The sequence below is a fragment of the Pelecanus crispus genome, chromosome 13, assembly GCF_030463565.1.
Source record: "Pelecanus crispus isolate bPelCri1 chromosome 13, bPelCri1.pri, whole genome shotgun sequence".
NCBI classification, from domain to species: domain Eukaryota; kingdom Metazoa; phylum Chordata; class Aves; order Pelecaniformes; family Pelecanidae; genus Pelecanus; species Pelecanus crispus.
The window spans coordinates 16796121-16857068 of NC_134655.1; the positions used below are offsets into that span (position 1 = coordinate 16796121).

The 60948-nt window shown below is 49.8% G+C and overlaps 2 protein-coding genes across 6 annotated transcripts; one reads left to right on the plus strand and one right to left on the minus strand.

The window, feature by feature from the left end:
* Positions 1-6055: 6055 nt before the first annotated feature.
* On the plus strand, positions 6056-12646 carry CD40LG (CD40 ligand). Its single transcript, XM_009489083.2, has 6 exons — positions 6056-6267; positions 8075-8212; positions 9458-9503; positions 9820-9876; positions 10175-10237; positions 12250-12646. Exons 1-6 carry the CDS (start codon positions 6112-6114, stop codon positions 12618-12620), a joined length of 831 nt encoding a protein of 276 aa, XP_009487358.1. The 5' UTR covers positions 6056-6111; the 3' UTR covers positions 12621-12646.
* Positions 12647-17494: 4848 nt separating this feature from the next.
* On the minus strand, positions 17495-59906 carry ARHGEF6 (Rac/Cdc42 guanine nucleotide exchange factor 6). 5 transcript variants are annotated; one of them, XM_075720893.1, is made up of 22 exons: positions 58509-59906; positions 57362-57445; positions 48749-48833; positions 43757-43857; positions 43125-43326; positions 40486-40556; positions 38958-39052; positions 37309-37404; positions 36337-36459; positions 34888-35026; positions 32923-32982; positions 30617-30763; positions 29670-29756; positions 28608-28686; positions 27704-27837; positions 27288-27413; positions 24294-24314; positions 23387-23480; positions 22308-22397; positions 21408-21507; positions 20440-20494; positions 17495-19800 (listed from the first exon to the last, which is right to left on the minus strand). In XM_075720893.1, the coding sequence occupies exons 1-22, from the start codon at positions 58671-58673 to the stop codon at positions 19660-19662; spliced, it is 2295 nt and encodes a 764-aa protein (XP_075577008.1). In that variant the 5' UTR covers positions 58674-59906; the 3' UTR covers positions 17495-19659. The 5 variants fall into 5 exon arrangements, with proteins under 5 accessions (XP_075577008.1, XP_075577006.1, XP_075577005.1 ...); XM_075720891.1 differs by having other exon boundaries at positions 43730-43857; XM_075720890.1 differs by having other exon boundaries at positions 27288-27443; positions 43730-43857.
* Between the last annotated feature and the right edge of the window lie 1042 nt (positions 59907-60948).

Sequence of the window (60948 nt, forward strand, 5' to 3'; positions counted from 1 at the left end):
GTTGTTTAATGCAGGAGAAAAAGGCAGAAGATTAAATCACTGGCTGCCAAATCAACCCTGGGAGATTGCCCATCTCTTGACAATTTCCAATCAGGATCCAGATGATTTGCTGCAAGATGTGTCGATGCCACGCAGCCCTGGTGGGGTAACCAGGCACGGCCAGCCTGGCTCAGCCAGCGCGAGGGCTCACTGCAGACCTCTGGCCATGGTGGGAAAGGCTGTGCAGGACAGCAGCTGATCCAGGTTGCATCTCACCCACCTCCCATGACAGAATCCACCCGAAATCCTTGGGGTCCCATCCATCCCAACACTGCACGTGGCATCACCTCCTGAACTTTGGCCAAGAGCTGTAAAATCCTCCTTAGGGCACAAAGCAAAGCCTGACATATGGGCACGTCCCACCCGTGTGGCCGGGGACCCTCGCGGGGCAGTGGGAGCCGAGGGCTGGGTGGCTCTGCCGCAGCAAGGCTGGATTTGGCCCCGTGGAGCCCAGCAAGTGCTTGGAGCTGGCTGCAGCAGGGGCTGCCAGGGGCTCAGCCCCACAGGGTGGGGAGGAATGGAAGCATCCCCCCTTTTCTCCTGAGGCTTTTGTTTTGTTTGCGAGTCCCACACGGATGCAGAAGATGCGGTCCCGGCTGCCTTTCGGTCCTGTCCCGACGAGGTGGGCGGGGGCGGAAGGGGCGATGCAAAAGCGATGCTGGGACCCTCCCCACCCACTCCATCGTGCCGAGCCGTGGGAGACAGCCGCTGGTGTTGGCAGCCCTGCAGCCTCCCGTGGGTTTTGCTTTTCCCCGCTCCTACCCTCTCCTTTCACAACATGAAAGGGCAGAGCCTCGCCGGGGCGTTTCACTGCAGCTTTGATGGTCTCAGGCCCCCGCACCCCGTGCTGGGGAGGGCTGCTTTCGGCACTCAGCCGAGTGTGGGGGGATGCATGGGATGATCCCGCTCCCTTCCGCCTTCCGCTGTGACTCAGGCAGCAGGGGCTTGTTTGGCAGGGCCAGGGCCATGGGGCTCCCCATGCCAGGCTCTATTTTTAGGAAGCCAGGAGAAGTAGGTGCAGCCGTCACAGCAAGAAGTTTCTAGTGCGATTTGTGGTTTCACAGCTTCGTTAAGGCTCAGCATCAGCAGTTTAGAGGCTGGGTGCTCTCCATGGCTCAGCACAGCAAGGATGGCATCGCCATCCAGATGTGCAGCCCAGATGTGGTGCAAGAGCCATGTGCCCTTCGGGGCGCTCCATCCTCTGGGGGGTCACTGGGGCGTGTTTCTCTGCCTTTCCCGGCCCTCCACCCACCTCAGTCCCCCTGGGCAAGGCCAGCTTGGGGTGTGTCTGTGGGTGGTACAGCAGGGCAGGGAGGTGAGGAGGGGTGGAGGGAAGGGGACACAGGGGATGATGGCCCTTGGAGCAGGGTGGCTCAAAGGGACAGCAGCACCCCAGTGCCATCCCCTGCAGATCGTTTCCATTGCTCTCTGCTGCTCTGGAGGGTATCAGAGAAGGGGCAGACGTCCCCTCACATCTCTGGGTAAAATGCAGTGGAGATGGAGCTCTACACCCTGCTCTGATCTACCCGCCAGGCAGTGGGAGCCTGGAACAGCTCGTGTTCATGTCTGCTGGAGCTTGGAACTTTTGCTGACCGCTGCATGGGTGTCTCCATGGCTGAGGGCCATAGTGAGCGATGGGGCTGTAGGCTGCCATTACCACCATAACAGCTACAATCACCATGTTCTGCTCTTTTCTTCCACAGAGAGATGTGACCGTCACAAGTATTGACACCTTCATCTATCCCTGGGCTGCTTCTTGCTGCTCTGGACTCCAAGAGCTTTCTCTCATTCGTACCAAGGTAAAAAATGAACAGAAACCTACAACGCAACCTTTCCTTCTCCGGATGCTGGTGATGTTTTCTGCGGTGTTCTGGCTATGTCTGTTCCCTCTTCCTCTCTGGTGACGGGGTTGTCCCGGAGACACGAGAGCTCAGAAGATGCAGGAGAGCGAAAAATCTAAAGAAGTGACAAAGCAAATGGTGGAAAAGTTCAAATTTCCCTTCTGCCCGTGGCCCTGTGCTGAAGGGACTAATTTAGGTTTCTCTCATAGGTTCCCTTCTGCATCCCTCCCACAGCATCACAGGCAAACTCCTTTTGTGACTCAGAATAAAATCTTCTTTTTGAATGTATTGTCCTTAGTACTGCACAGCACCCAGCTTTTGTTAATTGTCAAGAGCATGTGGGGTGATCAGCACATTTTAAAGAGCTAGTCACAAAACCGCAGTGGGCACCCAGAAAAAAGAAAAAAAAAAATCACTCTCTTCTCATGAGCTTTCACCTTGCTGCCTTCAGAAATGCTCCTAGCCTTTGACAGATTACCGGGCCAGGCAACCGGATATTTTCTTGGTAAACAAAACTCTGAGCACTGAGTACAAGTGGAGACAATTTGCTGATCAGCGGAAATACCACAACTAGGTCAATAGGAATGCAAGCGATGGATCACATTTTCCCATCGTCTCACCCGGGGGTTATCTGGCTGGAGAAACCGTGCCAGTTTGGGTTTGCAAGTTGACGGTAATGGTTATGGTCAGAGGGTTTGGGGGGTGAAAGAAAACCCTGTTGGTTTCTTGGTGGTGGGCTCATCACCAGGTGAAGGTGTGACTTCACCTTCCCTGGGGTTATCCCATGCAGGCAGACTCTTCCCTCAGGTGCTGAGTCCTCTTTCTGTTGCCCATCATCCCTCTGGACCATGGCCATCTTTCCCCAAGGCTGGGTCCCTTCTCTGCTACTCTCACCCATGTTCCTACAGCAGCCAAGCGGTCAAGGATGTGCAGCCATTAAGCTACCTGGCCCTGGCATGGGATAACATGGGGTTTGAGGATTTTGAGTCTTTCTCCCCATCCCTATCATCCATGTGAAGCAGTGAGGCAGTGACAGAGCATGTCCCCAGGGGCCACTGATATGGAACAGCTTGTGCTGTTCAGAACTGCCCGGCTCTGAACAGTAATGGTAATGGGATGGCCCAACGGGGCTCTACCTTCCCCAGAGCTTGGTCGGCACCTCCTGGTAGAACTGATGCTACTGGCATTGACTCCTGGCTCGAACTGGAGCAACTGCAGGACCTGGTGGTACGGGGTGGAGGAGGCAGCTCCCGAGGGCTTGCTCCCTGCCAGTTGGGGCACCGAGGGGCTGGATTGCCAACGTAGAGCAGTGGTTTCCTGAAGAGGAGCTGCCAGCCTGCCCTCCCCACTGACGAACCTCTGCCAAGGTCCCCGCTGTCATATTTTCCACCCAATTTCTCCCATCAGGGTGCCAGTGACTAGTGACTCTCAGTTTCCTGATTTGCAGCACAAGCTGGCCAACCTTCCGGTGATGTTTTGTGCTGGGTACCCAAAGTCTGATCCTTTTCCCATCCTCCTCACCGAACCCGGCAGCCCCTCCGAGGCTGCCGCTGGCTCTGGCCTCCCCAGCAAGGTGTATGTGATGGGGCCGGTGATGTGCTCGGGGTTTCCAGCATTACCTACAGGTTCTTCTCATTTCAGCGAAACAGTGACGGGTGGCTATCCAGAAACAGCTTTGAAAAGGTTTCGTCTGCTGGGGACAGCCAGGGCTCAGGAATAGCTGTGCAAAACCTTGCTTGCTGCTCTCTGCAATGCTCATTGCTGTGGTTTCACACATTATCGGCTGCCTCTCAGTCCCGATACTCCGGATTCGGGGAAAGTATTAAGTGATGACTTCTCATGTCGTTTTGTTTCTCATGTAGAGAGTTTCCCCAAATGTGAGCGTTAAATTCAGAGGAAACTCCGAAGAGCCCTAGAAAATGCTGGTGAGTGCCATGGGGCTGAGGCACGGGGCAAGGACTTTGGGGAGTGGGCACTGCTCCCTGCCATGGTCTCGTGGCCCTCAGCTGTGTGGGGTGTCCTTGGTGATGTCCACCATGAAATGGCTTTTCGCCTGTGGCAAGCTCACCATGGCAGGGATGGTGTGTAGGAGCTCAGTGTCAGACCAGAGCCCTGTGAAGAGGCCAGAGCTGGCCTTTCCAAAGATAATGCCAATTTTAAGACAAGAAGGAATAAAACCAGTGGCTTGGCAGTCCCCCCAAGCTGTATGTGGGCTTGGTCCCATGCACAGCAGGGCTGCAAGCCCAAGGGAGCTGGTCCGAAGCCCTGCTGATGCCAAGGGACCCCCTTTTACCACCCAACTCTGTGCATCCCCAGCACTGTTTGGGTCACCCCACTCCTGCCAGTAGGATGGCCCTGTGGGGGCTGGGAAGCACCAGAGAGCTGGAGAGCAAGGCAGCCCTTGGATGGCAAGGGTGCATGGGCAACCCTGGGCCACAGGTGCACAGGGGCAGGGACCCCAGGGGCCACTCACTCCTCTAGAAGGCAAAAGTAACACTGGGTAGCTGGCCCCAGAGCTGGCAGCCTCATCCCAAAGCTCCCCTCATAGCAGAGGGGACAGTCCTGGCATGGTGAGGGGTTACACAGCTCCAAAGCATCAGCTAGGGCCTCAGCCCCAGGCTGTTCTCTGCTTGGCCACTGAATTGCTGCCCACGAAGACCCTGGTGCCATTCCACACTTGTGATTTGGATGCTATATTTAGGAACATGGTGACATGCCAAGGTCAAACACTGACTTGGTTGCAGAGATGTTTGTGCTTTGTTACCAGCTTTTGCACTTGCAACTCACAGCATTCTAACCACACAGGACAGGATGCGAGAGAGTGGGTAGATAGCAAAAGCGAATGCTGGACTCCATCCTGCAATGCTCTGAGCAGCCCCGACAAGGTGCTGTGTACTCTCCTCTCCTGGGGCTGCTGGAGAGCAGTGCTCTGCTCAGCACCCTGCTGCTTCTAGCAGGATCCAACCCTTTACTTGCTGCATGCACATCTGATAAGAGCGTTGCCTTTAGCATGCTACTTTCAAAACAACTTTATATGATGGCTTGATGACTGCCTTCAAACCAGTACCTCGCAGTACAGCCTCCTCTGTGCCCCAACAGAAACCCAGGCTTATCCTCTTTACATGGAGGAAAGGAGGTCTGTCCCTTTTTGTAAGCAGCGAGGACCTCTCTGCATTTACCCTAAATTATTGTATCGGTGGCACATGGCTGCAAAAGTGTTGGACACCTGAAGAGCTCTGAGTTGGGGCAGGGAAGGCTCAGGGGCAGGACCTCAGCAGAACCTGCTGCTGGCTTGAGAGGCGTGGGCACATGGAGGGGACACGGGTTGCCCAAAATTGCATGGAGGTGATGCTGGGAGGTCAGCAGCTGGCAGGAGTGCTCAGCATCCCCAACAGCCTTTTTCATGCTCAGATACATAGATATAGGTAACATGGCTAAGTGGGGACAGGGTCTGGGCATGCTTGTTCCCTTGGGTGTAGGGTGAGCACCTCACTGGGGTACCAACAAAGCTGCTTAACATTTGTCTTCCAAACTGTTGGCCAAGCACCAAGACCTGAAATCCTGCTGTCTGTTGAGGACCATGAAAGCTGTGCCCACACTGGGGTCCCAGTGCCCATAGAGATGGTCATAAGGATCATCCAGCCTACCTAGGTAGAGACTTCACCCATGGGGAGCGCAAGAGAAGGCCAGAAACCAGCACAACCCGCATGCCTCAAGCCAAGCGTCTTAACTGCAAAATCATCCTTCTCATGAAGGAAACAGAGGGCAAAAAGCCTTTCTTCTCCTTTTGAGAAACAACTGACTTTCTGAGTGCTTCCTAGCCCCTGGAAGCCCACATTGCAGTGGGCTTCAGCAGCTCTGTCCATGGATTCACAGTCTTAATTTCTTTGAAAATGACTTACCATGAAACTTTCATCCACAGGAGGGAAAAAACACTGGGGCATAGTCTAGAGTGTTTCGAGGGTAAATATGAATATATGGAATAAGAACCTCTCTCTGCTTCTGGTAGAACGGTAGGAAAAACATGGAAGTACACCAGAGAAGAAAGTCTAAGCAACCTTTTTTTGTTGTGGGACACAGTAGTGAACAAACCTACCCACTACGAAGAGTTTTTTCCAGGAAGTGTAGGTTGCTGCAACCTGAAGCCCTTCAACAGCGGGTGCTCACACAACAGTTCTCATGCTACTTGCAAGCAGTGCATTTGAAGGAGACCCAGCGACGTGCACAGAGGATGAACGAACCCTACAGCCCTGCAACGCCCCGACCCATCAGCAGCACCTCACCCAGCACCATGAAAATGTTCATGGGCTTCCTCACTGTATTTATTGTAGCACAGACGATTGGGACCGTACTCTTCTGTTTGTATCTTCACATGAAGATGGATAAGGTAAGTGCAGAAATAAGGTTGTCTCTGCTGGATTGCTAACGTGATTTGCCTTCAGCCATGGTGAGAAGTGCTCACCAAAAGGATGAACATGGTAGAAGATGATGCTGGCCACTGGATGGATGCGGGAGTGGCAATTACACCCATGTTCTCATTTCTGCTTTAATTTACCACTGAGATGTATGCTGAGGAAGGGATCTGTTCCCTTCATTAACAAAATGAGAATGGATCAATCAGGAGGAGCTGTTAATAGCAAACCTGGCAGCCGATGGCTAGTCCGGGGAGAAGAGAGTGTGGCTTAAACACACAAGTGGCTGTTTTAGGCTTGGTGGTTTTTCTGGTGTCATAGCACTTGGCAGCACTGTGACACTAATCGCGAGGATGGAGGTTCCAGAAACAAATTTTTTTTAGTGTTTGCATGTATGAATTTTACCAATATCTCACTTCAGATGCTGTCATTCTGTTTAGGGAAGAAAAGAGTGGATCTTAGTATTTTGTCTTGTTTTGAAGAGGCACGGTATCAGTGATCCTGTCCCATACTTGGGCCAATATTTGCCAAAAAATTAAAAACTGAAAAGCTGTTTTTGAAGTTGCCATGACTGCAGCTGCACTGCACGGTGCTTAAAATCACTGATCTAAAGCTACTTTCCTCCAAACCAGAAAAGACTACCAGCTAAAGAAATGAAATGGGTCTAAAACCCAAAATGAATTCTCCTTACCAGATACAATGATAAGATCATCATTACTGATTTTTAAACATGTTGTCTCAACTTAAATTGAAATTTAAGTGGGCAACTTCTGATCTTCAAGGGTGGGGAGCAATCCTGAGCTAGAGGAGCTTAAAAGTCTGAGGGATGGAAGGGGACTTTGCTGCACAGAGGTTGCAGCCTGGGGTGAAGGGGTGAGTAGAGGGTCCCCGGCGGAGTGAAACCTGACTGCACGGGGCTGTGGCAGAGGATCAGAGGCAGCCGAAATGCAGTCACGGGTGGCAGGAGGATTTCAGCTGCCTTCAGGGCTCGCGGCAGGGCTTCAAACCTGACCCTCCGCATCCCAGTGCTGCCTGCGCTGAGCGCTCTGCCAGGCTGTGTGTTCTCGTGTCCAGCTGCACTTCTCTTTACCATTTAGCCGAAAGCTAGGTTTCTACAAAAAACAGGTGTAATTTTAAAAAATCGGGATTTTCTTTTTTTTTTTTTTTCATTCTTTTTTTGGCTTTCTGAGTTTTTTTTTAATCTGAAGCTTTTGGCAGAATTCAGCCCCAACCCACAAGTTGTTTTGGTCTCTTGGCAGCTCTTTTAGTCAATAAAGTAGCCAAAAAAATGAGAAGCCACCCTGCATGGGCAGGGCAGTGTGGGGCTGAGCAAGCATCACAGCTGCCTGCCAGGGCCACTGGGGCAGCAGCAGTGAGCCCCGAGCCACTCGCTGAGATTTCTGTGCTGCTGTCTGTAAGTGCAGGTGGGTGGATATTTGCCACCTGCCTTTTGGAAAAGGCAGAGTGGGAAATTTAAATTCATTATCAAGGTGATAGAAAATAGGAAGGGATCCTCAGCAATCCTCCTCTGCTGCCAACCAAGATGAGCCCCATGGGTGCAATTCCTAGCAGATGTGGGTGCAGATGCTGTGTCGGGTGGCTGGTGGGAGTAGTCGGTACCCGCAGTGTGTCTGCCCGGCTTATCCCGATGCTGAACAACCAACACTGAGCTTTCCAGGCTGCGATTTATCGCTAGCAGGAATACAGCGTGGCTCCGCTACTGGCCATTGCAGCTTTCTCAGTAGCATCCCATTCACCCTCTCTTCTCTCTCCCGCTGGCAGATGGAAGAGGTGTTGAGCTTAAATGAAGATTACATCTTCCTGAGGAAAATACAGAAATGTCAGACAGCAGAAGGTCAGAAGTCGACATTGTTGGACTGTGAAAAGATTTTAAAGGGCTTCCAGGACCTCCAGTGCAAGGTATACTGCTGTTAGGTGGATAAAGACCCTGCTGAAGGTGAAGGGGGGGTCCCAGGCACACACACAGCTTCACCCAAAGCTTTTTTTTCAAAGCATGGGTGCCCTTTAACTTGGAGCTGCATAGCACACACCCTTTTTTACACTATATCCTTTTTACACTATATTTTTCCACTATATTGACATCAGCAGAAAATCTCATCCATTTTTTTTCTCAAAACAGTCTTGGTCAGAACACATCCAGCTGCGGCATGCCGAGGGATGCTCAGGACTTGCAGCAGGAGGGATGGAGCTGCAGCCTCCCTGGCTCTGCACTCTGATCCTGGTCTAAAAAAACGTTGATTTTCTGCTGTCTGGCACCTTGTTCCAATCCTGAGTCAGGTGGCTGTGAGGATGCTCGCAACCACCTGCTGCTGTGAGGACTTTTATGCCCACTTTGCCCAGGTGTCGATGACAGTGAAAGCCTTGGGCCAGGCAGCTCTGCTGCCGGCAGCTGGTGAGGAAGAGGAGGATGGTGTCCAAATGCCACCCCATGGGCTCAGGAATGGCACCTCCAGCTGGTGCAGCGGCTCCTCGCGTTTGGGTGCAAAAGAGCCACCATGCACCATGATGTCCTCCTGGAGCGGGTGAGGGCTGCCCCACCAGGGATGAGGTGCTCTCAGCCTGCTCAGCCCTTGAATTCACTGTTTAGGAGGGGCTGTGCTGGCCAGAGCAGGCAGGAGAGGGATATTTCTTCCCTATTGTCAGTGCCCGATGACATCAAATGCCTCAGCTAAACCTTCACGTTTGCATCAGTCCCCAACTGACAACAGAAAATCGTGTCAGAGATGGGCCCTGCTCAGCAGTCCTGAAAACCCCCTCTTGTAGGGGCAGGGATGTGCCTGGCTTGCCAGGCAGCATCTACAGCATGGCTCTCCGACACGGTTTTAAATGAAAAAGAGATGGGGTTTTTTGCTTGTTTCTTTTTTTTTTTTTTTTCAAATAAACTTTCTCCATCACATCATTTTAATTGCATAAAACCTAAGATCCAAGCCCCCTGCTACAAACAGCTGGTCAGCCCATGGCTGTGTGTGATGCTGGGGAAGGTGCTGAAGAAGCTCTGCAGTTTTAGGTGCCCTCAGGAAGGGCTGTCGGGGCCAAAGAGCACCAACCTGAATGAGGGCCAGAGCATCATTTACACAGAGGCTTTCAAAATCGTTGATTTGTACATCTTAAAAAAACCCTCACATATTTTTGCTGTTGTTTCAGGATGGGGGAGCCAGTAAAGAGCAGCCCAAGTTTGAAATGCAGAGAGGTGAGTTTCCTGGTGCCGCCAGCGCACCCATCGCTTGCTGGGGGCAGGAGGAGTAACTTGGCTGGGGAAGGAGTTTCCTTCACCCTGCAACCAGTGCCCCAGTGCCACCAGTGCCCCAGGGCACGGCACAGAGGCAGGGGATGGGGTCAGGATTTGGAGCATCCCCACAGGGGTAGGACTGTGCATGGCATTGGGGCTGGCAGAGGGGGGCACTGGGCAAGGCTGTCTCACCAGGGCAGGCAGCTCTGGGTGCCACATTGCCTGAAGTCAATGAAAATGAATCCAAAATTAAATCCGTTGCCTTTTCACATTGCAGGCCATGAGCGCCACGAGCATCCCCATTTGATGCACAAGAACGAGACATCTGTGGCAGGTAAGGGGTGGGCACATTCAGGTCCTCTTCCCACAGTGGGCAAGGTGGGACGGTCTCCTCCGCAGACTGTTCCTCAGGGGCTCCACCTCGAAGGCGACTGAGTGTTGTTGCTGAGCAGAGGCCAGATCCTGCCTGACTCAAAGCTGGGGACTTTGGAGGCTGTGCCTCTGAGCTGGATTTGGCCCACAGAGAAATACCAAGGGTGGGAGCTGCCGCTGTCCCTGCAGAGAGGCTGTGCTGCCCGGGGGGGGACAGTGGATGCCAAGGCATTGATAACACCCGCCTTTCTGAATTGCAGCAGAGAAGAGGAAGCCGATCGCAGCCCACCTGGCAGGTCAGAAGAGCAGCAAGACAGTCTCAGGTAAGACAGACTCACTCGACAGTGCCTTGGCCAGGGAGCCAGCGGGGCACGGCAGTGGGCATCCCCTGGCCGGACCCTGCAATCCTGCCCCATGGCTGTGTAAGGGCAGGGACTGGGACAATACAACTCCAGCAGGAGAGCGTGTCCCCAGAGCACCGCAGTCTTCCCAGTGGTTACGTCACCACGTGTACGTCTACCACATGGGTGTCACACATTCCATGCCAGCTGTCCTCAGTAGCCTTATATATGCCTTCCTAGAAATGCACCAGAATGGCTTAATCTTTATGGTGGTTTTTACGAGGGGAAAACTATTTCTCTTTGTATTTAAGGAAACCAACCTCTCACTTTTCTTTCCGACTCAAAACACAACGCTTTTGCTCTCCTGGCCATGCCTTGCTGGGGTGGCTGCCACAGGAGGGCTCTGCTGGCATATTGTATCTGCTGATCTAATCATCTCACCTGTAGTGGTCCTGGTAGCAATATGGCCTGGCTGGTGACTTTACAGTCACAACATAGAAAGCTCCAAACTGACTTAGGCAAGCTGCACTTATTCACAGCCACGGCCACATTAGGTTTGAGAAACACACGTTGAGTCCATTTGCATTTGTGCATCCCTCTGTGCAGACCATGGCTGCTCTTGCAGCTCTGTCCCCCAGTGTAGCCTTAGTTAAGGGACATCCTGCTAGAGCAAGGATTACCAAAGTGACTAAGAGCTTGCAAGGTCAGTCCCTCAATCTGGCAAGGATTTCGCAATCTGAGCACATTTGGTTTAATTCTGGAGTAACTGCCAGTAATCGGCAACTGCTCTTTCCATCTCTGACGCAGCATTTCACCCAGAGCTCAGTCTACCTGTGGAAAGCTTAGTGTTAGATAAGATCAAAGAAGCGAGAAGCTTGCTGCATTTTAAAACTCCCTGCTTAAGCATTTGTTGAGCCTATAAAGCAGGTTGAAATTGCCCAGAGAGCAGCAGCTGCCTGGAACTCGGCTCTGTGCCTCAGCAGTCAGGCACAGCAGAAACATCCCTATGGGATGCACAGGCATGGACCACGGGCTCTGTGGCTCTCCCAAGACCACCTGTGCCCCCCCCGCTGTGGGGACTGGGACTCTGGGCTGGGACAGTCGAACCCATTATTCCCCATGGAGCTGGGTTGCTCATGCCTGATGCTCTCGCAAGTATCTCTCTAGGCTGGGGAAGGCAGAGGTCCAAAATCCCTCCTGGAGGTCGTAGCTGACCTCAGCCCCTATGAGCATGGTTTCCTGGTTTCTGTATTGACTTATCTGTACTAACTCCAGCGGGAGTGCATGTTCATGAGCTACTCTGATAACACCCGGAGTGCCCCAACAGCCATGCCAGTAGCAGGTCTGCATGGGCAGTGGCCCTGGCAGTGGGAGTAGCACGTGCCATGAAAAACCTTCCACTCTGCACTCTGCCAGGGACCAAAACTCTGGGACAATTATTTTTGCACTTCCTTGGTGAAGTCTCACCTTCTCCGGAGGCCAAGTGAAGGAGGGACTTTGGAAGAAAGGCAGCACCCAGTTTGGAAAAACTATGTGCGCTAGAATGGGTGCCTCTGAAGATAGGAGCTGCAGTGTGTCTTGGCAGCGCTCTGAGGGCTAGGAGGCTGTGCCACCAAAAGCCGTGGAGATAGCAACCCGACAGGGGCAGATACGGGGGTGTTTGGCCCATGGTGGCAACTGTGTGCAATCCTCCACCCTAAGCATTTCCACTTGGTTGGATGAAGGAAGCAAAATACTCCTCTGCTCACATAATCGATTCAAGGGTGTCAAGGCCAGTGACCAGAAACACGAGTTAAACATGTCCTGGCCTCGGGGAAGGGGACCCTGCTCCCCTGGGCTGGGGATGGTGTCCTGGGGGGGGCAGGACCCACCCCCACACCCCGCAGCAGACAGAGGCTGTGATGCTAAATGTCTGTGGGGTGTCCCCCCCAAATCAGCCTGCAAAACTGGATGTCTCCTTCTCCCAGCTCATCTGCCATGCTTTCGTCTTACAGTGCTAGAGTGGAAGACAACGATGTATGGCCCCATGAACAACAACACGATATCCTACCAGGACGGGAAACTGAAAGTGAAGGAAGCAGGGCTCTACTACATCTACTCCCAAGTCAGCTTCTGCACCAAGGCAGCAACTTCGGCACCCTTCACCCTCTATATTTATTTGTATCTCCCCATGGAAGAGGACCGGCTCTTGCTGAAGGGACTAGACACACACAGCACCTCCAAGTCTCTCTGCGACCTCCAGTCCATCCGGGAGGGAGGTGTCTTCAAGCTCCGGGAAGGTGACATGGTCTTTGTCAACGTGACAGACTCAACACGAGTGAACTACAGCCACGGCAGCACCTACTTCGGCATCTTCAAGCTGTAGGGAGGAGGGGGCCACCCCGAACTGGGGGTCCAGCCCTACTTTGTTGAGCAAAGTGGCTTTCCCTGTTTCCCGTATTTATGTTCCTCTGACTCTTTGCTTTTCTTTTTCTTAATTTGTATATTTTGTTATTTATTATTGAGGGCCAAGGAGCCAAGTTTGAAGCTGTTGTTGTTTGCACTTTGTTTTTTTTCTTTCGTTGCCAACGGTTTGGTACGTGCTGGTGTTCTATGTCTCAGTCCACCATGATCTGCACGTCTGGCAAGGTGGATGTCCCCATTAGGTCACAAGAGCTTTATTTAGCAAACTCTACCATCAACCTTTCTTTCCTAACAACGTAGGATGGCTCAGGGTGCTCCAGCCAAGCTAGGTTCATACATATCTCCCGTACCAATCTGCTTACAAAACATCAACGGAAAAACATTAAAAGGCTTAGGAACATCTCCTCTAAAGGAATCAATCAGCCAAGTGCTGTCCTTACATGCTAGCTGCTGGTGATGCATCGTTGCCACCCTAACTGTCTGCTTTATCTTGAGAACCCCCTTTTTTCCACCCATGCCTATCTATGAAACTCAATCAGCCTTCTTGCTTAGGGTGACACTGCCTTGGCCGGGTTCACGCTCGGTGACAATTGCCCTGCATCAGAGGGGCATTTGGTGGCTGAGGAGGGGCTGCTGATTTCAAGCCAGCGTGCAGGCAAAGCACCAGCAGTGCTCTGCTCTTGGTGACCTGAATCCACTCACCAGACTGTCCTCCTCCCACCTCTGCAGGTAGAGGATCCTCTGCCTGTGGACCATTTCACTCCCCTGTAGAAGGGGCCTTCTACACACCCTGTAGAAGGTGGCCACCACCACTAAATTTGGACCTTCCTCCTCTCCTGAGACCCCTCCTACCCTAGGAGGAGGACCAGGAAAGCATGGGGGTGGCAGGACCAGCTGCTTCTTCCCAAGCCCTCCAAGGTGCACGTGCAGAGCATCTTCTGGCTGTCCTTAGTGAGGACATGCCTACAGCAGCACTTTTCCTGGAGCTCCAGGAGGGCAGGACTGTGCAGACTGGCAGGACCCCGTCTCGGGCAGGGGGTACCTGGGTGACACTGCACACTGGGGTCTCCCTGACACTTTTCGCCAGCTTGGCCCACAGGGAAGGTGAGCTGAGCAACAGCAGGGCACAAGGAGGTTGATGCATCATTTTTTAAAAGCATCTAGAGATGCCAAAGGTGGCAAGCCCAGAGCATTTTGTTATTCAAGTCACACTTGTTGGAGTGCAAAAGTTTGGAAATACTCCTGGAAGCCAAGCGGTTTGCAAGTGGAAGAGCTTTCAGATTTGGGCAGTCCTTAGGGTTTGCTTGGCTGGAGGCTGCAGGTCTGGTCCTAACACGGTGCCCAAGTGCCACCACTGCTGGGATGGACAGGGCAGTCTTTGCACAGCTCATTGCAGTGCTGGGTGCCCGGCACGGCCCCCTCCCAAAGTCAGTAGAGGACTGCTCAGAGCCAGTCTGGTTTTACTATAATTTAATATGTATTTGTTGGCTGTTCTCCAAAACAGCCTTTGTCAGGGAATGGACCGCTCTTGTCTGACACCAGGTATAAAAACTGTTTATTTAACTACAACCATGTTATATTCGCAGAGAGGGACAGCATGCCAATGACTGTGCATGGCTGTAGCTGTGTTTTGCAGCCTATTTCAACATTCATGGTTCCCCCTTGCCAAGTGTGGGGTTTCGTCCACTGTCACCCTACAACTAATACAATTTATGAATTAAGAGACAGGGTGCTTTGTATGCTTTGAAGGCCGCTCACCCTTCTGGCTGGGATTTCCTGGGGTCCTGCTTGGCGTCTGGGGACCGAGAGGGCAGTGGGGTGGCACTGAGGGGCACAGTGGGGACAGCCAGACCCAAAAGCCTCCAGGGGCAGCCATCCCACCCCACTCCCTGGGGCATGTTGGGGTGCCAGGGCCGGGCAGCGCCAGGGGCATTTTGGCTGGAAGAGGGAGCAGGGAGAGGGCTGGAGCCCCCAGCACAGCTGTGGAGCAGAGGGGTGGGGGCTAATTTAAGGGGATTTAGGACACCTGGCTGGAAGAGGTCTATTCCTGCCTGCCCTAAGGGCATGGAGCCTGCAGGGATGTCTCTGCTTTGGAGCAAAGGGATGGATGCTGCGCAAGGTGGGATCCTGTGGCTACTGTGCGTGGGGTGGCAGGGGGTGGGTAGCTGCGTCCTGCGGTGGCATGGGTCTGACCACATCGCCACCACTGCCGAAACCCAGCCAGCCCCTGCAGGCCGGGCTCATGGAGGCGGCACTGGTGCGACTGGAGAGCCCCAAACCTCTGTGGGGAAGTGGAGGTGCCTGGCTGCAGTGGGAGTGTGGGTGGGAGCCACAGGAGAAACCAAAGACCGTGCCAACTGGCATGGTCTGAGAAAGGGGAACAAGCTGGCTGGGTGGGAAGAGGAGGGGAGAGCTCAGGGGAGGGTGTGTGTGGCCGCTCTCAGGTGCCCAAAACCTTGGGGAGCGGAAATGCTGTTAAGTCGTGGATGAGGGGAAAATGTGACCAGTGCATGGCCCTGAAACCACCCACAGCCCCCCAGCTTCAGTGGCTGGGAGCACGTGCCAGCGGGTTTGGGCCAGGCTGTGATCCCCAGCCCAAATCACTGAGAGGGGATCTGGGAACTGCAAATCGCATGGAGAAATAGAATCTTCATGCATGGTTGGGGGGAACAATTGAAGAGGGGAGAAGAAAACAAATAAACAAACAAAAAGGCATAAAACAACTCAATAAATTCTGCAGCAAGAGTAGCAGATGCCAACAGCCGCCTCCCCTGCCCGTGCTGCTGCCTTTCCCAGGGCTTTTGTTTTTTTGCCTCTGTTTCTTCGTTTGCCAAAAATAGCCCGTGGGATTCAGACGTGAGGTAGCGCGTGGGAGGGGAGGAGATACGATTGCTACCATCCAGCTGTGGCCTTCTCCTGAGCGGCTTTGTTCTCCTCCCTGGCCCCTGCCCGGTGCCGCAGCAGGCGCAGGTTTCCTCTCCCCGTGGAAAGTTTGAAGGTCATCAATACATTGATTTTTTCCCTTGATGTGAGGCCTCTCTGTCACTCCTTGGGTTGTGGAGTTTATGATGTCTGAACTGATTTTTTTTCTTCTTTCTGAGTAAAAAAGGGAGAAGGGGATGTGATGGTGATGAGCACATGGGGCGCATCAGCAGGACTGGCACAGGACAGCTCATGGATGAGCAGCAGCAGGAGCAAGCAGCAGCATGGTCATCTGCTGGGAAAGGTGCTTGCATAGCTCAAGACACACTGAACTTACTGGAAAAAATACATATATATTAGTTTTGTATAAGGAATGAGATTTTGTTTTGTTATTTTCCTCAAAAAAAGGCTGTGATGCTGGTTTCCAAGCAGGGTCTTGCCAGCTTGTGCCACTGAGCTCAGGGCTGCCAAGACAGCATGAACTGGAGGACAGCCGTCCACATGCTACACGGCTGCTCGTGTGACAAGCCTGTCCTAGCGTCTCTGTGCACTACTTTACGGTTTGGGGTTTGCTTTTCTTTTTTTAATCCCCATCCCCACTTAGGCACTGTGTGTCTGGGTGCCAGCCTTGCCTTGGCACCCCTTGCTCAGTGCCAGCTCCCCCAGCCCTTTCCCCTGCTCGGGGCAGGGTCGCCATCGGCCGGGTCTCCATCCCTTTCTAGGAGCTGCCTCCATCTCTTCTAGGAGGCCAAACCCGCTGCATGCACCCCTGCCTGGGGGCAAGGGAGTCTTCTCCCCCTTTTGGTTTGGGCTCAGGGGCACTTGCACTGTGGAGCGGTGCCGCAGTGGGCAGGAGCAGCCCCCTGCGAACGGGCACCTCCGGGGCACCCCCAGCTGCGGCAGTGTTTTGGGCTGTACAGGTTAAGCTGGCTTTGGTTTAGTTTTTTGGGGTTTTTTTTTGCTGCCCTGTTTTTTCATGTTGATGGTCGTTTAGAGCCAAACTCTGTTGCTTGGAGGATGCTGGTGCTGCCTGTGTTGGAGTTGGGTCATAGAAAGGGGCTGTTTGGGAGCTGGCATAAGAGAAGGGGCCAAAAGAGCACTGTACTCAGTGGAGAGCAGGATGGAGGGTCTCTGGTTAGGGCCTGGATCTGGCCTCAGGGGGACGTGGGAGTGGAGATGCTCCCTCCAAAATGAGCCTGGGGGATGCTTCCTCCTTGCTCTTCTGCCCAGTGCAGGCTCTGGGGCACTCAGGTCTGGATGCAGCTCTGCAATAATTCCGCAAAATACCACTTGCGCCTGAAGCTGGCGTTGCTTGCTTGCTTGCTCTTTTTCCTGCTCTGACTGATGTGTTTGGGGAGGGAGAGCAGGGTCCGGCCTTCCTGCCCTTGGTCCTCCTGGTTCACCTGCGGGCTAAGAACATCGCATGTCTCTACCAAAGAGTTAAAAATACCAGCATGCAGGAGAGGTCTTGTCCAAGTGGTAGACCAAAGGAAATCCTGTCACCACACCTAATCTCCAGGAAAAAAACATGCACTAACTAAAAAAAAAAATCTCAAACAGGCAGGAAGTCACTTATCTACAGCAACCTGCCAGTGCAGTGGAGAGCAGCTAGTTCTCCATAAAGCATCCTTGTTAGCAGAGTGCAAGTGGGGCTTGAGGGGTGGAAATGCACCTCCTTCCCCTGGGACCAGGTGCCCTCCCTGCTGCAGGTCTGGGTGATGGTGGAAGCAACAGCCCAAGTGTCAGCATCACCATTTGTACTGGCATCCCCCCAGCATCCAGTAAACCAGAGGGTGGGTGATGCAGCCATGGGCATACTGAGCAAATCAGGGATGCCCAGGCTTTGCTTTTGTGGTGGAAACAAAGGAAGCAGCAGCGAGAGCTAAGAAGCAATTTTTTTCCTTCTTTATTTGTTGAAAATGTCAATTAAAAAACTGTTCAAAATAAAAACATGTTAGAAAAGTTGAACTTGCATAAGTAGTTACAGTAAATAAACCTACATGACAAAGATAAACTGGAAGGCAGCTGACACAACATCCATCTAAAGACAGACTCACTGGAACCTATTTACAAAGCACTGTAAACAAAGTAAATATGGAAACATTGCTGTCCATCCGGCATGGCTTCTTTTCCTTTTAATTTTATTTTCTTGTCTTTTTTTGGCTTCTAGCTCTTGACAAACGCTTGATCCAAAATGTCCCAGTGTGCCCTCCATCACATTACATCTTACAAACATGCATATGTACACAGCACAGGTTTCGACTAAACCGGGGGCAGCAGGGAAACATTTCTACCCTCTCCTAGGAGTGTAAATGGCCCTTGGTTTGCTTCCTTGCACTGGCTGCACGTTGCAAGCCTGGTCCCCAGGCTACCTTTGGGCAGGCAGCCGGACCAGACAACGTTTTGGTCTGGGGACAGCATCCCAGAACAGCAGCGTGAGCTGCTCAGTGTGCAGCAAAGGTTGTTATCCTGGAAAACAATTAACCAGCACAGCAGGGCTTGACTGCTGACCAAACCACTCGACTGTGTGCCTGGGTGGGGATGGTCTGGAGATGGCAAATGTAGCCAGAGCACGACAGACAGACCTCTGTTTTGTCCTAGAAACAGCTCAGATTTAAAGAGGGTTTCTTTTTACACTCCTTGTGCTGTTTTTGAGTCTAGCTCTCCCCAAACACCATTTCCTATGTTCTGGCTAAATTTTAATTGCAAGGAGGGAGTTGTAATTATTGCCTCTATTGTGTCCTTCATGACCAACATAACCATATGACTGTAATGAGCTGCGGTGTGTCTGCACACCCTGGGACCATGCTGCCCTGTGATAAAAGTAAGACTTATCATTAACTTTAACAGAAGGTTACTTTTATAATGCTGCTAAGGAAGGAAGGAAAACATCAGTTCTAAACTAGGGTATAACACCAAATAAGATGAGGATAGCCGATACATATGCATGTTGCCTGTGTGCTGTGTTCGAGGAGCTGTGCAGGGATCTGGAAGGGTGTTGCACGTCCTTGCCCTAGGAGAGTTCCAGCTCTTGTCAAAGCATAAATAGCTTTCCTATCCCAAGAGAAAGTTCCTTTTTTCCTAGTAGAAAGCCCCTTTGGGGCGATGGGGGAGAAGTGGCCCTTGGCTATGTTCCCAGCCTTTGGGAAGGAGCGATGGAGAGCCTGATGTGGGCAAAAGGGAGCAGGGAACCAGCACATTTGGGGGTTGTTTTAGTTGTCAAGCAGTGTTTACATTTCATACAGAGAAAAGCATGTCCTGCGAGGGGAAGCACAGCAAAACTATAAACTCATACGATACCTGAACACTCAATGTGAAAACAAAGCAGGGGATCGGAGTTACAGGTCATGCATAAGAAAAGAGATGGGGGGGGCAGAACAGCAGTTACCTGTTGTGCTAATCACGAGCTGTTAGGAGGCAGTACTGTGCAACATACCTTCCCATGCGCTCTGACAGGTGCTCCAGATCTGACTTCCCCAAGGAGTTCAAATGTCTTCATGTTAATTGCACATTTTAATCAGTATCAAGGCCACACGGGAACCACAGTATTGCTGGGCTCTAGTTCGCTACAGTCAACTAATGGGGAAAAAGAAGGTGGATGGGAAAAGCTTCCCCAGTTGTGATTATCTGAAAAGAGGAGCATGGTGCTTTTTGGTTTCTGCTCAATGCCACCTCAATAATGTTTTCATTCAATAAATAGGTACCGGTGCTTTTGAAAAGAATGAAAGCATTAAAAAGTGCTTAAGCTTCCTCTAGGAAACTGCTGCCAAACCCTTGGCGAGCGGCAATCATTAGCAGAGTCTGTATTTGCTCCCAGTAGCAGGTACGATGAGGTATTAGTTGCTGCAGATGAATTGTGAATCATGGACCACTTGCTTACTGGTTTAGTTGTGATCGATTGTTTGTGGTTTATTTCCTTATTGGATGGAAGAAAAACTATTTTTTTTTCTCTGACTTTTTTTTGGTAACAAAATTCCCAAAACCAACAAAATAAGGAGCAAGAAGAGGCAAAGGATCCAGTTCCGCTTCCCAAAAAACACCTGAGGTCACACGCCACTGCCAGCAGCTTCTCCCCGAATTCAGGCGATCAGGGATGACTTGCGCCCCGTGTCCTCCCTGCCACACTCATCTGTCTGCTTCAGCAGCCTTCTAACCAGCTTCTCCAAGTCCTTCCTGGATTTATGCTCTTCCTCCAAACACTGTTTCATCCTTTTGTTCTCCTGCGAGGGGAAAAATAAAGGAATAAAGATGCAGTTAATGCCCACGCACTTTATGCAGTGAGGTACTTCCACACACCTGTCTGCCCGATGGCTCAGAGCTGATGACGTCCCATGGACGTTTGACAGGTCACTGCTGACTTGTGAGGATGAACAACACGGGTTACCAAGCAGACCCTTACTACCTTACAGACCTGCATGAAAGTCCCAGTGACTTTGAGCAGGCAGAAGCATTCTCCCGTAAACCTAATTTTAGCCTGGGTTGGAGGACCCTGTTCTCCTGCGGTGGTCTCTCCCACCTCCAGGCTTGGGGCTGGAGGGAGGAGGACCTATTTCCTCTGAGTCTACAAGAACTGATATCCACCAGACCCCTATAAAATGAACAGTTCAAGTTGAAAGAGCTTTTCGAGTAGGAGGAAAATGTCATGTTACAACAAAGACCAACTACTCCTTCCCTCCTGCTAGCTCTGGTGCTCAAGGGGCTGCATGGTGAGCTGATTCAGGGAGCTAAACCAGAAGAAAATTAACGCTGAATCAGGGAGCTGCAGGATTGCACCAGCATCAGCGAGACTTTTCCTGGGCAGCGACCAGATGATGACAATGACCTGGCGCAGCCAGCACAAGCAAAACCACTCAAATTACCTGCTTCAGTTCTTTGACTTCATCTTTCAGTGCATAAACTGTGTCAACAAGGCTCCTGCAAAAAGAAATGAGAAGAAAAAAAAAAAATAAAAAGAGCTGGAGTGCAGCAAAACAGCAACAGCACGGGAGCTTTCGTGAGCGAGGCGCTGATGGGGAAGGTACTTCCAGCTTCTGCTTTGCAAGCATCAGGTTGCAGCTATTGCTGCTGCCTGTGAAGGGACTCTGGAACCACAGCCCAGGAGTATTTATAGGCCATCGGTCCAAAATTCAGGGCTTTTTTCTCAAAACTCAAGAAAAATACATTGTTCTGCTATCTTTAAGTTATCAACAAATGTGGCTTTGGCTTCCTTGTTTACGCTACTGCAATAAATAACAACGATCTTAAAACTGGAAATGCCTGAGCATCTTTTGTAAAAACGGCTTTTATTCCTTGAGGTTATGCTTCAGAAAAACGAGCATGAAAGGAATGCACTGTCTGGGTTATACAAGGAGCGTATCAGTGCAGCCACCCAGATGCTGAAGCTATGTAACAGGCTGGGAGCACTCCTAGACAGCGTCACCCGGCTGTCAGGCAGGCTCCTGAGGGGCAGCAGCAGCCCAGTATGTCAGCAGTTGGGGGTAAAAAACAAAACAAAACAAAACAAAACGCACCACTTGTTTGGTTCTGTCCTCCCTGACCCCATTAGCTACATCCAGTAAGCTCTGGGACTCAATAAACTGGCTCTCGGGACCCGGCACAGAATCCCGGAGGGCTACAGCCACGTCAGAGCCGCTGGGATGGCGGCTCTGTTCTTAAAAAGGGACAAAATAGCAACTGAAATAGCCCAGTGGTTCTCACCAGGGCTAAGGCAGCAGTTGTGACACCAGCCCCACGCCTCTGCAGAGGTGCAGAAGGAGAGGGCATTAGTTTTTAATGTCCTTCCAAAAAGCCACAAGGGAATCTGCAAGTGGAGAACCGCTGCGCTTACTTTTCCTCTGTGACAGTCTGGCCGTTGCTTCGTGTTTCCTCTATGATGATTTTCTCTTCCTCAGGAAGAAGGACTTGGGGGATGGAGTCTTTACGGGAGCCTGCGTACAAGAATTACTCATCAGGAAGAAGAAGAGAACGCTTTCTCTGATGCCCATGCCATTCTAGAGACAGCAGCCCTCGTTCCCCCTGCTGCTCTGCAAGCCTGGGGCAGGCTGGGGACACGGGGACTTGAGCAGCCACCAGCTATCTGCCATGGTTAAATAGGGGCTTATATGTACTGCTACCCTGGAGCTAAAGCAGCTAGTGGAGAGTTTTCAAGAGTCCTCATGGCATCTAAAGCTACATCATGACTTATAAATGAAACAATTCAATTAGGGTCAAGAGCTCTCAGAAGAAACATGGCCTCACTTTTTTAGATGTACCATTATTTGATAGTTCAGTGATTTAATTTGACATCTCCCCAGCAATGATAAATAGTTATATTTCCAGAGTTGAAGATGTTAGATAGGTTCTGATGAAGCAGCTTGTTCTTAAACACGCAGCTGATTGAGAGATAATAGTCATGCTTCCTTTCTAAAGCTATATGCAACCTGAGATTACCATCAGGTTTTCAGTGCTGACAGCCACAGGCACTGACTAGGTTTGCTTAATTCCTAACAAGTGCTGGTGAAATAGCTGTGTCTCATCTGCCCTCCTACCTGCTTCATTCTCTGTATTTAGAAGAAAAACAATGGCAACTAAACCACTAGGTAGATGAAGCTCCCTTATCTTGAAGATTAAACACCACACAGTTTCCTAGCATGAGTCTCGTTGCTGTATGATGCAACCATCTGTTTTTTCCCAGAGGGGATATCAGTGTTGCAGACAGAGTAAAAACTAAATCCGGCTGTGTGCCCACCTGAGCTGAGAGCTTGCTGGAAGCCTGCCCCGGTACAGTATGCCTCGATCACCTTCAGGATCTGAGCATCTTCCTCCAGCGCAGCCGTACCTGTAATACATTGCAGACAACAGCTATCACAAAAAGCAAAGTGCTCTGGCTTCATCCCTTCCAGCCTTTGCTCCCAAGTCCCTTAAGAGAAGCATGTGATGTTTCCTTGACTGACACCGTCTCTGGGACTTTGCCTAATCCCTTTTTGAGGTCCTTTATATTTTCTGGCCTTTACAACATCCTGCGGCATTGAGCACCATGATTAAATGGTAGGAAAATGCACTTCCAGCTGCTCATCTCGGCAAAAACTCAGGGGGTGATACCTGAATTTGGGTGCAGGGAGCACTGGGAGATGGGTAGGCAGAGCAGCCCTGCCAGGAGGGGTCTGGTACAGCCGCATCAGAACAGGACTCGGAAACGTGAAGTCTTCATTTCAAGCCCTAGCTGTCTTCTTGAGGGAGACAACTGACCCCCCAGGCTGTACACCGTGGCAGCTCGCTGCCAGGTGACCATGGCCTTTCATACAAAGCCACCCGAGGAGTGTCCCAGGTGGACTTCAGGGAGCTGTCAGGACATCCCTCTTTGCAGGTGGATACCCTACCCCTGCAGGGATGGGGTCTTTTTGTGTTCCCTGGTCCACCATGGAAACTGTTCCAGGACCAGCTGGCAGGGCCAGGCGAGGGTTTGTCCCAGCTCTCAGATATATTTTGATGACCGCTGATGTGCAGTTTTGCTGCAGCTTTTAACAACTTCGAAGTAGTTCCTCGGCTTCGTAGCCAGAACAAGACCACCCGCAACCACATGATCTTGTGCTAGCCATCATGATGAGGGTGGTAGCATGCCTGGTAGTTGTAACTGGGAGGAGATCTGTCAGAGGCTGAGGACCGCCGTGCTTCCAGAAACCTCCTATGCTCAGCAGCACGTAGGCTTGCTCACAACGCGAGCATGCTATCGCATCCTGCACCGTAAGAAAGGCTGTTCTCAAAGTCCCGTGGAGATCACTGAGTACACAGAAACCTCCAAAAAGAAGAGAAAAATACAACACTTACTTTTCCGAATAACAAACTCTTCATCAGATGGTTTTCTCTCAGTTTTCCTTTTTGGAAGAAACTTCTTCATTGTTTTTGGACTTTTGCTGGAATCCTATAGAGAAACAGACTCTTGTGTTTAACCATAACGAAAAAGGCAGCTCCAACAGCAGAGCAGTGTAGATGAATGCAGCTATCCATGTTATGCACAACGCATTAGAGAACTACAAAGCAGACAACGACAAAGTTGGGGAAAATGACGCTTTGCCTTTCTCATGCGCTAGTTGTGGCCCACTGCTCCCTGGAACAGCAGTGGGAATTGCACCTGCAGCTCTGGGACAGGACAAGCTCCTTTAGCGAATTCAACGCTCTGCTAAGATCCTTTAGCCAAAAAATTCAAACACATTCACAGCACTTTTAGTCGCTTACCGACTCTCTGGTCTTTTGTTAGAAAACCCTAAAATGTTGTTTATTTCCTTGACTCAATTTGATTTCCAATATAAAACAGTTGGCAAACGACATTGTTTCCAAACGATTTATTTGAGAGTTTAAATCCCCCACACACATACACAGAGAACAAACAAATACACACAAAGTTAGTGTGTGCTATGACTCCACAAGTAAGAAACACAAGCTTTTATCTCCTTCACAGAGTTACAAGTCTCACTGATTTGGAGAGAATTAGTATATTAGTAGGTTACATGCAATATGGATTTTAAGCAGGAGAAGAGGCATGCCAGGAAGTTTAAGTACCATAATACTAAATCCTTTTCGAGGGTTATCTCAAAATATATTTGCCAGTTGCCACTGACTCTCACAATAACTTATGATACAGCCAGGCAAAATTAGAGTCGTGCAAGCATGAGAAGCATGAACAGGAACAAGCATTCTTTGCCACGATAAGCCAAAGAGATGTATCTACCCTTACCTTTAAGATATAAGACATCCTCTACAATGAATATGCAAAGAAAGAGAAGATGAGTGTGAGAGATTGATGATTTTATTGACCAAGTCCATTAAATCCACAATTCTAAAACACATTTAAATGTTAGTCTTGCAATTAATGTGGCACACGCTCCGTACTGGTTTTAGAGCACTATCAACATGCAAAGGAGCATGGTGTCATGCAAAACTGAAAAAATTACATGTGAAACGCATGGTAAGTGGGCATTAATACACTCTAAACACATCAAAATAGAGAACATGCCTCCTTGGTTAGTAGGTTTCTGTAGATGTTGGTTGTCTAAAATGGTGCTTAAAAATGCAGGACCCATTGGTGCTAGCCAGCGCTGCAGCCGCCCCACGTGCCCAGCTCCATCTGAGCCCTGGGGAGCTGCTTGGGATCTGGCCCCGTGCTCAACACCAGTCCTGCGGTCTTCCACCCAACCCAGCCAGGATGACGGGATGCTTTGCCCACCCTGCTGACAATCTCCCAGGACCGCATCTTCTCAAAGGAGACCCCCTTGGAGGGGACCTGCCATCCTCACTGGAGACCTGACAGCATCAGGCATCAGCGCAGCAGCACCTCCCCGCTCCGCTGGCAGGATGGGGAGCTCCCTGCACACCCCATGGAGGGTCCCATTCCTGGGATGCTCAGCACAGGGAGCCGCGTGGCTCTCCTGTAGGTCTGACGAGCAAAGTCCGGAATCCTGATGTCATAAACCTTTCACCTAATTGCAAAGCAGGCCACTTAAAAAAATAAAAAAGTAGTAGAAGAAATCATCTGTAAATCTTTTTTCACTTTGCTAACCTGAATCCGGACCCACCGCTTTATGCACAGCACCTGCTCTGTCATTTCAAATGATTACTGGAAACAGAACAGGAAAAATGACCCAATTTCAATGGAAATAACAAGAGTGCTGTGCGGTATGCAAGCAGGTTCTGGGGTTTCCTGAGCACAGCTAGGTACAAGGAAATGTACAAGACTGTGCCATCCCATCCTACACTACTCAAAGCCAATTAAAGTAACACTGGATGTCTGAAATTCTCTAATCTTTTAATCAAACTCCCCCACTCCCTTCCCTGCAAATAACCTTTGAAATTTGCATTCCTTCATTATATCTTCATTATAGGAAGGTGACTTGCACCGAGCTGTTAGCGTAGTTTTTGTGCCCTACTTTAATACTAAAAAAAAAAAAAAAAAACCTAAACAAAAAAACCCAATGAAATAGGAGTTCTGCTTAGTGACTGAGCACCCCGGAGGGAGGGATGAGGCAGATGCAGATCTGCTTGGGCCAGCAACTGAACTTATTTCACATTTGTCATTGCAGGCTCATGTCCACGAGTCCCCCCTCCCCGAGAGGGGAGCTGCCCCCCAGGCTCAGGCTGGAGTGACTGGGTACAGACTGCGCCTGCCCACCCCTGCTCCAGCTCTGGTGGGCCCGCTGACCTCTGGGTTTCCACCAACGCGGCCAGCACAGCCCGTTCCTGTGCAAACCACGTTTTTGGTCCCTTGACACCTTGCACTCTACCATCCTGCCTGCAGCAACATCCTGCCCCTCGGGGCTCTGCGCCCGCTCGGCCTCTCTGGCAAAAACCTCTCACCTGGTTTCAACAGAGAGAGTTTACTTCCTGCTACGCATGGCAGGGGACAACTGAGAAACTGCAAAGGACCGCAGTATTAATGGTATCACTCAATCTGCGGTTTTGGCCTCCCTTATAAACAAATATCAGCCTTGCACTTTCACACAGAAAAATTTCTCCTCTAATTCAAGCCTCTTCCCATATTTTAATTCACCACGCATGCAAAGAAATGGTTTAATCTATGTTAGAAATTCAGGCCATGTGAAGACTAAGGGTCGTTCCCAGTCTGCTTGGTTGTTTTTTGAACAATTTAATTCCCAAACTGAAACGCATTGTTTTACAAATTTTAAGAAATAAATGTAACAAAATGCCGTGAGGCTACCTAAATCTCTACCTAGAGTAGCGGACCCCCAGCCGCCCCAGCTGCTGGGCTCTCCATCCCTGAGTGCCGGGGAGCTGGGGGGGTGCGAGCCCCCTCCTCACCTCTGTCCCCACTGGGACGCTGGGCAGTGACGCTCCCAGGGCTGCTGTACCAAGAAAAGCGGCTGACTCAGAACCGGAGTGCTCATTCAGTAAGAGGAACGTTACCCGAGTTACTGGTGAGTAATCCCAAAAGTTTAATGTGAGGTAGGGAAGGAGAGCACTGCAGTTACAGCGGGGGGTGAGAATCAGAGTTGGGTTGTATTTTGGGTTTCCCCACGCCGCCTCCTACCTCCCAGGCTTGGGTTTCTGCAGGGGAAGCAATCCCTTGGGCTGCTGCCTCCCGGCAGGGTACAGGTGTATAAAACACTCAGGTGGGCAATGAAGGAGAGTCGAGCCCCACAGCTGCTGCAGGGAGCCCTGCTCCAGCCACCAAAACACAGGGTGGAAGAAACGAGGAATATCAACAGGCCTTTTTCCTCTTCCTCTTGGTGCAGCATTGCTGCTCGATCCTGCAGTGCCAGTCTGGGCAACGCTGAGCCGCTGCTAGGGCTCCTCTCCACGCAGCATGTCCCCGCAGGGAGCCCAGCTCCCAGCCACGGCTGAGGCCAAGGCAGGAGGAGGAGGAGGAGGAGGAGGAGGGGAGGCAGCTCCACCACGGCACCAATGGGACACGCAAGGCTGCGGGACACGCTGCTGCGAGACCGGTGACATCCAGCAGCTGAGGGCGCTGGCTACAGCAGCCGACAGCAAACACGGTGAACGGGGCTGAGCCTGCAAACACATGTGCTTGTGCTTCACTTGTAGCACGCAGCCAGCTGCAGCGACAAGCATCCGTCGCAGGACTGGGGCAGAGGGCACAGTCATTTCTCTCAACAACCCCATTACCCTGAGCTTCTGTGCCCTCACTATGGTGTAAGAACCCAGACAGAAGCACTAGGGATTGCCACGGTCCTTTGCAGGCACGTGGGATGGTTACCTCTTTGTAACTCAGCGCTGCCGACGGTCTGAGTGGAGGAGCAGGACGGAGGCAGCTCAAGCTCCAGGGCTTGAGGATTTTGGGGGGTTCCAGAGGCCCACGGATCTGTCCGGCTGAACTAAATGTCTGAGAAAATAGATGAGAAGCAAATGAAGACTGTTAGCCACCAAACAATGTAGAGAAGCAGAGGGGGATGGACAAGAGTTCACTGTGAACTCCTTCGAGACATCTAGGTTGCAATAAAAATAGGGCAGGATGCATGTAAAGTGGTACAAGCACAACATGGTTGCAAGCACAACTGCAGGATGTGTCTTACAGCTCTACACATTACCTCAGTATCAAGGTGCGTTGCCGAAACAGAGGGAGCAGGCAGCGCTGAGGAACTCCAAGAGAGGCTGGGGAGGTGAGACGCTTACCGAATGAGCGCTCCAGGACTGCGTTTTGGATACGGTGTTGCATGTCCCTTTGGTCAGCCTTTGCAAGTGGTCAAGCCATTCGTGCAAGTCCTGGCTGGTGCTGCAGGACACAGTGATCCGCTCCGTCATGTTCCCTGTGGCAGAAGGTTAAATAAATGTCTTTAGCAAGCAGTAGAGACCCAGGAGGAAACACAGGGTGAGCTCAACTCAGCACAGCAGCAAATGGCTCCTCAGCTTGCAAAGTCCAGTGGCTGCAAAAGGCGAGTGCAAAGATGTGACTGCCCGCGGTGCTCCGGGCCAGCACGGGAGCAGCACAGAAAAGCTAAGGGAACTGGCAAGATGAATGTGTGAGGAATTACTTAAGGTTAAAAGCAAGCAAACGCAACATTTCCATGATTAACAGGACCCTGACACCAAATACCACCAGCACAAATAGCTGCACTGCAGCCAAGTCACTGAGCATGACAACCGCGTATAGCTACAAGCAATGAGATAATTGAAGGGGAAAACTGGGAGGAACATAGGAAAGCTACCTGATGACCAGAGCCATTAATCTGTCAATAAATGAGGTGTTCACAGCTGCACAGGATGGACCCTGGACACAGACAGGGCATGCATGGCACAGAGCAGTGCTACTGGGGTCACAACCAGCCCTGGCAGGAGATTTGTCCCATACGAAACACTACGGTCTCCAAAAGCAGCCCAGTGCCAGAGACAGGGCTCAAGGGCACTGGGAGGAGGCTGCCTTAACTGGGAGGGAGATGCTCAGGAATTCAGACAACGCATGGTAAAAGAGCAAAAAGAAAAGTGTGGCACAGTGGGTGGGGGGAGGAGGAAGACCAGTACCTCCAGTGGCAGCTGCTGTTTGGACTGGGAGATGTCCCCAGGCAGGGGCCACACTGACCTGCAATTTCAAACACGTGCTCGTTCCCTTCCGCATCTTCCAGCTTTGTCAGCGTCATTCCCATCAAAGGCAGCTTTCCCTAGGAGAATTGAGGAGGAGTCAGTGTCTGCATCTGCCTCCCAGCGGGCACTGTTCTGCTGGTTTCTGCTGATTCCTTTCTCTTTGGGAAATGCCACTGAAAACTAATTTGTGAAGGCTTCAGACTGCAGGAAGAGTCTCCTTTAACGTATGGATCTAGACTTCCCTGCACAACTAGGTCAAACCCCTGGGAAGAGGCTCCCATGATAACCGAGTCATCCCCGGCTCATCTGCTGCCCTTACCCTTCACTAGGTGCAAACCCTTTTTACAACCAAGTCAGGAGGATGAACTTCTGGTTTTTCTGAAAGCCTTCCCTGCCCCTCTGTTTTGCATGCTAAACTGCCTGCTCACCTTACTCCCACTGGTGGGTAAAATCTAAAAACCCAGCCAAATCCTTCCCAAATCTTTCCCATAAGACAAATGACACATCAACAGGAGAGCATCCTTTTCCTGGAGGTTATTGATGGTTTCAGGCAACTGGAGAAAAGCCAAGCTCCCAACAGTCTGACTGCAGCCATTCAAATGGTAAAACACAAGAAATGTTGGGGTCCCTCATGGAGTGGAAATTTTGGGCTTTTTACAGGGGGCTTTATAGTAGCGAAGTATATTCCAGAGTTGGCCCAACCCGGAGAGCCAGCTGGCTGGGGCAAAACCCTACAGCTGGGTCAAGACACCTTACACACACACACACACACACACACAAAATTCTTGAGAACAGCATGTAAGACAACATGCTGCAAGGGTTTGGGTTTTTTTTCTAATTTCACAGCATTCACACTTACCAAATGCTGTTTAACCAGTTGGCAGGACAAAGGCACTAAGTGTCCTGGCAGGCATGGTAAAACCAAGCCCTGGTTCCCAGCCTGGGGCATTTGCATCACAACAGAGAGGTTTGAGGAAACAGAGGATTTGAATTTGATAACAGCTATCTGATTTCCTTTTTCACACTTAACGCCTTGCAACTTCAAATTAAGCGTGTCTACCTGATAGATGAACCCACTCATCCGTGGGCTTGCAGACAGCATCAGCAAAACATTTGAAAACAACAAGAAATACCGCTCTTCTTTCTCCTGCAGGGATAAGAATTTAGGTTAGTCCAGTTTGCAATGCATCACAAGCACTTTCCTCCAGCCAACTGAACCTCTTGGAGCTGTAATCACAGTCTGCAAGAGATCACTCCCAAACCAATTATTTTGGCTTTTTTTTCTTTACAGCATCTCATTTCTGTACTAGTTTTTCCTGCATACATTTTTGTCTGCATCCTGCTAAATCTCTTCCAATCATTTCAGAGTGCCTCAGAAGACCAAGACCTTATGTCCCCCAGCATCTCACATCCCAAACAAGACTCTGGGACTAGACTCTATGGGGCTTTGTTTTACAGGTCTTTCCAGGGAAAAGTTGCTACAGCAAGCAAGCAATTCAGTGATAACAGGCACTTTCCCACACCAAACAAGCAATATGCGTGGCTTTAACACCACTGCTGAAGGTCTGCGGCAAGCACTGGTGTGACGCTTTAGGACCAGTAGCACAGGAATCCCTCCAGTTATTTCCAAAGCGCAGTCAGCTCTGGAGTGGGACGTCATAGCAGCCGCTGCGTTGTGCACAGGACGTGGCAAAATCGTTACGCTAAGGCACACTTTCAAGTCACTCTCATTTCTCAGAGTAAGTCACAGGGGGAAAAGGAGGGAAATTAATGTCCTATACGTCACCGAGATGCTTCTTTTGCTTGAAAAGTGTGTCACCAAAGGCCTGACTCCACAGATGCGCACATTGCGCAGCTCTTGTCCAGGTAAAATTATTTATCAACGTTATTTGTCAGCACTTTGCTGGCCTGGGGTGACAGTAGCTGCCTCCTCGCATCGCTGATCCTGTGAGCAAGGGAGTATTTGGACACAATGTCTTCAGCCAGGAGAAGGACCACCGCACTCACCTCACTTCCCCCACACTGTACCATGACCTGGGACATGTAGATGATGTTTCCCATTGTTTTTATGTCCTCTCCTTCCCAGCGCTGGATGGATTCAGAAAGGATCTGCAGTTCGAGTTGCTTCCTCTTCCTCAGCTCTTGGCATTGCGACTGGGAATCACAGCGGGGCACTTTGTTAGCCGAAGGGCAGTTGCAAACCCAAACCATCCCTATGCAGATGGTTTTACCAGCAACGCTCCCACAGCCATGTGGGCTCAGGGCTGGTTACATCAAGGGATCAGGAAAGCCTGCTTCAGCTCTATTACACAAAGTTTGTTTAAAAAAAAAAAAAAAAATCACACCCTAGCAATTTATGAAGTAATGAATACGTTAAAATGTCAAAGAAATTGCGAACTGCACTGAGCAAACTTTTCTTTCCGAACCAGTCCTACCTCTGAGAGTACAGGGTCACATTTTCCAAACCAAGACAGCCGCAGAGTTAAATGTCTCTAATTTTGCTGCTGCTTAGAGAGATTTTGCCCATTTTGCCCAAACAGCAGTTATGCTTGTAGCAATGCAAAGCCCCCACGAATCAGATGGGTGGATATTTTCTAACCAAAATTTGCACACCCAAAAGCAGGACTTGGTGCAATATTTCAGCAGTGCCGTAGAGTAGTGCAAAAAGAAGCTTTTAAAGGTGCCGTAATTGAAAAGACTGCACTGATGCTCAGCAGCTGGGGACTGGTAGAGCTCCACAGAGCGGCCAGTCCTTCAGCAGCTTTCAGCAAGCAGAGGGCAATGCTGACTAAGCAACAACAGCCCTGCAAATCCAAGCAAAACTTGCTTTAACTGACCTCTCTGCCAACAGGGAAAATTGCTGCAAAGCCAAACCCAGGCTCAGTTTTCACCAGCTGCTTGGTTTTTTCCAAACCCCTGTTTCTGACAGAGATTTTCCTCCTTTCCAGCTCAGCTTCATACAAACTCTTTGACTATCCAGATCTCCAAAGAGAGAGGCTACATTGGGTCTAGTGTGAAAACAGACAATTTTGAACCAGACTGTGGGGGCTTCCTTCGGTTTTACAACTCTCGTGTGCTTTGATGGCTCCCTGGGTGTCCAAATCCAATGTTCCCAGGATGCAAATCCATATAAAATCCAGAGCAATCTATCACACTCTGTGCAGATGTGATGCGGCTCTGTGGTCCCTGCCCTGTCATTGCTCGGGAGCATCCCTGGTCCCACCATGGGACCATGTGTCCGTCGCAAGGGGCATCTCTGCCCATCTAACCTTGAATCCGCACTGAACCTTTGTAGTCATAATGTAATTACATTAAATTGCTCAGTGCCCAAGTACACATTTCAAGTAAAACCGTCCATCACTTATGAGCATTCCTAAAGATTAATGACACTGTGTAATTTAACTGAATTATTCCCCTACTAGAATAAATGGAAAGGGAGCTGAGTTTCTAAGTAAATGTAACATGATCGCCCTTTCCTGTTTTCTATGAACTTTCTCCTCCCCATCTTTTATCTGCACTGCTAAGCACTGAAAACTTGCATCTGCTGTGCTAAGGAAGGAAGTTGGACCACATCTGGAGTGGTTGTAGTGAAAGGTATTCAGTGGCTACAAAGCGAGAGAGACTATAGCTTTTTTAATAACCGAAAAAAGCTTTGCTGGGTAAAACCTTTGCGCACGTGGATGGCTTTTCCCCCTCTTTTTCATCTCACTGCAGCAGGACTTTGAGGGGTGTAGGTAACACAGCTCACAGAAACAGGTTTGTTATCTCTGACTCATCCCTTCGCTGCTGCTTGCTCTGTTCCCCACCAGTGGCTCCGGCACCCGGTGCTGCAAATTACCTGCAATACGGTCAAAGCCTCCTGATGCCCAGGGACCAAACCTCAACAAAACCAAGAGACACTCAACGGGCTCAGAGGAGTTGAGTCAGACGCCCGTGTTAACGTTTCACAGTTCATCTGAATGAGCAAGGGGTGGTCTAGTTTCAGGTGGCAAACAATTAGGGTACGGAGGCGAAAGGAGATGAAAGGGACCCCGCCGCCACCACTACCCACGCATGGCTTTCCGCAGCAGAGGAGAAAGTCGGAGACCTTCCGTTTCTGCTGCCGGGACCATGGAGCCAGCATGTAACTGCTGAAACATGCAGCCAGAGGGGCAGCTCTAGGCTTGAAACTTGAAATTAAGATTCTTTATAACCCATCTTTTCCATTCCAAAAGACCTTTTTTTCTAATGAGGAGACAAATGTCAGGCTTGACTCATTCTTCGTGAAATGCAGCTCTGAAATGGAGTGCTCTATTTTAAGAATTGCCACCTACCACAAGGGACTTGAAGGATGTGACGGCTTTCAAAACCTCTTCGTGATCTGCATGCGCCTCCTAGTGAAGGGAGAGAAAAATCCCTCAGCCACCAGCAGCAGCAGCTGCGCTGTGCAGCACCCACTGCCCCGGTGCACCCAGGGCTGCAGAGCTCGCAGGTGCTGGGGGCTGTGGGGCTCGGGCAGCATGGGCTGCAGGAGGGGACCAAAGTCCCCCAGCTATCTTCCTCACAACCCTGTTCAATGTGACATGGTTTTAAAGCAGCTATGCAGTTCATTGATACCAATTTAATGAGTGTAAAATGGCTAGAGCAAGAGCAGATATGATTTTACTTCGAACAAACTCGGCTTGCAAAGAAAATCAATCAAAACAGGCAGAGGTGTAGGGTGGATTTCTGGTTTCACCTTTGGGAAGGAAGCTTCCATTGGCATGCAAGGTATTCCAGCCGTTGCCCCATCAAGGGTGCAGTTTCCATGAGCATCACTGGGAGCTTCACCTCCGGGTTTAAGGGAAGGCACGTCTGAGCGGAGAGCTCTTGGGCCAGGGAGGGGAAAACGGGATGCTGCCCCTTATCTTGGACTGCAGCTGCCTTCTGGTACTCTCCCAGCACCTACTCCTGGGCATCTAGGGCCCTACATCATAAGCTATTCACCATCCAGACTCATGCCAAACAAATCCTAAGGTGTCTAGGTTGTGATGGAGCTGTCCCTGTGGCTGTCAGAGCCTGCCTCTGAATCCGGGACAAGGGCTGCCCTGAACATACCTGCCCCATCTCCAGCTGTGCAGCAGTGCAGGGAATGCTATGGTATACATCCACACTGCATACACCTATACCGCATACATCCATACTCTTCCCACAGCATCGCAGCTTAAACCTCAACCCTACTGATTCATGCAACAAAACCCCCACGCTCGGCTTGGAAACTAAGAGAAATAGCTGACGTGTGCGTCCCCGAATCCACTGCCAACCCCATCCAGCATCCTGCAAAGAGCATGCTGTCCCTGTACGGACACGGTGGCTGCTGCCAAGCTCAGCTCAGTCCCTGCAGCTCAGCTAAGCCAGGTGAGAGCGGGACAGGTCAGGTCTGCAGCGTGCCTGCAGTACAGGCTCTTATGCCCTCTCCTATGCAGAAAACGCCCTGGCTCAAGCACAGAGGTTTTAATCCTCTGGCTGGGATGTGGATTTGAATGATCGTGGCTAAGCATGCTGAGTAATTAACTGGTAATTAATACTGGAAGAGGGAAAAAGCAAACCCGGTTAAAAATAGACTGTTACTTCTGTTTTCTTCACCTCCTTACAGCACCCCTGAGGTCTGCATCCCCGCGGCTGGAGTACACCAGCAGGCGAGCAGCAGAGCTCCAACAGCAGAGATCTTTACAGTCCCCGGGGAGAGAAATGTCCTAAAGTAGATCTGCCACCCACTGAGGAAGTCTCTGTCCCCCCTCGCTGCTCTCCCTGCTCCCAGGCACTCGCTCCTCCGCCCCCGTGTCTGTGCCGGTTGCCAGATCGATGTCTGCCTGCGCAGCCCTGCCTCCGCCCCGGAGCACCAGCCTTGGGCGAGGGGTGGGGATGTGCCTGCGAGCTGCAGGAGCGAGCAGCTGGGGATAGGAATCTCATAACATGATAATAAACCCACTGATTTATTACCTGCTGTGCAACTAAATACCAGTTGTAGCCTGACCCTTTTACTTGTGCTGGAAATGGCCCATCTTTGAGGAATGGCTGGGGCGAAGAGCAGGCAATGCCTTCCCACAACATCCCCCAGCCTCCACCGCTTTCCCACTTTTAATCTGAAAGGTAGATAATGTCCCACGGAGGTGGAACACCTCCTTGGAGGAGTGGTAAGTACTTTTACCGATGTGGTACTCAAATACCAATGGGCCGAGGTACTCTTGCAGCTTGGGGGGCAGCTCTTGCAGCATCGAGGGGCACAGCCCGCCCAGCAGTCCCCACATCCCACCTACCTCCATGTGCCGCTCCAGCTCCTGCAGCAGTGTCACATATTTATCCAGCCTCAGGAAGGGTTTGCTGAGGCTCGTGGTTAAGATGAGAATGCCTGGGTTGGCTGCACCCTGGCTCTCCATGAACTTCTCCAGCTCATCACTATAAATAGAGAAAACAACAAGAAGAAGGAGGGCTCGCCACCGCTGAGGGCTGTGTTTTGCTGCCTCCCACACTCTCTCTGAGCTGTGCCTTTTTAAAGGCAGCCCAGCCTCCCCTCCAAGCACCCCCTGCCGCAAACCTGGCAGGGCAGGCAGGGAGCTGTGAGCTTCCAGCCAGGCAAGACCCCGCTCCCCGGGGACGCAGGGGAGGATGCTGCGCGGTGGCGGGTGTTGGGTGCCCAGCCTCTGGGGTGTATCGGTGCCAGCAGCAGCTCGTCCCCCGGCAGAGCGAGGTGGCACAGGGCCAGGTGTCTGCTGGACGGCGGGGGCTGCAGAGGCTGGTGCTGTGCTGGAGGATGCCGCAGCAAGGTCCCGGGACCCTGCTGGGAGCCGTGACACCGTTGCAAGCTCGTACATCGCTCTGGAAAACATGGCTCGTGCGTGTCAGCACATTTGCCAAAGCTGATTCTTTGACTGATTTAAGAAAAGGGGTCAGACTGAGGAACCACACGAGCGAGTCATTTACAGGAACCAGGCTTTTCATTAGGCTGAATTAAAGCTGCATTTCAGCAGGTAAGTAAACACACTGTGAGTTCCCACTACAGAATGGGAAGACTTAAACAGTATGGCCGGGGTCCTGGTTCTCCCACCACTGCAGGGAGGACAGCTAAACTGCGTTAGGGGCGACACAGTTGTAGCCTTTTGGCTTGGCACGCTCTTTAGCATGACATTATACAAATTCAAGTGTCTACTCAAGTGGGACATGCTGAAGGAAGATGTTATTACTGCCATCAACCAATGACCCTGCAAATCAAAGATTTGGTTGAACAGCAGTGCAATTATTAAATTGGGTAATTCTGGATGACTCGATGACCACCTTCCTTTTGCGACAATGTGTCCCACACCATAGAGCCACAGGGGAACAGATTCCCATCTGCCAGTGCGTGAGCGCTTCGGCAGCGGGTCTGAACCAGCATTTGGGTCCTTTAGCAAGTAACAATCACAGGAGATGCTACTGCAAGGGCTGAGTGAGGTTGCCTCTGTTTTACCCAAGGTAAGAGTCCTGTATGTGCAGACAGGACCTGTGAGACCAGCTCTGAAGACAAGCGGCATGAGTTGTGTCCGTGCTGGAGCTGAGAGGCTATGTTGAAGAGACCAAAGCCCCAGCAGTTTTCCCAGCAGCAGGATGCTATGTTATCCCCCTTGCCCTATTGTCAAAACACAAGTCAAAAGCCACGCCAGGCCAAGTATTGATAATAAAAGTAACTTTTTAAAGGAGGGATTTCAGTCTGAATCTCCTCCATCACTCACCTGTGTTGAGTGAGGACGTTGACTGCGGACGGGTGGTTAGCACAGTATGTCAGATACAGGGACCTGAACTGGGGCATCAGGTTCATGAAACAGCCTCCCACGCGCTGCTGGTTCTCAGGGAGCCTATGGACACCAACACACCAGCCACAACATTAAGCCTCTTGATCTGCACCCTGCAGCTACAGCACTCTCAGGTTATCTGCCCAGGAACCACCCGCTGCATGGGGACGTTCCCAGGTCACCGCATAACTGTGGCACCGAGCAAAACACCCATGCCTGCCACTTGGGAAGGAGGAAGAAAGAGGTCCTCAGATGGGCCCGGGTGTCTGTGGTGCAGACAGTGACTATCACACCCCGTTATCAGCCCAGGACAAGGTGTGACCCAGCCTGTCCTGTCCCACCAGCAGAGCTGCAGCTGGGATGCTGTAGCCCACTGCGGCTGATGAGGGTGTGCTGGGAAGCACTGGGTGCAATGGAGGGGTGGTCCTCCATATATGAAAGAGGAGGTGGAGAGAGAAAGGGAAGCCACAGCCTGAATACATTTCCAGTATTCAGCCTTTTCCCCATCTGTTTTCAGCCCTTCCAAAGGAGAGGCTGGACTAAGGCTGAACATGTGTGCCAGTCTCCCCGCGGGAAATTACCCCTAATAATTTGCTGTTTGCTCCCTGGCAATCCCTACCTTCATGCCTGCCAGATCTCCCACCCTGTGTGTCTGCATCTTTGGTCTAGTGACACTTTCATGTCAGGTCTAGTGACAGTCTCATTCAGCAGATGCCTTAACAGTAGAAATGTCAGAGTTTCTCCTACCTTCCCTCCTGCCAAAGCACTACCTGCTGCCTTTCTTCAATCCTGTTATTTTCTTCTATATTTAACAAGACAGCAGCCAGGAGGAACATTAATGAACATGTCTTTCTGTTATTTTTAGCTGCAGTTTAATAGCTTAACACCCTCAGCGCTATGGCACGAGCTTACTTTGCAACTTCTTCCAAGGCTTGGTTCAGTGTTTGCTGAAATGCAGAGATTTCTTCCACATTTCCCAGCAATGACGCGATGTCCACAGCGCTGAGCCTAGAAGAGTTAAATTGCTGATTAGCATCAAAGAGATGTTGCTCTCAGGACTACCCCCATGGCATCTGTAAGCAGTCTTCCAAAAAGACCCAAGAATTTCTCTTTCCCCAGATATACCATCAGACACAGGAAAACACAAAATCCGTGATCTGTGAGCTACGTACCACAGCCTCCTGGAGAAGATGCCTGCTGTCAAGGATTATCTTAATTGGATTTTAATCACTTAATCACACTAATCTTCTCAGATGTTTAGCTGTCTAATAGACACAGACAGATGGGACTTCAGCCAGGGGTGGGGAGGAAGGTGTGTGCACAGACACAGAGACAGCTTTGTCTTCAGGGATTCATGCTGTGGGTTTCCCTACGGGAGGAGGGTCCTACAGAGCAGCCCCTCGGGTAGGGGTTGCTTTGTTCCTTGAGCGAGGTTGGATTTTTCCTAGCCAAAACTAAAGTGTCTGCTTCTGTCATCCTCAGAGCGATCCTCAGAGTCACCCTCGTACCACCCTCATTTAAGCCATTTACTTAATGCCAAGGCTGACAGCGTAAGAAATTTTCACAGATGAGTATATCTCGCGTGAAGATACGGGGAAGGAAGGAGAGATTTAAATGCAAATGCCTTAAGACACCATTCTCCCATCTCTCCAGACTGGACAATGTTTAAACATCTGCGCTCTGCCCGTGATGCCCTGGGGCTGCCCGGTCCTCCTGCAGCGTGCTCAGCCAGAGGGACCCTGGCCCCAAACGCAGCCGCATGGACGGGGTCGCCAAGCCGGCACCATTCAGAAGAGACGACTGTAAAGCTGAAGCAATAAGCAGGAGGCGAAGTTAACTGCACTGGGTCTTTTATGCAGGGTGAAACTATTGATACGAATCTGCTGAGAGGCACCAGCGCGCTGCCTGGGTAAGGACAGGACGGCACGTGGATACACACGCCAGCACGGATGGAAAACACATGGGCTTATTTCTGCAGGTAAGCCCTGACAAAGGCCCCCAGTCTCCCCGGCGTTGCTCAGGCCGTAAGGGATGGCAGCATGCTCTTCCCAAGCACCGAGGTACTTAAAGCCGATGGCTGCGCAGACAGGGAGATAGGGGAGTCACTTCTTGCTCAGCAGCAGCTTGGATTTAGCAAGAGGCAATCTATCCACAGAGAATACACGTCATCGTGAGCGAAATGAAGAGATGACTAGGAGATGTCGCTTGGGGCTGAGAAGTCACAACAAGGCAAATTACAAGGGGAGAAGCCATGCAAGGCATACCGCCGGGAAACATGCATGCCGGGAGAGCCACACACGAGCTTGCAGATGGGTTGCAACAGCCAGCCCTCTACCAGATGGAAATGCCCATCTCTAACACAGCCGAATGCCTGCACGACCACTGAGGAACAGGAAAGAGCAGAAACCTGTACAACGTGGGGTTTTTTTCTGGTTCACAGAGAAGCTGTGAGGCTTTACAAGAAGAGCAGTAACAGTCCCTAAACATTCAAAAGCAGGAAGGTAATCAACTATGGTCTATTTTACAGGGTTCTCTCCACCTCAGATGCCCTTATATCTTACTTATCATAAGACTGGAGGGGTCTTAAGTAAGTTCCCAGAAGTGACTGTAGTTCCTTCGCATAATCTCGTTCTGTTTCCAGAATATTTTGCAACACCTAGGGTGAGAGACAGAGCACTGAGTAGATCTTAGTACTAGTGACTAGTCAAAGGAACATGACATCAGCTTCCAAGTGTGGAAAAGCATGGAACTGTATTTTAAGTCCATAAATTACATTTGTTAACGCAGAACCCAGAATGCTCAGGAAAGCCCTGGGGGGGTCCAATTTCAGGATTTTACTTTGCACACTGGGGGAGGCCTGAAAAGCAGGTGTTAAGGGCTGCTCCTTCTTCTCTGGCAAAGCATGAGGACAACATCAGTTCAGACCTGAGTTTAGTATTTGACCCCAGAGAGGCTCATGCCTAACCCTGCATGCATAACTGGCTGCCAAGGTATGCAAACAAATGATTTGTGCATGCATCCTGGGAGCACCGTTTGCACGGAGGCAGGCAACAATTTAAATGCAACAGTGGCCAGACCAAGGCCAGTTCCTGTGGCAGCTCAAGCCAGGGCACAGCTCACTTGCCACTTCAAGGACGTGCTGAGTTGGGTGTGGTCCTGCAAATCCATCTCAGCAGCCAATTCATCTCCAGCAGCAGGGAAGGCAAACCCACCGCCTGCACACTCCCAGTTAGCACTCAAGTTTCTCAGTGTGGATGAGCTTTGGAGACAGTGGAGGTGGTTCCCAACTCTCTGGACATATTGTTTCTGCTTTACTTTGCTTGAAATATATTTAGACATGCTGATGAGCACATTTCACCTCCGGCACCGAGAGCCAGGGACGTTCACATGCAGACATTTTAACTCTCTTACACCGCAGGGCTCACTCTAGCCTGGACACAGCAGGAAGGTACCTGCCCCCCCTTTGCCAGACATCATCGCTCCAGTAGCAAGATGGTAGAGGTGGTGATGTTTCTCCACCCCTTCTGCAGCCACAGTTCACAGCCTGGCATGCTGACCTGCTCCAAAGCCAAGCCCAGTTACCAAGCCAGGCTGTAAGCTGCGGCGGCTGCCCCTTCCCCGAGGGCTGCAGCTGCTGGCAGAGGCAGAGGGCAGGCAGCTCGGGGTGTAACATCTCCAGCCAAACCCAAGAAAGGGATCATGGATCAGAGCCCAAAGTTGGCTTGCTTCACACTGTGACATTATCTCCCCATCTTTATCAGTGGCAGATAGCCAGCAGTCAGTGGCAAGGACTGGACCAGAGACATCGTGCCTTAATTCCCCAACAGCGATCTCAAAGCTGCCACCTCTGCTATGTTATCTCAGTTGCCTACTTTGAGTCCCTCCTTTTGACATCTTGGAGCAACTTCCGTTTGTGGTTTATTGTCTTGACAGCCCTGAATCGAGGAAATGGCAACAGCAGCATTTAAACACAGAGTCACATCCCCAATTGTTACAAATTGCTTCAATGATTTTTAAGGGAAGGAACCAGTTCAGAAGATTAATAATACGCTACTTATTAAAATGTACGATCAGCACTTTAAAACTTACCACAGGGTAATAATTCTTTGTCAGCTGAGTGCTTTCAAGTCCTTTTAATGCTTTGGGAGAGAGTGGTTTATCTGTACAAAAAAAAAAAAATCAATAAATTATAGTGCACAGCTCTCATTATTCCAGCAGGAAAAGTCACTGCCGCGTCATGACCAACAAACATAACTTCACCCCTGTGAACACAAAACTTCAACTGCAGAGTTTGTTTGCCTGCTTCAGAAAAACCAGGAGCAAACTGAAGGCGTGCAATGACACCGAAGGCAGCCGAGCGAGTCGCACCAGAAGCACGGCGCAGCCTCTGCCAACTAACTTACAGGTTTGCTCTGAAATCCCTGGCAGCAGCCCAGTGTCTGGCACTGTTTGGAGCTACAGTGTGGCTTCACCCGGCCCACAAAATTTGGGTTTTAAAAATGGGTGTCTACCAGAAATGCTGGATACAGCAATTTGTTCCAGGTGATTCACAAGGCACTCGAAGCCAACACCAATCAATACACTGAACCACGATCCCCGCAGTCATTTGTGATCCAAAATCCTTCTCTGAACGAAGGTAGATTTGAATAAAAAGCTGACACAAACCTGGAAGTCAATTCTCATCTTCTTCTGCATTTGCTAAACCCCTGCAGATGCCTCCAGCGTGGTACACACATGCACACACACACACATGTGCAAGTCTCTGCTCCATTTTTCCTTCCCTAGACAAGCCCATTCCCTGCCAGCAGCATGGCTTTGCCAGCTCTCCCGGCACCGCAGCAGCACCGTTACCCCTCCGGACTGGGACAGGTTGGCAGCGCAAGGCTGCACCGCCAGCCCTGGCCACGCTGCACACCTCGTACTGAAACACCTCTGTGCCGTGCAGAGCAGCCAGTCTCTCCTTTCTCCCTGCAATCACTCACAGAAAGCAATTACTTTCACACTGATAGCAGGGGAGAAGCTTGAAATTGATAAATTTAGCCCCTGGAAACTGCAGCTTGATGTAGTGTCTAATTATTGCCCTTGTAGAGTTTCTTAAAGGCTCAGAGGAGCTTTGCTCCACGCAGCTAGTTATTTCCACCCAAAGGGCACGCTTAGGACACACTGGAAGTCCAGACACTGCTGAAAAACAACTAACTCCATTTAGGGTGACAGGTCTCACACTTCGGAGGCGAGGAAAGCAGCTCTGCTGGCTTGCAGCGAGGGCTCCCCCGGGCTGTAGCCCCCAGGCAGCGGTCCCGGGGCAGGAGAAGGTTAGCTGATGGCCCCCGCATCCATCATGTGCAATACAGCCACGTGTCCTGAGCAAGCAGAGACCAGGGGAACAAACCCGCCTCCCATGTGAAATGGGTGCTGGAGAGAGGATCCGGAGGAAAAAGCTCTGCAGATAAAAAAATTGGATGGGCTCCTACATCCGGATCAATGGGAGACTCGTCCTTCGCTTCAATGAGGTGCCATTATTTCGTGCAGCTCCCATCTGATTTTCCTCATGGGACTGAAGTTTGCCCTTCTGTTTTAAAAAACATTTCTCTTCTCCACTCACTGACTTAATTAGCGATTCCTGGGTTGTGCCAGACAAGCCTTCAATCACTGCTGCAACGTCCTGCTCCAGCTCAGACATCATTTCCCAGAGGGAAATAGTGGGAGATGAGATATCCTAACAATGATTTTTTTCATTTAGAATTAAATAAAAACTGGCCTAATTCTGAACATTCACTCATTAATTTGATTCTTCCCTCCTTTGCTTGCGAGTGTGGGAGGCAAGGATGTCTAACAGGGTTTGAGGCCAGGGCTGATCCTCAGCCATAAAGCCAGCACCGAGCACACAACAGGTCTCTGTCTAGGGTAAGCCCTCACGGCACATTAAGGAATTAAAGTTGGATTTTGTGAAAAAACAAGCTTACTGTCACACAACGGCCTCGGAAGCACAACGGGGTGAGCTGCTGGAATGGATATGTAACGCTACGGGGCAGTTAGCCAGGGGCATGCTTCATGTCATCACCACCCCACATCTGGTTAACATCACATCACAGAAAATGCTAAGGACACTCAAGACAAAGCTCAGTAAAGGCAGATGTCATCAGATGGATCGTCCCCTCCCGCCTCCTTTCTCAGTATCGCAGCAGAAGATGCATCTGGGGGAAAATGTACTACGTGAAATCAGCTATCACTGTGGACAAAACCAGGGGACCGTTCCCTGTGGCCATACAGGTTTTGTTGGTTTCCTCACTGTGACCGTGAGCATCCATTCCACCACTGCCAGAAATGGCAGGATGAAACGCAAATACATTGCCTGACCGAGGTCTCTAACAAAAAGCTAATTCTGTGCTCAGACAACTGGAAGGACCTGGCAGCTCCCCAGGACAAAGGGGACGCACGCAGCCATCTCTGCTGTCGTCCTCTGGCGATGTCCCCGCTCCCGCGCTGCTGGGGCTTGGGGGAGCAACAGAAAAGCACGGTGCGCTGGGGAAGAGGGCGAAGCAGCGCTCAAACAACTCATGCAAAAGACTAGGCTTTACCCTTCCGGCCTCGTTCATCCTTCCATTAGCCCTGCTGCTTTAAGGACACAAACGGTCCTTAATAAATAGCAGCAATTTCCCAAAGGCACAAGGATCTACACTGCATTATACCGCTGTCATTCAATCAGCCCTTGAAAGCAATTTGCTTACCGGTGGATTTGATTTCTCTGACGTAGTTGCTTGGGAACCAGCCTGTTTTTCCATTCAAGGTCCCTTCCCACCAGCCCCCTTCTTCAACCCGGGTGACATAAATAATGTCTCCTTTGTTAACGGAGAGTTCATCCTCATTGGTCTGCTTAAAATTGAACCTGGCCTTTACCACCAGCTGATGACTGCCATTCTCGGTCATCTCCTAAGGAAAGAAACATGGAAAAACATCAGTAAATAGTCCAAAAAAGCAGAAGCCACTAGGACAAGCTATTGTTCTTCTTTGTTGTGACAGCTGTTTTTCCAGTATTGCTCTTTGTAACAGCAATAATGTCTTGCTTTTGTGTAAGCACTCCTGCCACAGGACCACAAGGTCCCTCCCAAGCATTAATTTAGTTTCACAGTGCAATAGAGGACAGATAAGAATCACTCTTCTCATTTCACAGAGATTTGGAGAAGCCACAAGACTCTCTCCAGCTGGGGCAGCAAAGCCGTGATGGAGATCAGGGAAGAACAAGCCCCTCTGCGTGCCTGACCCAGAGGTACCACTCACACCCCTCTACCTCCATAGCCATCAAACCCTTGATGAGATGTTAAATAAAGGATACCACAGGCTTGGACTGCCTCCTTAACACCCTCGCTGACTGCGAAGCTGTGCCGTTGGAGTCAGTGTGGGCACCTCCAGCCGCAGAGCTAAGAGACGATAGATGTGAACATGGCCCTTTTGACGGCTGATCTGGTGAAGCAAAAACAACATCTGAGTGTCACCCGGCTGTCCACCATCCCTCTGCATCGCAGCAAAGCAAAGCGTAAAGCCCATAAAGAAAACAAGAACAGGGCACAACACTTAAAAGAGCATCTATCAGAGCAAGAGAGCAAGTGCACTGCATCTCCAGCGCGGGTACTCCTGGTCAACAGTGAGGATGGTTTTGCTGGGCGGGGTTAACCCTTCCATGATGGAAGAAGTTGAATTGCATCCCGAGGCACTCCTAGGTTATGCCAGCTCTGCAGCCACACTTCCGATCGCAGTATTTTTTTGAAATCCCCCTTAAAACTGTAGAAAAATAGAATACTACTCAGCCCAATGCTGCCCAGCTGCGAATGTTTCTGGGATCTGAGTAAGCACTGTTGAAGGTGCTTCAAAGTTTAGCTCGCAATGAGCGCTCTTAGGTCACCTCCGCAGCTGCAGCGTGGGCTTCCCCGCTGAGTGGGGAAGAATGCTGAACAGCTGGTCAACACAATCGCTTCTCTATTTAGATAAGTCCTTCTGGGTTCATTATACAGCTGAAAGAGGCTAGGCACAATTTTGATCACTGTTTGTGGACCGCTGCCATTAGCCATGTGAGAGAGGGATTCAGGCTGCACTGAGGAAGGACGGGAGTGTCACCCCCAGGAGACGGACAGCCCACGGAAAGGCTCACATCGTCCCAGCAGCTCTCGGAGTTGCCTCCTTCACACGCTCGAAGCTCCTCGCTTCGCAAACTAGTCTCTGGGCTTGTTCCTGCCACCACCTGCCTGACGCTGGAAATAAAGTTGCTGCTCTGACACATATCTATTTTTTGTGATTAGTGATTTGTTTCTCTATTAATATTGAAAAACTTGCCAGACGGTAAAAAGTTTCCTGGTCACAACTGCCCTGGGCTAAGACTGAGTCAGTGGCCTTGTCACTAAGAGCAGTCCCAGCTCCTGCAGGACCTGGCAGCGCTCAGCCCCACAATCCTGCGTGGATGCTGCAGAGTGGTACAAACATGGGATTCAAGCCACCTGGTAATTCCCAGTTCTTCTCTGGTACTGTACCTCACACCACACTGTGGAACAACGCTCCGATCTCCTCCTTTCTATGTGCCATGGTGCTCAAATGAAGCAACAGCAGATATTATCATTTCAGTAAACTGTGAAGTGCTTTTAAGATTTGCCTTGTAGCTACTTTTTAGATTTAAGAACATTTCTGTATTCCAGAGCTGCTGTTTTCCACCCATAGTGTGACCTAGCATGGCCATGGACCTCAAATGGGGCACAGAGAAGAGCAGTCTGCAGGCATCACTGTGCTGGGTGTGCAAGTCCCCTGGATAACGTTTGGAGCTCTTATTTGAAAACACTGCAAGAGGAGGGGGTGATCAAGCCACCAAGTGCATGCAGGAATCAGAAAACACAAACTCTAAGGCTGCTGTTCCCCCACTCTCCTCCAATCTGAATGTCAACATGGAAAGATCATTCCGAAGGGGAAGTTTGGTGGGAGTTACAGGAACTTAGCTGGGCTTTTATTCTCCCCAGAGAATTTTTGTTTCAATAGAAAAAAACCTCATCCTTAGACTGGACCTGGAGCAACACAAACTGTGAGCTCTTGGAGAATGGACTTGCTTTGTCTTTCTCCAGCGCCTTGCACAATGGGGACCATGTCCGTGACTACAACTTCCAGGCGCCGCTGCCTCACAAACCCCCAACCGTACCACACCCACGCACCGCTCCGCCCGGTCCGTGCTCCAGCGATGGACAACATTCACATTAAATCTCGTGTGCTGTCAGTGAGTCAGTTTTTTCTCTTGCCCTGCTCGTTACACAACTGCCTGATGACCGCATGGTGAATTCCCAGCTCCCCGGGCTGCAGCAACAGCAAAACCCCTCTGCTTAGAAAACCCACTTTGCAAACACGGAATGTTTTTTTTTTTTTTTTTCTCTGAGGCATCCTGATATTTGAGCAGGAGCGGTTTCGGCTGCTCCTGGCGACTCACGGGCCAGAAGGGGTGGCTGGCTGCCAGCGTGAGATGTTCTTCCCCTGATTCCTCCTAAAAAGGGAGGGCATAAACCGCGAGTCCAGACTTCTCCGCTTATTCAAGCCACCAGCAACAGTCCCACGGAAATGACTCGGTTACTGTAGATTTTATGCTTCTCCCTGCCCCTCCCAATCTTCCAAAGCTTTTATAAATATCTGCAGCAACCTAGAAACAAATGTAAAACTGACTTTGACAGTTTGGCAGGGAAGCGTATCATTTATATTGCATCATGACAGCAGCCTATTTTATGCCTGGTCCAGCATGGAACACTGCTGCCATATGTTGCTTAAACTATGGGTAAAATAGCTGGGTTTTCTGCTCACATTCCTACAGTATTTTTGGCAGATGAGCCTCGCCTGATCCAGCACAGCTGGTTTTCCTCCCTTGCCCTCTCTTTCAGATAAAAGCATCAAGCTCTGTATTGCTGTTATTTGATGGACAGCTGCTGAACTCCGAGTTTATCCGCTACAAAGGATGCTTCTAGTTATTTGCATAACAAGATCCACGAAGACACAAGGATTTGGAGTTCGAATGGATGCTCAGAAACACATTCCCACGGCGTTTCCTTAGCTGTCACCTACTTCCCTCCGCCTCTGACAAGGGTGTTGGGATGCAGCAGCTCTGCGGGTGTTGGGACGTGCAGGCGTGCCGGAGCCCTGGCCATAGCAGGAACTGCAGTAGCTGGTACCAGGCTTGTCCTGCTGCTCCATTCAGCCCTTGGCCTCTGGCAAGATGGACAAACCGGACCATCTGCAGTGGCGGTTTGTAGGACACAGGCTCTTGCTTCTCAGGAACTTGGCCAAGCCACCAAAAAGCAAACGTTTTAGACATGTATTTATTTTACCCTGTACTTTTCCCAAGGGTGCTCTCTGCCTGAGCAGCTAATTATATCGCAGCCATTGCACTTTTTAACATTTAAACAGAGAAAGCATATGTTCAAACAGATGTTTCCCGTGAAACCAAGAGGATTCCAGCTTCCCTACAGCCCTGTTGGTAACGTGTGATAGAAACTATTCCACAGCAAAGCCCCGTCCCGAGCCTCACCCAGTGACTGCATGGACTGAGCTGGCACACGGGCGGCTGCAAGAACCGAGTTGGGGCTGTAAATTAGGGGAGTGCTGTGACACCGGCACTGCAGCCTCGCCGCCCCACCGGCACGCACCCCATCGCACCCCGCCGGTCCAGCAATGGGCCAGCACAGAGGCAGCAAAGTTTCTCACTCTCTGCTTTTGGAATAACGAAGCTGATGTCAATCATAATGACAGCATTTGCAAAGGCTACTCCCAGTCTAGGTAACCTGCGTTTTCTATCCCCCATCATATTGAACTGCAAGAGCTTTCTACACGGGGTCACTGGGTGCTGGCATTTAATGGAGCGGTAAGAGGCTGTAAGGAGAGGTACTGATCCTGAATTACCATCACCGACTTCTAGGGAGCAAGCTGGCGGCAGAGCTGAGTGCTGGCTGCAGAAAGGCAGTCTGAGAACCTGAGTTTCTTCGGAGCAGCATTATACATACATACACCCGCACGTATGAGTGTGTGTACATATATATATATTATTATCATAGATTTTATATATTTTTTATATATTGCTGTTTATATAATATATACATTGTAATACAATATACAATAGTTTATATAACGTATAAATATGTATTTTTACATATACGATTTTATAAAGCCTTGCATCAGAACAGAACAGAAAAGAGGAAATAGGGAGGAGAGGGTCCAGTCCCAGCAATGAGGTTGGTTCACTGAGTACCCGCGCAGCTTCTGTACTAGCAGAAGAAAACCCCAAAGCAAAAACTCAGTTGAAAGAGAAATGAAACAACTGAGAAAACCACTGCAAACCAAATCTAGGCAAACCACAGTAAGCCAAAAGAAAAACCTTCCCATGAAAGGAAAATCGTGGGTTTGGGGTTTGAATTTTTCTCCTTTTAATTGCCTAAAACGTAATCTGCAACAGAGAAATCAAACTCTCCTCCTGGCGCTGGGACTTTGGTGGGAGCACAGGACTCTCTGTGCAAATCTGCTTGCATGACAGGGGGCCATAAACACTTTCCACGCTGCAAACTCCTTCCAGCTCAGCACAGACCTGCTCCTCAGCCCCTCAGCAAAGAGACCCTGGTCCTCTCACCCCTCCCCAGAGCACCACGCTGTCATCGTCCTCCCCGTTGAACTTTGCCTTTCACAGCCTATGCCACTGAATATCAGTTTAAAGCGGCCCGTAGGGAACAGCTACATATTTGGGACGGAAACAAGAGAAGCTGATTTGCTCTGCTTTAGCAGCCTGCTCCTGCGCCCAGGGAGGCAGGACAAGCCATCAGCTTGACTCCCAAATCCGGGAGCCTACTCCATGGACCCAGGGAGAGGAGCGAGAGAAACATCAATTCTATTGACTGAGCATCTAGCAACAACATTTGTTTTGACATTCGGTAAAGATATTACGGAGACGGATCTATTTTTCTCTTTGGCTTTAAAACACGCTCTTTAAAATCTGGTATTTGCACTTTGGGAGGTGCATGCTCATTTACATCGAGGCTCCTTTAGGATGACCTAATTTGAGGTCCCTTAGTACTGTCAAAACTGAGCAGAGGTTCCTTAGTGTAAAGCGATAATCAAGCTCTGCAAAGCGCATACAGCAACTCTGAAATGCCACATCTAAACCCGGAGTCGGCAGAAGCATGAAATGTCGATCCCCCCGTCCAGCATCAGGCATCGGTGCTGGCAGCACAACTTGCCAAGCCTCCAGAAATCATCACAAACCAGGAACCACCAAAAAAACAACCCCCACCCCAACATACATACGAGACAGAATTTGGAAAGACGACAGAAAAAAACCCTTTTTTCTTACCTTCGGTAGCTTTATTTACAGCTGTTAATGTACTCAGGACCTTGGAGAACTGTTCTCCGGTGTACAAATCATGTGGATCAAACACCTGCGAAAGAGGAACTTGGGTCAGTTGAGCCCGAAACATCTCACTGCGGCCACCTGGGCGGCCCACGTTGCTAGAGGGTGGCACTGAGGGTTAAGCAGCCCCTATGGCTCCGCAGGGGGAGGGTGTTTATTCAGGGCTGACAAGTCCCATTTCCTTTATAGTGAGGGAATTCCTGGGGCACTGCTGGCAGGCAGCGTGGGAAGGGCAGGGGGACCCACCAGCATTTGGAGCATAACACTGGGGACAGGGAAGGAAGAAATCGGTGCTGTCTGCAGAGAAGGGACTCCTCGGAAAATCACGGAGAAGGTTATTGCTTGCCTCGAGGGAAGGAAAGATTTTGCTGCTATTTTTGTTATCGAATGCTGAAGAGATCGAGGCTGTACATATATATGTATATATACACATGCGTATTTTCCACAGCAGAAGAAACAAACACACAGAATTTTCTGCTATCGCAATATGGCAATATGTAATACATTTACATTTTTTTTACAGGAAGCCAAACCCAGTTATTTTATGTGCAAAAATTCCACTCTGAAGAATTTTGTGTTGCTAAGCCTCAACGGCAAAACAGATATACATGGCTAGCGAGGGCTTATTTTCTATGACTGGTAACCTGGACCTTGTACACCCAGCCCTTCAGAAATCACCACCAGCACAATGGGGGGCAATTTGAGCTTCCAGAACACTGCAATCCCCTCTAACACCTGACAAATGCCCTCAAGTTCATACAGACTGTACAAATCCCACCATTAACGAAGCAAAGATAAGCGACACAAGAAGCCCCCGTTATTGGTACCACCAAGGCACCAGCTGCTAATCCCCAAACACACGTCGTCTTGCAGATGGACACCACAGATCCGCAAATCCGACGAACAGGAAAGATGATTTTAAAGCTCTCCTGGCAGACACCATCTACTTACAAACACTTCCAACGCACTAAAGGGTGTATCCTGCTAAGTAAGTACATGAGCCTTAATTACCTTTAGGGTAGTACTGCCCTCTAAAATGGCCCTTGCTTACTTTCCACATATAGCTCCTCGAGTACGCCTGGCATATGTCAAATAGGGAGGGGACCGGCCTCTTCCGCAGCCCTGGATGCTCGCAGCATCTCTGACAGACACATCAGCGCAGCAACAAAGTCCAACACGGGCAGTACAAAGGCTGCTCTTTGTTGAGAATATATTTAAAAATTGACTCAGCCACTCAATACTGGCCAAAAGGCTTTACCCTAAAGAAATTTAATCCATGCTCAGAGGGGGAACAGCCTGCCATCGCTACAAATACTAAAATCAGTAGCTCCGCAGCTCCGATCGCATCTACCACTGCACATTTCCGGGATGTCCTCACCTACCTCGGGCTGTTTCCAAACTGATCTGTCGCCCGCGCTTGCTTGGGTTTGCTCCTTGGGACCCGGCGGACCCCATCCCCTCTGCCAACTGGCGCGTGAACTAGTTTTCCTGCCTTGCAATCGCAGCCAGGGCTATCTGAGCATCGCCTCCAGCCCTAAGCAGCGACGTTAGCGTCTCCGTGGAAAGGGAGACGGTAACGGAGAGCCCGGGTGTGCACTGACCCTGTTGGCAGCCGCCGGAGGATGCAAGGTTACAGCAACGTGCCTTCACCCTCCTGCCAAGCGGAACAGGAAAGTAAACAGCGAGGCTGGGATGTTTGCGTGCATCTCTCTGGTGTGTCATTTTCTCAGTCATACCCTTTTTCTTCCACTTCAGTAAGTCCAGAAAAACAAGTCCTGCCGTGAATGAATGGCATCTTTTTTTTTTTTTTTTAAAGGACCAAAGTAGTAAAATACATCCCTGATCCTTCAATGCACAGAATAATGCTGTAAGCTCCGAGTCATCAGGCTGACAAAGTCCAGAGGAAAATGGTGGTGGGAGGGATATGCAAAAAAATTCTAGCGCAAAAGCAAGCAATAATTTTTAGGACTTTTCTTCATGGAGAAATTGTCTGGAATAGCCACTGTGGAACAATGGCTATGGGGAAAACTCCTCTGGATCAGCTACTGTAATGTAAATACACCCTGCAGCTTGCTCCAGAATAAATTCATCATACAGAAAAGTCCTCGTTTATGAGCTAAAAATTACTTTTTCCAGCACAATCCATCCATAATTCCATTCCTAACTAAACGACAAGCTGCAAGGCTAGAACAGAGGGGAGAAAGGCTTTTTTGCTCTTAGCTCATGCAAGATCTGGTGGATGCAAGTACAACCCCGCTTAAATCTACGGCTGTCATCTGAGGATCTCCATTAAAACGCTTTTCCGACTTTCAGAACGACAGACTGCAGCTCCCCTGGGTGAGACCCTCCGGCTGCTGGCTCGGGCGGCTCCCCGGGAGGGCGAGAACCCGCAGTGCCGCACCGCCGGTCCCCCAAAGGCAGCGGGAGGGTGAGGAGGGGCCGGTGCTGGCAGGGCAGCGACCAGAGGAGCACCCACCCGGCTTTTCGGGAAGGACGAAAAATCACACCCAGGTGCATCTAGCGAGTCACTAGCACCCAAAATCCCAGTACCGGGATGGGGGGGTGCAGAAAAGTTAGGGGAAGCCGGCTTGTGTTTGGAGCCCGAGCTGGTTTATCTGCACGAACTGTTTGCACGGTTAGGCAGAACCCCGGCGAACCGCACGCTGGGTGCAAAGCCCAAAGCCCGGCGACCGCGACCCTTCATCCAAACCCGAGGGCGAGGGCTGGCGCCAGGTCGCCCCACGCCCGCTCCGGCTGCCGGCGGTGCCGGCGTTTCGGGCGCTCGCTAAGCGCGGCGGCTCCCTTCCAGCCGCGCCCCTCGCCGCCCTCCGCGGGAGCGGCCGGACCCGCCGGCTCGGCGAAACCCGGCGAGACGGAGCCAGGCAGGCGGCGGGGCAGCGCCCTCCCCGCCCGCCGAGCCGGCCCCGCTCCCCTCCGCGCCGCTGCCGCGCCGCCGCCACCCCCGGCCCGCCCCGGCGGCTTCCCGGGCGGCAGGGAGCCGCGCTCCGCCGCGGGCAACCTCAGCGGGGACCCCCGGGGAGCTGCCCGGGGGGGGGACACCCGTGGGTGCTGCCCGGCGACACCCCCGAGGGCCGGCGGGGGACACCCGCGGGGAGCGCTCGCTGACAGCGGCGGGGCCGGGGCCGCGCAGGCGGCGGGGCCCGCCCGGTGCCGGTGCCCGCCCGGTGGCTACTCACGGCGGCGGGCGGGCGGGCGCGCAGCCCCGGGGCATGGCGGCGGCGGGCGGTGCTGCGGGGCGGCCGCTGCGGCTCTGACCCGGAGCCGGATCGCGGCGCGGGGAAGGGAAGGGGAAGGAAGGAAGGGGAAGGGGAAGGGGAAGTGACAGGCGGCGCCGCCGCCCCGCTCCGCCCCGCCGCTGGCTGCGGGCGCTGCGGCCGCAGCTCCCTCCGCCGGCCGCGGGCGGGAGGCGCGGGGCGGCCCGGGGGGGCGGGAGGGAGAGGGGGACAGCAAGGGGGGAGGGAGATGGGAGGGGAGGGGGAGAAGGAGGGAGGGAAGAGGGCTTAGGAAAAGGGAAAAAGTAGGTCAGGAAAGAGGGGGAAGGGGAGGGAGAAAGGGAGGGAAGGGGGGAAAGGAAAAAAGAAAAAAAAATAAAAAGGGGGGAAAAGAAAAAAGGAAAAAAGGGAAAAAAGGAAAAGGGAAAAAGGAAAGGAAAAGGGAAAAGAAAAGGAAAGGGAAAAGGAAAGGGAAAAGGAAAGGGAAAAGGAAAGGGAAAAGGAAAGGGAAAAGGAAAGGGAAAAGGAAAGGGAAAAGGAAAGGGAAAAGGAAAGGGAAAAAAGAGAAAGGGAAAAAGAGAAAGGGAAAAAGAGAAAGGGAAAAAGAGAAAGGGAAAAAGAGAAAGGGAAAAAGAGGGAAAAAAGAGAAAGGGAAAAAAGAGAAAGGGAAAAAAGAGAAAGGGAAAAAAGAGAAAGGGAAAAAGAGAAAGGGAAAAAAGAGAAAGGGAAAAAAGAGAAAGGGAAAAAAGAGAAAGGGAAAAAAGAGAAAGGGAAAAAAGAGAAAGGGAAAAGAAGAGGAAAAATGAGGCGGAAAAGGGTAAGAAAAGAAAGGAAAATCTGGGCTATTGGAATGGTAATGACAGCGTTTTTGCACCACTGAGAAATGCTGCAGAAGGGCCTGCAGACGAGGCACAGCTGAGTCGAGGCAGTGAGTTCTCGGGGACAGCACGTCCCCGCCGTGGCGAGTACGGCGCCTCTGCTGCGTGTGCCCATCTGTTCAGGGAACACTCGCCTGTGGGGAGCGTGAAAATCCCCGGACGCTTCAGTGCAACAGCAGGCTGCAGCGTGGAAAGGGAACGAAGCACTGTACTGGCTGACATCCAGGGTGAAGCCCGACCCCATGCAGGGACACAGGGGTGTCAGAGGCACCCCACGCACCTGTGAGCCAGAGGTCTCTGGGACGCTGGGTCACTGAGTTCAGACATACCCATTCCCTGGCGCTTGCACTGGTGGGTGCTGGCCTGGCGCTTTCGCTTTTGATATTACCCAGCTAGGAAACCAGGAGGGAAGCCAAAGCAGAGCAGGCTTTGGGAGCATAGGGATGGGGAGCCAAGGGGGTGATGATTTTTCATCTGCCTTCCCAAGACCTCCGTCCAAGTACAGACAGATTGCTGAAGCTTGCAAGCACCTCCAACTGCAGAAATAGCTTCAGTTCTGCCCACGGTGGCAACGACACGCTGCACGCTCTATGATTGTTCTGGACAGTCAGGTTTAATCCAGCTATTGATTTATCTTGCAGATACCATTCTTAGTTCACAAAATTCAGGCCCGTGCCAGAAGCTTTGTGGTCATATTAGGAATAAAATGCTGCTGCTGAATGAAAGTCTTGTGCTTCTTCAGCAGTAAATGATGCTCAGCTATTGAGCTGCTGTTATTGTATGCACAGTGGGTGGTGTCAACAGCAAAAGCAAAGACTGAGTTCCCATTTGCGCCCTCAAGAACAAGCTAAGCCAGGAGCTTTCTACCTGATTTTTCTCATTCCTCATGATCTTTTCCCTGTATCTTCTAAACTAGACTCCACCTGGCCACCAGGCCTGAGCCTCTTTGCCTTCTACTTTCCACCTCGACCCGCTTGCATCCAGCTGTCACTGCCTTAGCACTACTCACTCACTGGACCAGATCTTGGGTCGTATACGCAGCTCAGAGGTTGAAGCCACAGTCTAAATGAAGCACAGCCAGGTTATCTGCACTGTTCCTCAGTCCAAACCACCAAAGAATCCCCTAAGGACAGTTAAGCTCCAAAGAGGTGCCCACATCCTCTGCCCAGTCCTCCGTCTCAGCAGAGCTGGGCCGATAGACATTTGTATGACTTGGATCAAATTCTAGCACTGAAAAGCAGTCAGGAAATTTTAGACACAGTCTCATTGTTTCACCTAATTGCAGCACTTGTCTAGTTAGAAGAAGGTGTTGATTCCCTTGCTTACCTTCTTTTTTAGGACTAACACATTTGCAGCAGCAAATCTTTGCAGGCTTCAGTCCCGGGCTGAAGCTGGGAAAGAGTTTGGTTATTTATACCCTGCAATGAGATGGACTCTTCCAGCTCACACCACCAGCCTGTAGACCTGCTGCAACTTAACAGAGCCACCTCAAAGTGGGAAGGTCACAGCGTCCTTCTCCCTCCCTTCCGCTACGTCCAAATCTTTTGCTGTTCCTGTAAAACGGGAGAAGGTGCTGTTTGCCTTGCTGTGTCTTTCTTCCACTTCCTAAGATTGAGTTACCAGGACAACAAAGAAGGGTGGGAGGGAAGTGCGTATGTGTAGCTCTGCAGGAGCAACCTCTTCGCATGCCCTCCCACTGGAAGGCATTGGCAAGCAGTATCCGTTCAGTGCAAGGTGGGACTCGGGTTTCAGACGAATACTGTTGGAAACCCTACCTTCCACACTGATCACCTTCCCTGCATGCTAGCAATGCTCAGTGATGTATTCAGCTCCAAATGGCAGCTATACAAACGTCTACAACAGAAACAAAACCAAATTTAAGGCATGGTATGAGGGTGGACACTGCTTTGGCAAAGTACAAGGAAGTCATCGGATGCTAGAGTGGGATGCTAATGTCATATATACGAAGTTTCTCATGCTTGAGATTTCCCAGGATGAGGCCTTTCATACGAGTCAGTATCCAGAGTAGAATTTCTGAGCTCTGAATTTCCTCAGAACATCCTCTTTTGCTCACATCTGCAACAGGAACAGAATCTCTGACCTTAACATGCACTTGCCAGTCTCAAGACAGGAGAAGTGGCTCAGATCCAGTCCGGGGCTACTTCTTCATATATGAGGAACAAGAGTTCTCTGTGCCATTTGGAGAATGGCGGAATTTGACAGAACCTCTAGGGTTTTATTGTCAAATCCAAAGTCTGGGTAAGCAGCAGGATGGCAGTCAAGAGAATTCAATCCTATTAAGCCAAGAGCTTTCCTGATGTTGCTCCTTTCTCAAGCTAGGTCACTGGAGCAGAAGAGATTTTCTATCCTATGCTCATCTTCCTTAGACATAACACTAGATCACTGCAACTTCCTTGCCGACGGATCTCGGAACCAGAAGGTTCCCTGCCTGTTCTGATGCTCAAACATGCTTTCAGAGTAAATGTGCTGCAGAGAAACCCCCTCTGAAGGGCAGCGGCCCTTCCCAAGGCAAACTAAGCATCAGACGCGAAGGAGAACCACCTATAGGCATGCTTCTTACAGTCTCTTTGCCAAGAGGGCCCAAACAGGGCAGCGTTTAGAAGGAACAGATGGCAGAGGGTTTTCACGTCTCCTCTGGCTTCACCTTCAGAGCACTCGGAAAAGCTGGCAATGCAGGGGAAGAAGAGCCAGAGGGAAGCACAAGCACTCTGACTTGTGCCTTGTCTTGTCCACCATCTCAGCTGTCCTACCTCGAGCATTCCTCTGCCTGAGGCTACAGAAAGGAGCCAGGAAGAAATAAAATTCCTGTCTTCACCTGACGTTCTAATATGACAATATTTTGGAAAAAAGTAAGAAATCATTTTCATTTCACTGCAAAATTCAAACTCGAGCTTGAGAGATTTGAGCTTTTATTCAGCTTTTGAGGTCTCCTTTCACAGCAACCAAGACAGGGACAACCACATGAGCACTAGGCAAGTTACTAAAGGGTCAGAATATTTCAAAGATTAAGGGGGTTATAAATCAGAAGAAAGCAGTCAGAAAGCTTTTCTTAAATTAAAACCAAGGAAGAAAAGGCACAGGGAGGATCAGAGTGACACCCAGACCTGGACACACAATGTTGCTGGTTCGTAGTATCTGAAAATTTTGGAGTGTGACTGCAATATTGCAGAACTGGCTTTCAAAACTATGACATGTTAAAGCACAACAGTTGAGGACTGTTCCCTTGTCCTATCTTTTAGCCGTTTAAGACTCCTATTTTTAAATATTTTCCGCCACAACCATTATGATTAGTTTTCAAATAGAAATGTAATCTCTCTGAAAAACAAGGGCATCACATGGTCAGTACCAGAAGACTGGCAACAACTGATTTCTGATGCGATAGGCCTTCAGTGATTCTATATATAGCTGCTCTTAAAACTGGGCTGCTGCAGGAGGCTCGGAGAAATGCATTACTGGGAAACAACAGGCTAGTGAAACAGTTCTGGAATGAGCAAATTTTCATGCTGGTTAGCTCAAAAGCTCTGAAGAGAAGAAAGGCTCTTTGCTTGTTTAGACCTTCAAAGGAAAAGCGCAGGAACAGAGCTACCATGGGTTGGACTTTTCTCACTGTGGTGCATGAATATTCTGTGTAAAGCCCAAGGATGCTGTCCCTGCTTCTGGCAGAATTTGTCTTCACAATATACTTTTTTCCACAATGTTGAACATATTTCAAACGAGACAGTGACGGCTCTTAGTTACAGGTTTCTTTTTTACTGTAGCAATTTAAGTGTGATACAAAAGTCTTTGCATTTTAAATCCATATGCACTTAGTAAAAAATTTGATGGCAAAATTAGCTGAATTCTTAAGTGATTCATTTAGACTCTGATCTTGCAGATAGGAGCTATGCTTAAGCATAAGAATCAGCATATAGATAGGATCAGGAATAGCCACTGAAAAGGCATCTTTTGTCTTCATTAGGGTTATTTTTACGTGTAAGGATCAATTTAATATTATGTGTTTGGCAGAATCTCACGCAACAGTTGCAAGGGGATGAAAAATACTGCAGTATTAAGAATATTTCACCTTCATCTTAAAGCAAGGCTAAAACCTGCAATCCCTTCTAATAATGAAAAAAAGATGTAAACAGGTCCGCACTGCTTAACTCTGTTTAGACAGACCTCCTGTTACTGCTGCACGTATTTCTACCTGACCAGTTACGTTCGTCTCGAAAGACGAGAAGGAATCTGTTAAGCTCACAGTCAATACATTCCGTTTCCAGATTCTCCAGACAGAATATTAAATTACCCATGTTCTAATTTATGTTACTAATACAAAAGATGAGGAACGACTACCGATTTCATCCCTCCGGTATCTGGCTTCCTTTCAGAAGGCTGATTAAACAAGCACGTTAAGACAATAAATGAAAGGATCCAAGTTGACTTACCTCCACTTTAAGGAGTGCACAGCCTTTCAAGAACTCTTGAATATTACTGATGCAATCAGCTTCATTTTTAGGCTCCAGGCAATACTAAAGAAAGAAAATCCACTGAGATCATTGCATTGCCTTCCGTATAGCCTCTATTCAGAAGGCCTGCATGAATATTGACATGTGCGTTTTATACTGAATTAGGGAAGCTTCTTAAGGGGGCGGATGGGGGTGGCAGGCAAGCTGTCGAAGCAGGAAGAGCGAGCCACTGGAGGAAGTGATGCATACATCGAAATGGTCAGCATCTTGTTTTGAATGTCAACATATGACAGTGCCCTAAGTGACAGTGGGAAATCGATGACCTTTAAGAACACGCTGCCCCCAGCCATCACGTATAAGCAAAAGATAAGGAGCTAGCAAAACTGATTTTCACCTAATAAATAAAGGCTCCCATTTTACAGGGTGGAGAACCTGTTGTTTTTTTAATTTAACAGCTTCTCTTCTGTGTTGCCATTTCCTGTATCTCATTGGACTCCTTCCCTTTTTTTCTCTTGCAGTTACTTACCACACTTTTGGACTGTCTGAATATACGCCTCGTAAAACCGAAGTAGGAGGTACTCACATGGCTTAAATGGCTTCAATACCAATGGATTTGCTGGCCTTGGGACAGCTCAGAATGGCATGGATGCAAGATTTATTTATTCCTAACCTAATCCGCTTCTCTAGTGTATTGCTGACTAACAAAGTATTTTACAGTAAGAGTTCTGAAAGAGTGAATATATTTACAGTTGTAATTAATGGTATTTATGCAAATACAGACAAACTGCATATCCTTCTATTCAAAACCAAGGTATTTTGATCTCTGGTAGGCCCGGTACTTCCTGCCACTGAACGAACACGCGTAACTCGGCCAACTGCAACCTTTTGGGGTTTTTTTCTGGCGGTAGAGACAAAATCAAAGAACTAAAGCTACAATCGTACTTTGCCCTCAATTAGATGCAAGTAGTAACTGAAATGTGAAGCATTCATCTGATACTCCTTGCTCATCTTGTTCCCCTCGCCCATCTTATTTACCAAAGAAAAGCATACCTCAGGATGACCAGGGCAGTATTTTACTGAGCAGTCCTCTGTTTCAGGCTAGCAAAATACATCTTAAGAGAGTTACCTTTTCTGCAGATCCCGGAAGAAGTCGGTTAATGAGTTTACAAAGCACAGTTCCATCTTTCAGAGAAGTTTTCAGGAACTCCTCCGGATCATCCACTATTTTCTTAGGGGAATTTAAAACTCCTAATGAAATAAGCCACGTTACAATTTGTTCTTCTGGATTCATCGTGGAGAGTTCTGCTGCCAGCGCAGTTCTCCTGTGCAGCAGCTTGCTGGAACCCACATCCGTGATTACATCTTCCTGCCTCTGCTGCTGCTTGCAGAGCTCAAGTGTGAAACTACTTTTTTTTTTTTTCTCAGCACAGAAACTCACCAAATCTTAAGAACCAGAAGTACTGTTACTCTAAGATAGGGAACTTTTTTTTTAATAAAATAGTTTCTAGTGCTCTGTTAAAGACAGACAGTGAAAGCAGATCTTTAACTACACATTTTCAACATTATTTAAAATAGAAGTATTTTATGTGGATACTTTTTCCACCAGAAAGATCTTACCTAGTGACTTCCTCCTTCTGGCATCTGGAATCCTATCATCTGGTAAACTTGGTCTTAACTTGTGGCTATTGCCCAAGGAAGTAAATATAAATTTGTCTTTAGTACTGTAAATAATGAGGTATTTGCAGCATTAAAATTGAACTTCACACCAAAGATGATTGGGAGGAAACGTCACACTAACTGCAAATAAACATTTATGTGGCAAACCTAGTTACTAGAATTGCCTTTTATAGTAGTTTTCTATTTTCAGGATCTGATTTTTGAAAAGAAATTCTGATCATGTACTTTATGTAGAAAACATTTGTTTTTTCAAGTATTTTACATAAAAAATGCACATATAATCCAAAATGTTTTTTTGGAAGATGATAATCTCTCAAACATCTGGATAAATTTGAAAAATTAATAAATTTAAGTCATCCAAAGCTGAGAATGAAACTTCCCAAATATTTCACTTGTCCTATTAAAATGTCCCTTCCCACTAGCTCTTCAGGATCCATTGACGGGAGTAGCATCAGTTTTTCACCCCGCTCTGGGATAGTATTAACCATCACTATTGATCGTACGAATTTAAGAAAAGTCCAGTCATCTTGTGTTTTCTTCTCCTTTTTAACTGTCCTTTCACCAGAACAGATGGAAAATGAAGCAATTCTCTGTTTATGAAGCCAAAGAAGTTGGAGCATCATGGATTGAAGCAATGGAACAGGAACAAATTATCCTAGAGAACAGAATTTTTCAGTGACAATATTCTCAGCCAATTCCTAACCCTGTTACTTGAACCAACTGTTTTCAAGACATCAGTGCTCTCAAACTGCTTAGGCTAGTAATTTAAAGGGTAGGGAGAAACAGAACAGCCAAAGGATAAATTAAATACAATAAATACGCATGGTTTTGTGTCTCCCACTTTCCAGGTCTTATAACCGGTACTGGGACCTACAGAAGGATAATTTTTAACAGCCACCAGTAAGAAATCAAATTGCCCTTTTAGGGTTAGACAGACTTTGGACCTTTATAAGGACGTGGCGATGTTCCAGTTCTCTGTTGCATGGAAATACTAGTAACACATAGGTGCAGCCAGTGTGAATGCTGAAGCTGGCTGAAGCTAAATCACGAAACTCACTGCCATCTGGTGAAGTACATCTACAACTATCCATATGTGTGCAAAACATTTCAAATTTATGACTAATTACAAGAACTTTAGGGTTGGGTTTTTTTTTTCCCAGTTCTCATGAGCACTACTATTCTGCAGAAGTGAGTACTCGCAGCCTTTGCTGTCGTTGCTTGCTTTTTCTTTTTCCAAATCTGTCGTAGGCAAGACAACTGCTAATACTCATTCATCTACTGGGGACAATCACTTCCATACGGAAGACATCCACTTCAGCCATCTCATCAGAACATACCAGTTTATAATGTAAAGAGCAAGAGAAGTATTTCAACGCAAGGAAAATTGCACACCTGGTACATTAAACTCAGCATTACAAACCAACAGAGTACTTCACCCACTACCTCCTCTAAAGCAAACCTTTTTTTGTGCAGATAGGCAGGTTTAGTTTCATGACTATTTCACATGCAGCTGTTGCAGCCAAGCAGATGTTAATGGTTGCAACTACAATTAAATGAAAGTACTTCCCACATCTTGAACACTTACCAACTGCTTGAAAGACCTGGAGACATATGCATATTCAGAAAGCCCCAAAATTTAAGGTGTTTCTGATTAGACACCTCAAGGCCAACCTTCCATCTTTCAGAAAGGATCCATCTAAAAACGTTCAGCTTGTTCAGCCATGCCTACGCTAAAATTAATTCTCTGGCAAACCCAGGGTACGAAGGTACAGCCACCAAGCAAGGAAGTTTCTGGTCTGGTCTTTGGAAAGACTTCAACTCTGATTATTTGCTGACAGGGACAAATCAAATGAATTGTCAATCATCTCTTGCAGCGTCAACCTCCACCC

Excerpts from the sequence above, each read along its gene's own strand:
- CD40LG (XM_009489083.2), top strand. The coding sequence starts at position 6,112 with ATGAACGAACCCTACAGCCCTGCAACGCCCCGACCCATCAGCAGCACC. Across the intron at positions 9,877-10,174 it reads GAACGAGACATCTGTGGCAG|CAGAGAAGAGGAAGCCGATC; the intron begins GTAAGGGGTGGG and ends TCTGAATTGCAG. Across the intron at positions 10,238-12,249 it reads GAGCAGCAAGACAGTCTCAG|TGCTAGAGTGGAAGACAACG; the intron begins GTAAGACAGACT and ends TTCGTCTTACAG.
- ARHGEF6 (XM_075720890.1), bottom strand. The coding sequence starts at position 58,673 with ATGAATCCAGAAGAACAAATTGTAACGTGGCTTATTTCATTAGGAGTT. Across the intron at positions 36,460-37,308 it reads GCCTTGGAAGAAGTTGCAAA|GCTCCCTGAGAACCAGCAGC; the intron begins GTAAGCTCGTGC and ends TGGTGTCCATAG. Across the intron at positions 20,495-21,407 it reads CAGACTGTCACAGAGGAAAA|GAGCCTTGTTGACACAGTTT; the intron begins GTAAGCGCAGCG and ends TTCTTTTTGCAG.